This window comes from Phyllobates terribilis, unplaced genomic scaffold (genome assembly GCF_046119375.1).
Source record: "Phyllobates terribilis strain yellow unplaced genomic scaffold, ASM4611937v1 Scaffold_7__3_contigs__length_470593459, whole genome shotgun sequence".
NCBI classification, from domain to species: domain Eukaryota; kingdom Metazoa; phylum Chordata; class Amphibia; order Anura; family Dendrobatidae; genus Phyllobates; species Phyllobates terribilis.
In genome coordinates this window covers 99,816,379-99,888,467 of record NW_027362767.1, presented here as the reverse complement: position 1 = coordinate 99,888,467, position 72,089 = coordinate 99,816,379, and the positions used below count along the sequence as shown (strand labels likewise).

General features: G+C 43.4%; 1 long non-coding RNA gene across 1 annotated transcript; it reads right to left on the bottom strand.

Moving 5' to 3' along the window:
* Window positions 1-54,651: 54,651 nt before the first annotated feature.
* Window positions 54,652-56,213, bottom strand: LOC141152918 (uncharacterized). The gene is made up of 3 exons (XR_012247195.1): window positions 56,094-56,213; window positions 55,942-56,007; window positions 54,652-54,884 (listed from the first exon to the last, which is right to left on the bottom strand). It is a non-coding gene; the product is annotated as an uncharacterized lncRNA (long non-coding RNA).
* Window positions 56,214-72,089: the final 15,876 nt, after the last annotated feature.

The following is a 72,089-nucleotide window of genomic DNA, read 5'->3' as shown; positions in this document are numbered from 1 at the left end:
GCATGGCCCTATCTCACTACCAGGAAGTTTCCCACTGTCTTCCTACATAAACCCTCCCACTATGGGCTAGTCCCAACTCTTAACTCTCACTTACCCTGCTGTTTGTTTTGGGCAGAACTTCCCTACAAAACACTATCTGATAAATGACACTATGCATTACATTATACTTATCCTACATTAATTATACACTATACATTTCCATATCACACTCTATTTCACAATATATTGCAATTCACAAAATATCACATAACTACACAATGTATATCGAAAACCCCAGGATATAGTTTATACTAAAATATCACACGATTGGTGTCTTCAGGTGTAGGAACGAAATAGTACAGTCCAAAACCCTTATATTGGCACACTTTTTTTTTCATAAGAATTAAAAGGAAGTGAACTTCTTTGTATGTTTTTTTTAAGTGGCAAACCTAGTGGAGTCAAGTGTATATTTATGATGGTAGTCAGATGCAAAAGCTGTCCGTACAGAAAATGTTCAGCCAACATCTACACTTTTTCTATCTCCGTCTCAAGTCCTTTTTTTTCCCCAAAGTAGATTTATTTCATTTGACCCATTAATTAGCACATTATTACAGTGTTAACAGGCAGGTATAAAGGATAAGGCCCAACGGGTTGTCATCTTAACCACAGGTACCGGATACAACTTCAGCCCTCGTTCCCGATCTAGGTGAAGCATTTCTTTTGCATTCTTCTATAGCCCTAGAGACTCTTCCTCACCATTGACAGTATATCTGGATCCCATTTCTCTCCACCTCTGAGTACTTGAGTCCTGACTTCTTCTGCAGCCTCGCAGACTGAATATGCCCCCAGGCCCCCGACCACTTTCTCGAGATTCCCAGGCTGGCCAACGTGACTCTTGTGGAGAGATTCTCTGGCGATCCACTGTCCAAGATACAAGGCCCACGTCTACCCTAGCAGATCTTACAGAGCCTGTTGGTCTTTGCAGTACTGCACAACTACTGACTGTTTCACTTCCTGCACTTGACACTAGCATTCAGTTCCCCCTCCCTCTACTGGGCCAGCTGTTACAGTTAACACTACCTAGGCCAAACTGCAGCCCCAGAGGGTTATAACTTTAGTATGAGGGACAGGCTATCACCTCCACCATTATTACACATCTAGTCACCTCTTGATTTCCAGTAATTCATAACTACAGTGCAAAGAATAGGTCACGATACGGAAAACTTGGGTACTGGTATTGCCTGAATTTACAGAATTATTGGTTGGCTATGAGCTGCCATGTATTGCCATGTATTTTTTAACCTTTCCTTTTTCTGACCAATAAATTTACTAGGTTCACATTGTAGATGCTGGAACATTTATATGAAACGTTTTAGGTAAGAAAATATCCAGATGATTATTCTCTTGAATCCCCTTATTGGTGCTTCTTATCAAATTGTTCATCTCGAGTTCTGTGAAGTTATTGGATCTTGATCGGAACAGTAGTAGCTCTGGGCTTAAGGGGTTGCCAACTAATGGACAAAACCTGCCAAGCCATTTCAGGCCTCCATAGAAAATAAAAAAGGAAAAAACCTGAACCCATAATCAATATAAGGAACCCTAGATAAAAAAAATCACCATGAACAAGAAAAAAAAACTTAAAATGATATCTTTATTATGTATACTTTAAAAACAAGGGCACTAAAAAACTAATAGAAAAATCCGTCCAAAAAAAGGTGTTGTGGACAATATACATAAAGCTATATCGACTTGTGCATGCATGACAAGAGACAGGACAAAATTATCCCACAGATAATGTGTACAATAGTAAGATGCTCTCAATGGATGATTTATCACCGTGTTCCATTCTTCCTTGGGTGTCTGAGTGCTCATTGATGGCACCTCACCTTCTTCCTATCTACTAAGTGAATAGTCCCCTGATGAATACTGAAAACAGAAGGGAGAAAACACAACGAAATTAGGGACAATAGACCCTTGGAAAAATTAAGCTAAGTAACATTTTCTTCATTGTTTTTTTTGCATTCTGAGACATTATGAGCAATTTACTATGGTTGGAAGCCAATATATATCCAAATAAAGAAACATGACATTTTATCGCCTACATGCTTTTTTGGTAACTATGGACTTTTCTTAGACAATATATGCATGTACATTCTTGGCACTGCGTGATAGATCATCCATTGGGAGCATTTTACCATTGTACACATCATCTATGGGATAATTTTGTCCTTTCTTTTGTCATGTCATATATAACCCCCCTATCTCCCTCTTTTTTGCCAATATTCGGAGGAATTTTTTTTCCATAGGTCCACGACACCCCTTTTTGGTCTGGTCTTTATATTTTGTTTTTTTGTGGCCTTGTTTTTAAACTATATTTAATAAAGATATTGTTCCAAGGGTTTTTTTCCTTGTGTTTGGTGTTTTTCTTCTTTTCTCCATAGAAAATAAAAACAATGAATACTCATCTCCTGCTGCCCTGCAGTCCCATTCCACCACTGTTATTCCTGGCATTATTGTATCGCATGACCGCTGTAGCTAATCAGAAGGCACTAATTGGCTGCAGCTTCTACTATTTCATCATATACATACGCTATGATGGAATATTGATGAGCTGCACCCAATGAATGGCTGCTGATTGACTGCAGCAGTCGTCTGACACAACAAGGTCCCATGACCCACAGGGAACAGCAGCGTCAACATTTCTGGAATGGTACCACTGCAAGAAGTGAGTATCCGAATCAGAAGTGATTAAAGGGAACCTGTCACCAGAAAAACCCTATTAACCTGAAGACTTGGGGATAATTTGCAGGTTAATAGCATTACTAACCTGCCCGGTGCTTGCACTTGCCCAAACTCTGCAGGGAGAAAATTAACTTTATTCTCCCCCGGCATCGTTCAGGTTTCAGTCACGGGGCCGGTGATGGCTGGCACGGTGCTTATGCTGAGCGAGCTGTCAGTCAGGGCCTGGGCGCGCGGTTACAGCTGCCTCTCTCTATACTCAGAGCGTTGAATGAAACCGGAATGCTGCTGAGGCGGAATAAGGTTATTTTTCTCCCCGCAGCGTTCCGCTAAGTGTGGGCGCCGGGCAGGTTAAGAATGCTATTAACCTGCAGTTTTATAGTGTTTTTTTTCTGGTGACAGGTGACCTCCATTACCAGATTGTGTGCATTTGTTATACAACTACAGACAATACAAACTTATTTCGAAAGTTTCCCTGATTCAGTGAGACAGTTCTAGTAAAGTCAAAGATAGTAGCATACTAACGAGTCCTTAAAGAGGATACCTGGGACTTAGGTTATTTTTTCCTATGGGGCTAAGAGTGAACAGGCAGGTAGTTATAGAGATTGTCGCAGGGCAGAATACCCTCATAGTTGGCATCTACCTGCTAGTAAGTTCTTATCTCCATAGAAAAAATAACCAAAGTCCCATATAACGCCTTTATCTTGTTTTTAATCTCATCTTATCACAAGATGTGTGGTGTGAGATGGTAAATAAACATGAAACAAGTGAATGGATCCAATGGATGCCTTGGTGGATACTATCTGTTGAGCCATCTGTTATGCGTAGGCTCCCATATTAGAAAAAATGTACACACTTATAACCTTTATTATAAGTGAATATAATTTCCCAAAGTGTAAAAATAGCGGAGTCCCTATTGTTTCATTTATGGGGAGTAATGTCATATGGATATTAACATTACAGAAGGATGTGGGAACAAATTTACATTCATGACATGTTAAATGAACAGCTCAGCGATGCATTATTCAGGTAACTCTATGAGGTCAGACTCTCATACAACATTTACGTGGCAAGATCACCATGACTTATTTACGTATGGAGTCTGCAGCCTTTGATACCCAAGGGGCAACATCCATTAAATTGGCATACTTAAGTGTTTTTCAAAATTATATGGATTTTACAGATTTGATCTTTGTTTCTCCTTATGGGGAGTCTTCTTGGCACTGCTTCATGGGAATAAAAATGCAAAGTAGTAGACTTCTAAGTAATGATCTAAATGATCAAACCACAAAAAATAGGGAACTTTATTATACCATTTACCATTTTACTAATGAAGGAAGTATATAAATTGCAAAGCGAAACTGATTCCCCATGTTTGTCTTCCTTAAATTTTCCCAGAAAACTCCTTTAACTATTCAGAACTGGTATAAATAGATGAGAATACTTTATATTAAACATCAAAATGAGCCACCTATTATGTTACTGGCTTTCACCCCTCCCAAAACCAAAATAACCTGGTTTAGCTTCTCCCAGAATGCCCTTTAAATCTTTATCCAATCTCCTCCCTTTTTCGCTAAAAATGCAGTCCTCTTTAAGAGGGCTTAAGTGGATGGAACCAACCAGTCATGGACATGTACAGTACAGACCAAAAGTTTGGATACACCTCATTTAAAGATTTTTCTGTATTTTCATGACTTTGAAAATTGTACATTCACACTGAAGGCATCAAAACTATGAATTAACACATGTGGAATTATATACTTAACAAAAAAGTGTGAAACAACTGAAAATATGTCTTATACCTCTTGAAGATCATCAAGAGAATGCCAAGAGTGTGCAAAACAGTCATCAAAGCAAAAGGTGGCTACTTTGAAGAACCTAGAATATAAGACATATTTTCAGTTGTTTCACACTTTTTTGTTAAGTATATAATTCCACATGTGTTAATTCATAGTTTTGATGCCTTCAGTGTGAATGTACAATTTTCATAGTCATGAAAATACAGAAAAATCTTTAAATGAGAAGGTGTGTCCAAACTTTTGGTCTGTACCCCACACACACACACACACATATACAGGGTGGTTAAAAAGTAGGTGGACAGAAAGTGTAATAAGGTTATGAAGGGGGAGATTTATCAAACATGGTGTAAAGTGAAACTGGCTCAGTTGCCCTTAGCAACCAATCAGATTCTACTTTTCATTCCTCACAGACTCTTTGGAAAATGGAAGTTGGTATCTGATTGGTTGCTAAAGGGCAACTGGCTCAGTTGCCCTTATCTAGTTTTCACAGATAGATCTCCCCCAAATCTGTTTTCTTTTCAGATAACACATAATGGCAAATAATTTAAATACAGATCAAAGAAAATGGATTTTAACAGAGTATTGGATATCTCAAAATGCTGAAACCGTTAGAGCAAATTGGGTTGAAACATTGGGTACTCAAGCCCCAAAGAGACAAACCATTTACCGCATTCGTGACAAATTCAATACCACTGGCTCAATCCTTAATGCTCCAAAAACTGGTCGACCCAAAACAGTCTGTACAGAAGATAATAAACAACTTGTTGCTGAAACATTTGTTCAGAGTCCAAAAAAGTCCACCAGATAGAGCCTTCTTTGGAATTGGGAATTTCACGAGCTTCTATCATGCAAATCCTGAAATCTATTGGGTGGAAAGCTTATCGTCCACGTCTAATACATAAGAGATGCATTTCAAGAAATTAATACCCAAAGAGACTGCAAAAAAAGTTTGTCGAAGCGTAAGAGGCGACTTCAAAGCTGTGCAAATTGTAATGGAAAACAGTTTGAGCACCTGCGTTGATAAAATTTAAGGGCTTTTGTATTATTGTTCAGAATAAAATTTAATTGTCAATGTTATGCTTGTGTTAGTAAATATAATTTTGTATATATATATATAGTATTTTCTGGCCACCTACTTTTGGACCACCCTGTATGTATGTGAGTGTGTGTGTGTGTGTGTGTGTGTGTGTATATATATATATGTGTATGTATGTATATGTATATGTATATATATATATATATATATATATATATATATATATATATATATATATATATATAATATATGGTGTAGAAATGCCGAAAATCCACATCAACAAGTGTGTAAGATATTAACTTATAGAGAGGCATCGGCATAGTTTAGCAAGAGTAGCCCCAATTTTCAGTGCATGGACATCTGCACTCCATAAAACATCTTGACCTCCTCGATGGAAGCAGTTTTGGTATCATATCCATCTGATTTTGCCAAGGAAAAACAACAAATGAGGTGACCACCAATACAGCACTATAAATGCATGTGTGCACATAAGATTATAGATTATAGGTTAGCATAGTTTATAGCTAAATATAGCTGCTAAAAAAACAGCCCAACATTGTTTAGCTGTATGTAAAACGTCCTTGAGATTCTCTCACAGAGTAAACGGCAGCAATAAATCATGACTGCTGACTGTGTATCCTGCCATTTCCAGCGTGCTGGTTCAGTTCCAGGTCAACATTGAATATAGGCTGCATGCAAGCTGATATGAAAAAACGTTAAAAGTAGATTTTATTAGAAAGCCGAACATCTAAGCCAAACAGAGTAGCAGCCAAGCTCCCCGTGGAGCTCCAAGAGAGAACTCCATTTCAGAGATCCAGGCACAGACTACCCCAATAAAAACAGTCTTTAAAATTATACACTCCTTAACATTGAAATTGTAACACAAAGAACAAAAAGTGGTGGAGTTATGGAAATCACAGGATGGATAGATATGTTAATGATATGCAAATGATGAAAAAATGTATACTAAATTTTTAAAATATCTCGATTTATTCAGTAAAGAGAATGAGTGCCACATGCAGAAATCCCCGCCCTTACATACGTTGGCTGCTATCAATGAGGTTATTAATGGTTGTCTGAGGAATGTCCTGCTATGCTGAATGAACTCGAGCAAATCATCAAGATCCACTGCTGGCAGCTCCTTTTGCCACTTCCAACAAATGATGTCTCAGATGTGCTCATTGGAGAGAAGTCCTCAGAGGCTGCAGATTTAGCTCATGCAGGCTGCTCACAGTAGCATGAGCAACATGCAGCCTACTGTTGGCATGCTGAAAAAACGGCTACTAGGACACTATCACGTTACCTCGTAAAAACTTCTTCATGACATTGATCATGTGATATCAGACCAATCTTTAGCTATCATTGCATCCAAGACAAAAGAGGCACTCATCACTGAATAGGATAAACCTGCATTCCTGCCTCTATTTCTCTGAACCATGATAGCTTTTGAGTACGGAGGCATGAGGTCAATGGATCACCTCTAGCTGGACATCTGGCTCATAGCCCAATGTCGTGCACATAACTTCTGATGGTTGGTGTAGACAAAATTTGACAGAATGTATCATTACAGCCTATTCTTTGAATCTAACAAGACCACATGGGCATTTCAATAAAGAGTCATTCACAAGGGAATGTCACACCAGTACTAATTGCAGGATTGCAATGTGGGGTGGGTTAATGTACAGTAGACATTTCTAGTTTCATTCCAGGTACACTAACAGCTCGGCATTACATTGATTTGGTCGTAGACCCAGTATTATGGCCATTTCTCCAAAGATTCCCAGGTACCGTTTTTCAACACCAGGCCAAATATTGCTCATGCTTCTGTGAGCAGCTTGAGTGGTCAAAATGTGCTACCATGGCCTGCATCATCTCTGAATTTGTCTCCTATCAAGCACATCTGTGACATCATTGGACTGCAGTTGCAAAGGGAGCTGCCAGCAGCAGATCTTGATGATTTGCCTAAGTGCATTCAGCATAGCAGAACATTCCTCAGAGAACCATTAATAATCTCTTTATAGCAGCCAAGGCTGTAAGTGTGGGAATTCCTGCTTGTGGCGCTCATACACAATACTAAATAGATTGAGATGTTTTTTTAAAAAAAAAAAAAGTAAATTTTTTTTTTTCATTTGGAGATTAACATGTTTGTCAATCCTGTGATTTTCATTATTCTACATCTCTTTCTTGTTGGTGTTGCGATTTGGTGAACGTGTTTAAGTTTCCACATGTCTCCTACACCTCCGAGCACTACTGATACTCTGCAGAGTGCTTATGTGATTAAGATGTGACTTATAGGAATAATCTGCAAGCATGCAGAATTCGTTTTATCTTTTAGTGCAGTTATTACCTTTATTTACTAATGTGAGAACTGAAGATGTAAATGAAAATGATCTACAGAAGACAATTTTCGAGACTTAATTGCACTGCTGGACACAGATACTCCTCACACTGCCATCATTAAGCCTGATTAAGAGTTTAACTACTGACATAAAAAAACATATAGTTTACTCCAGGTGATCATTGCGCCGTAGAAAGATGTAAATGTTGTCTAATTCATTACTTACTAATTTGAACACAAACTGTACAGCACGTCCATTGGTAAATCTAAAACACCACAGAGAACTAATAAAAATAAGAGAGAATGATACCACATCATCGACTTCTAAATTGTCGGCATCAAAGAAAATGCACACATGATATGACTGCAGCCAGCCTGGAAGCAGAACTCATTAAAGAACATCTGTCACCCATGTACAAGATTCTGAATAATCTTTGAAGAATAATATAAAACATGTTCTGCACTTATATTATGTGTCTTGATAAAATGGCTTGTCATGCAAATTCTTCAGAGATTTCATTGAGGGAACAACTATTATTGCACTTAATTCATGAATTATCATTTGTGTTAGGGCAGATGCAGACAAGCATATTTTCAGTTCGACTGCTATCTGACAAAACATTGGATCGCACTCGGACCAATGTTAGTGCATGGGACAATGCACATGTCCAATATTTCTCTTGGACAGAGACTGTTCGAGGAACAAATCGCTGAATGCCCGAGTTTGATCTGATATTCGGATCGCACTCAAATCGGCCATGCAAGTAAACGCGTGCATGAAAATCACTGGCCTACACTCGGATGGCCGATTTCCACTCACTGACACAATGGAGAAGATGGAGAATTTTTTTTCTGTATCTTCACCTCATCCAAGAAAACTGGATCACACTATGATCACACTCTGATCAGTGTCAATTGCATAATCGACTAGATGAAAGGTTCTATGTTCGTCTTCACCTGCCCTTATTGTGTGTTGGTTCTGATCCACACTGCCCCAAGATCCATAATCAGTAGTATGGAAAAAGATGAAAAATGCCTAAGACTTATGCACTAAGTGAATTAATTTTATCAGTAATTATGAGTGAATCTATTCAATTTGAATTAAATTTCCAGGTCCTGGTGAATTCGAACAATTTGTGATTTGATTTTTGCAAATCACCAAAAACGTCATCCGCCATTTTGCACATTGCAGAAGATTGCATCAGCCATGCAAGGCTCACATAACCTCAGGTTATGGCCGTGAAAACTCCACCATAATGCCTTGCAACTATAACATCCATAGTATAGCGCAGCTGATCAGAAGGGACTATTAGGCTGTAAATTTGGCAGCTATTGATTTAGGATAGACAGTGGACATCAGTGCTTATAGTTCAGCAATAGAACCAGGGAGAGAAAGTTGTAAAACATTGGACAAATGATATAGACAATGTGTTGTAAAACTCCAGCACTGAAGATGATGAGTGCAGTAGTCTGTAAATAATATAAAAAAAACAGTTGATAGGAGGAGAGAAAGGTGTAAGAGGTGTCAGCAGCAGAATTGGCAGACTTTGTTGGGGAGACGAAATTACACAGTTCATCTAATTCCTGTCGAGCTGTGGCATTACATACAGCAGAAATTTCACTGCAGTCTCTGACTGGAATAAGATTTCTGGTGTAGTGCACAGAAGCACATGCCACTCTTGAGACACTCCTGATTCATGAAGAGGCATGCACCACTTCTTGAATCAGGAGCATCTGACTCCACCACGACCCCTCATCAAAACCAGTGAGAAAATTGCTCAGCTTGATAATTAGGAGCCTAAGGACCAATTGTGTGTATTGGAATAACAAAACAATTGAGGAAAAAAAGGTAAATTGGACATAATTTCATACAAAACCCCCAAAATGAGCCGTACAGAATTGCTGGCACCTTTCCAAAATTGTGGGTATACAACGTTGTTACAAGCATGTGATGCTAGTTCTAACTCACCTGTGGCAAGTAACAGGTGTGGGCAATATGAAAATCACATCGGAAACTATATGAAAGGTGAGAAGTTGATTCGATCTTTGCATTGTGTGTCAGTGTGTGCCACGCTAAGCATGGAGAACAGAAAGATGAGAAGAAAACTTTCTGAAGACTTGAGAGCCAAAATTGTTGAACAATATAAAGAATTTCCAGGTTACAAGTCTATCTCCAGAGATCTTGAGGTTCTTTTGTCCATTGTGCTCAACATAATCAAGACGTTTACAACCCATGGCACTGTAGCTAATCTGCCTGGACATGGACAGCAGAGAAAAGTTGATGGAAGGTTGCAACATAGGATAGTACGGATGGTGGATAAGCAGCCCCAATTAAGTTTCAAAGAAATTCAAGCTGTCTTGCAGGCTCAGGGTGCGTCAGTGTCAGCATGAACTATCTGTCGCCATTTGAATGAAATGAAACGCTATGGCAGAAAACCCAGGAGGACCCAATTGGTGACACAGAGACAAAGCTAGACTGCAGTTTGCCAAAATGATGTAAGTAGGCCAAAATCCTTCTGGGAAAATGTTTTGTGGACAGATGAGACCAGAATAGAGTTTTTTGGTAAAGCACATCATTCTACTTGTTACCGATAATGGAATGAGAAAAGAACACAGTACCTACAGTCAAATATGGTGGAGGTTCAAAGATGTTTGGGGGGGGTTGCTGCCTATGGCACTGGGGTGCCTTGGCTGTGTGCAAAGCATCATTAAATCTTAAGATTACCTAAGGATTTTGGTTTGCAATGTAGTGCCCAGTGTCAAATCTTGGTTTGCGTCCTAGCTCATGGGTCTTCCAGCAGAACAATGACCTCAAAGATACTTCATGAAGCACCCAGAAAAAGATGAAATCAAAGCGCTGGAGAGTTCTGAAGTGGCAGCAATGAGTCCGGATCTAAATCCCATTGAACACCTGTGGAGAGAGTTCATAATTGCTGTTGGGAGAAGGTGTCCTTCATATGTGAGAGACCTGGAGCAGTGTGCAAAATAAGCGTGGTCTAGAATTCCAGTTGAGAAGTGTAAGAAGCTTGTTGATGGTTATAGAAAGTGATTGATTGCAGTTATTTATTCCAAAAGGGTGTGCAACCAAATATTAATTTGAGGGTGCCAACAATTTAGTCCGACCCATTTTGGGGGTTTTGTGTGAAATTATGTCCAATTTGCCTTTTATTCTTATTTTTTTGTGATGTTCCAATACATACAAAGGAAATAAACGTGTATAACAAAACGTGTAAATAAAATAATTTTCTGAGAGAAATACTTCATTTTCTGGATTTCAAGGGTGCCAACTAATGATGAGCGAGCGAGCGTGCTCTGATATCGTGTTAGCCGAGCATGCTCTGGTGTTATCCGATTATCTCGGGCGTGCTTGAGTAATATGTTTGAGTCCCCACAGCTGCCTGACAACAAACAGGCAATCCCCACATGTGCTGCGGATGTCTAACAGCCACGAATCATACAGCCGCGGTGATATCTTATTATTTATTTTGATTTATTATTGATTCAGGCAAACATGGCTAGCACAGATGCACTAATGTCCCATAAACTATTAGTTGTTCTTGTTGAGACTAACAGAATCTATAATTTCAAAAGTATATAGGTAAGAATTTATTACACTGGTACTCGGTACAACATAACAACAATAAGATAGTGTAGTAGATTTGCTAGAATAAATAATAGCCCTCTTACTTAGTAATATATTGCAGAAAGAGGCTGTCACCCACTAACTACTGCCTAAGAACTCATATATTGCTTTTGTTGGAAATGGAGGAAAGAATCGGACATGTGCATGGCCACGTAGACTAACATTTGTCCGAGTGTGATCCAATGTTTTGTCGGATCACACTCCGACCGAAAATCTGATTGTTTGCTCCTTCCCTTAGATTCAGATTCTTCTTTTATGTGATCTATTTTTTATTTTTGGTCAATTTATGTTCTCTGCATATCCACATATAGTATAGTAGAATGATGTTCATTAAGTCTCAATTTAATAGGTCTTCCTGTCTGTCCAATATAAACCATGCCGCAAGGGCAGTTTAACATGTACATTGTGAGTGTTACTAGTATCTGGAAATCCTTATTATATGGCCCTTGGTAGGATGATTAATTCTGGACCTTTTATAATAGATGAACAATTTGTCAGGACAGATATGGAAAAGTTCCACATCGAGAACCTATAAAGGTTTGCTTTGAAATCTTTGAAGGTTTTATATCTGCTCAAATCAGATTATTAGCCAATTATCTCCCTTTTTTAGAAACAAATCTAGGGAGATCATTAATGATAGGGGCGTATTTTAAGAACATTCCAATATTTTGCAATAGTTTTCTTAATCCTGCATGACAATCGTACGTAAATAAACACATACCTTCACTATATGGAAACGGAGAAGAACCCGTTTACATCATCTGTTTCAAGAGAATATATGGACAAAGGATATTATAAATATGGTAAATGTACCTGTAATAAAACGGTTGTAACTTTGATTATGGAACTAACTGCAGTAAAAGATATTTAATGCAAGTGATCCTCTTTTAGTGCATTCATTTTTTTGAAATTTTGATACATGGATTGGAAGAGTCCGTGATTGCACATTTTTTCTCAGCTCCATTTATACCTTTCCTTTTTTCATAGTTCCAATTGTCACTTACATTAAGCCTATGTGGTAAAAGCCACTTTGACCCCAATTAATCAAGACCAACATTGTTCTTGATGAGTGGGGAGTGCTGGAATCATGCCACTTACTGAATTATGAACTTTGGGGAAGTGGCATACGCCTCCTTGGGTGCCTCGCCGCAAATATTACTCCAGTCCCTCCTGGAATATAATTTATGGCATAACAAATGTCGCAGCTCGTCATGAATTTGATGAGCAGCAGTCACCACACCCCGGCTCTGGCCCCTTTCTCAAAACTGGGCGAAAATGGCCAAAACCACCAAGTCTCAAATTTTTAGCCCAGTCTTGGGTTGTGCCAAAATTTTGCAACTTTTCAAAGCTTTGTACACCAGAATACTTATCCTATTATTTTAACTTTAAAAATCCAATACGTAGTACACTTTCCAAAAAGTGGTCATATATACAGTACAGACCAAAAGTTTGGACACACCTTCCAATTTAAAGATTTTTCTGTATTTTCATGACTATGAAAATTGTACATTCACACTGAAGGCATCAAAACTATGAATTAACACATGTGGAATTATATACTTAAAAAAGTGTGAAACAACTGAAAATATGTCTTATATTCTAGGTTCTTCAAAGTAGCCACCTTTTGCTTTGATGACTGCTTTGCACACTCTAGGCATTCTCTTGATGAGCTTCAAGAGGTAGTCACCGGAAATGGTTTTCACTTCACAGGTGTGCCCTGTCAGGTTTAATAAGTGGAATTTCTTGCCTTATAAATGGGGCTGAGACCATCAGTTGTGTTGTGCAGAAGTCTGGTGGATACACAGCTGATAGTCCTACTGAATAGACTGTTAGAATTTGTATTATGGCAAGAAAAAAGCAGCTAAGTAAAGAAAAACGAGTGGCCATCATTACTTTAAGAAATGAAGGTCAGTCAGTCCGAAAAATTGGGCAAACTTTGAAAGTGTCCCCAAGTGCAGTTGCAAAAACCATCAAGCGCTACAAAGAAACTGGCTCACATGAGGACCGGCCCAGGAAAGGAAGACCAAGAGTCACCTCTGCTTCTGAGGATAAGTTTATCCGAGTCATCAGCCTCAGAAATCGCAGGTTAACAGCAGCTCAGATTAGAGACCAGGTCAATGCCCCACAGAGTTCTAGCAGCAGACACATCTCTTCAACAACTGTTAAGAGGAGACTTTGTGCAGCAGGCCTTCATGGTAAAATAGCTGCTAGGAAACCACTGCTAAGGACAGGCAACAAGCAGAAGAGACTTGTTTGGGCTAAAGAACACAAGGAATGGACATTAGACCAGTGGAAATCTGTGCTTTGGTCTGATGAGTCCAAATTTGAGATCTTTGGTTCCAACCACCGTGTCTTTGTGCGACGCAGAAAAGGTGAACGGATGGACTCTACATGCCTGGTTCCCACCGTGAAGCATGGAGGGGGAGGTGTGATGGTGTGGGAGTGCTTTGCTGGTGACAATGTTGGGGATTTATTCAAAATTGAAGGTATACTGAACCAGCATGGCTACCACAGCATCTTGCAGCGGCATGCTATTCCATCCGGTTTGCGTTTAGTTGGACCATCATTTATTTTTCAACAGGACAATGACCCCAAACACACCTCCAGGCTGTGTAAGGGCTATTTGACCAAGGAGGAGAGTGATGGGGTGCTACGCCAGATGACCTGGCCTCCACAGTCACCAGACCTGAACCCAATCGAGATGGTTTGGGGTGAGCTGGACCGCAGAGTGAAGGCAAAAGGGCCAACAAGCGCTAAGCATCTCTGGGAACTCCTTCAAGATTGTTGGAAGACCATTTCCGGTGACTACCTCTTGAAGCTCATCAAGAGAATGCCAAGAGTGTGCAAAGCAGTCATCAAAGCAAAAGGTGGCTACTTTGAAGAACCTAGAATATAAGACATATTTTCAGTTGTTTCACACTTTTTTGTTAAGTATATAATTCCACATGTGTTAATTCATAGTTTTGATGCCTTCAGTGTGAATGTACAATTTTCGTAGTCATGAAAATACAGAAAAATCTTTAAATGAGGTGTGTCCAAACTTTTGGTCTGTACTGTAGGTTTAAGCATTGTTTTAATGGGTATGATGGAAAATAAAGGAAAGTCACTATTATTCATTGTTAATGCATGTTTGGATACACTAAGGGAAATTATCACTATCCCTGTGTTCTGGCATAAAAAAATCACATATTTGCCATAATTTACAATTTATTTATTTATTGTTTCTACCCTTCGCAACACTTCCCATAAAAGTGGCCAGAGATTATCAGATGGGCCTTGGCCAATTTCAGCCCTAATATTTAACTTAAATCTTCACCAGAAAGTGGTGTAAGTCATAGCTCAATTCTATGCCAACCCATGGTTAATATAGATTGGATTTTCTAGAGGACGCACAGCAAGTGATATGCCTAATTTATAAAGAGGCATGTGCCTCATAATAAAAAGCACACCGGAGCAAGATGCACCTCATTTATTAAGACTGCCATAAAGAACGCAAGTCTTAATTAATTTCCCCCCACTGAGTTTCTTGTATCCATTAATGACATTCCAACACTGCTTTTTAATCCTTGTAGGCCGCATTTGCATTCAATTAAATAAACAAAGGCAAAAGAATGATTGAGAAATGAAGAGATCTTAAAACATTCCTCAGTTTGCAATTATATACAGCATTAACTTTTTATGGCTGCATATAAAGCTACCTTTAGTTAGGTGATGGGATATGTGATAACTTATTTCTCTATTAGTGTCCGACTACTAGGACCCACACCGATTGGCAGAATAGGGCACTTTTATCTCTGTTAGAATAAAGTGGCATATTCGACCACTGCTCCATTCAGTCTGCATGGCGTTGTTGAGCTCTGCACTTGGATATTTCTGTCAGCCCCACAGAGAATAACGGTCACTTTGTCCCCTCTTATGAACCATAATAACCACACTGTCTACTCCTACATAGCTATGCCTCACTGGCCCCATTATGAACTACTGCTGCCACACCATCCTCCCTTATCAGCTACAACAGCCACAACATTGTCTTCCCTTATGAACCATAATAACCACATGGTTTACTCCTATACAGCTATGACTCCTCACTACCCCCCTTATGAACTACAGCTGCCACAGCATCCTCACCTATAAACCTTAACAGCCACAACATTGTCTTCCCTTATGAACTATAATAACCACACTGTTTACTCCTATATAGCTATGACTCCTCACCATCCCCCTTATGAGCTACAGAAGCCACAGCATCCTCCCCTATATACTATAACAGCCTCAACATTGTCTTCCCTTATAAACTATAATAACCCCTCTGTCTACTCTTTTATAGCAATGCTTCATCACCCTCCCCCTAATGAACTACAGCTGTCACAGCATCCTCACTTATAAACTATAACAGCCACCACATTGTCTTCCCTTATGAACTATAACTGCCACATCATCCTACCTTATCAACTATAGCTTATACGCTGTCCCCTCTCCCCCTTTTTTACTCATGCTTTCCCTATCTCCACACTGTCCTCATCTTCGTGTCCCCTACCCCATGTTGCCTTCTCTACAAACTATGCGGTCTCCTCACTATTCCTTTCTTCTTTTTCCCCCACTCCACACTGTGCTTCTGCCTCACACTGCATCCCTCACACTGCCCCTCTCCATACTATGCCCTCGCACTATCCCTTCCTCTATTTACACCTCTCCCCCCACCTGGTACACACAGTAAGACTCGTTTTTGGTGAGTTTTTGATGCTGATGCTGCGTATTTTCACTGTGCAAACAATGCAGCATCTTAAAGTTCCAGCAAAGTGGATGGGACTCATAAAAATCTCACACCCACTGCACTTTGCCTTTACTTAGCATAAGCTGAACTGCGGTGCGTGTTTCAAATCTGCAACATGTCAATTTCTCTTGCGGGTATGCTGCGTTTTATGTGCGGATTTTACCAATAGAATTGTGACGCGCCCCTTGGGCCGTGGGGATACCCGGAGCCGGGCCGGTAGATGATAGGGTTTGTAGTAACCGTGGCGGTGACCCGGTCCGTGACCCAGGGCGGTCTAATGTCAATGTCCGACTACGCCACCTGTGGATTGCGGTTATTGGTAACCGCTGCTGCGGGGCAGTCCGCTGAAGCTGGTGGTATGTGCAGCTAGGTGATGTGACTCCCCACAGGTGGAGTGTAGCTTCAGAGCAGCGTGAGTGGATGATGGTGGTGATAGTGCAGGTAATCAGTAGTGACAACGCGGAGTCTTTGCAATGCAGTCTCTGGGTCTTTACTCACAGTTCTTTCACTCCAAGTCATTACAGCAGGTTTATAACTTCCCGCGTCGTCCTGTGTTTACCGAGTGAGGGGCTCAGTCGACTCCCAGGTAGCTCTGGAGCACTTAGCAGGACCCCCTTCTGTGTGTCCTCTCTGGCCTCTCTCCTTGTATCTCACACCTAGCGGCACCTCTGTCCAGTATCCTCGGGCCTTGGCGGGTGACGTGTGTTCCGTCCCCTGGCCCTATGTGGATACTTTCCTAGTGGCTGGTGTGGACGGCCTGCTGTACTTGAAGTGCTGCAGCCTCCGGTTCCCAGTTGAGCCCTGTAGTCTCTGCTGGTTGGGGGACCCAGTTCCCCTTCTCTGGCCTGACCCCCCTACTCTTCTAGTAGCGGCGGGCGTATGGGTGGCTTGCTGCACGGCCCGTACCCCTAGGGTCCCTTCGGTTCCTGGAGCCTTCCTGCTCCCTCTTCTCTCTCTCCCAGGCTCAGGCCTCCTGACTAGGCCCGCCTGTGGAGCAGAGCTCATACAGAGCCTCTGCTCCCTGACTCCTCCTCAGTCTGTCTGACTGGAACTCCCCCACCGACTCCTCACTGAACCAAGATGGTTCCTTCCTATTATACCTCTTACCACAGTGCTCCCAGGATCTATGTCCTCCACCCATCCACTACATAGTTCCCCCTCTCTAAGTGGTTCCTCCCCACTCCAGCCAGGGATCAGGGACGCTTGTGCTCTCCCGTAGGAGCATTATCGCCCTGTCCCCCGGAAATGTGGTGTAGTGGATGTAGTGTTAGGGTCTTGAGCCATACTCCTTCCTTACCTGAGAGTGAGATACCACACCTCTGGGTGAGATGCAATACCTCTGTGGCGACCAAACCCTCAGGAGCGCCACAATTGCATTATAAACAGAAAATCCTCCGCTAAAACATGCATGTGCGTTTTAGGGTATTTCCACTGTAGAAGCACTATAAACACATGTGTTCCGCACACGACTGTATCAATAAAGTTTTAGCAAAGCCAAATACCAGGAACTATCAAAAACCAAGCCGCTTTATATAAAATACGACCCCAAAAAGAGACAAAACCTGCAGCGTCAAAGACGCGATTAACCTCTTTCCGGCATTTGTGGTAATAGTACATCCCTGTGCCCTGGGCCTATTGGACCAGGGACGTACTATTACGCAGAATGGGATTGCGCCCGCACACAAGAGGTGCGGGGTGATCGCCGCCTGGTGTCAGCTGATAGTTACAGCTGACACCCGGTGCTATGTGAAGGGAGCGGTCCCGCACCACTCCCGACACATTAACCCCCGCAATGCTGCGATCGAAGTCGATTGCAGCATTGCGGGGGCAAAGGGAAGTAACCGCCAATACTTATCTCCTCTCCGGGGTCCCGCGGTGTCTATGGCCGGGTGCCGGATATTGTCATGGCGACCCGATGTAGTCACGACAACATCCGGGTCACCAGGAGGCAAGAAGTTAATTTGGTCATGCGCAGTGCATGACCAAAGTATTTTCTGCCTGTGCAGCCCTGACAGCCTGTATAGCACAGGGATGCTGCTGCATTCCTTGCTATACAGGCGATCTGAATGTAAAAATTGAAAGTCCCATAGTGGGACAATGTGTAAAAGTCCAAAAAGTTTAAGAAAGTTTTAAAATAAAAAATAAAAAAAAATAATCCCCAAAAAATAAAAATATAATGTACCTAAACAATAAATCTTATTATGGAAAAAAAACAATAAAAGTACACATATTTGGTATTGCCGCGTCTGGAACGACGTGACCTATACAACTATCTGGCTAGTTAACCCCTTTAGTGAACAAGGTAAAAAAAAATTAAAAAGGGAACAAAAAGCGGTGCTTTATCATCATACCGCCAAACAAAAAATGGAATAAAACGCGGTAAAAAAAATGAATGTAAATAAAAATGGTACCGCTGAAAACGTCATCTTGTCCCGCAAAAAACAAGTCACCATACAGCTCCATCAGCCAAAAAATCAAAAAGTTATAGCTTTCAGAATAAAGTGATGCAAAAAAATATTTTTTTTCTATAAAATAGTTTTTGTGTAAAAGCGCCAAAACATAAAAAAACTGTATAAATTGGGTATCACTGTAAACGTACTGACCCGAAGAATAGCGCTGCCTTATCCATTTTACCACACGCATAACAGCATAAACAAAAAAAAAAATTCCTTAATTTGTTTATTCTGCCTCCCAAAAATCGGAATAGAAAGTGATCAAAAAATGTTACTTGCCTGAAAATGGTACCAATAAAAGCATCAACTTGTCCTGCAAAAAAATAAGCTGTCCCATGACTCTGTCGGACAAAATATGGAAAGATGATAGGTCTCAAAATATGGCGATGCAAAAACTAGTTTTTGGAAAAAAAAGGATTTTTTAGTGTGTGACAGCTGTCAATCATAAAAACCCGATATGAATCTGGTATCGCTGTAATCGCACCGTCCTGATTAATAAAGTTGTCTAATCACTTATACCACACGAGGAACGGGGTAAAAAATGAACTCTAGGGTTAGAGTTGTGCTAGGGTTTTTTTCAAAAGTAAAAAAAATTATGACGATATGGCGACTAGTGTTGAGCGCAAGTGCTCGCTACTTGAGTTTGCATTGGGTGCTTGGGTATGCACCGAGTATCGTGGGTGCTCGAGTGACATGCTTCAGTCTCCGTCCCATATGCTTTGCGGCCAAAAAAAAACTTGCGGGGATTGCCTGCCATGCATGAGCGATCCCCGCATGTTTTTTTTTGGATGTCTAACAAACGTGAAACATGCGGGCGGGGACTTGAGCATGTCGCTCGAGCACCCACGATATATGGTGCATACCCGAGTACCCGATGCAAACTCAAGTAGCGAGCACTTGCGCTCCAGGCTAATGACAACTTATTCAATATGATGACTTAATGTTATCAATTTCTGTGTCATACCTTTGGGTTCAAAATGTTCACTGTACTCCTTGATAAAATCCTTTAGGGATGTAGTTTCCAAAATGGGGTTTCCACTATTTAGGCGCATCAGGGGCTCTCCAAACGCAACATGGCGTCCGCTCTCAATTCCAGCCAATTTTGCTTTCAAAAAGTCACACAATGCTTCTTCCCTTCTGAGCCCTGCCGTGCGCCCAAACACTGTATTTTCCCCACATATGGGGTATTGGCGTACTCTAGAGAAATTGCACAGACGTTTTTGGGGTCCATTTTTTCCTCTTACCCTTGTGAAAATAAAAAATTTGGGGCTAAAACATCATTTTTGTGGAAAAAAGTTTGATTTTTGATTTTTATTTTCACAGCTCCATGTTATAAACTTCTGTGAAGCACCTGGGGGTTCAGGGTGCTCACCACACATCTAGATAAGTTCCCTGAGGGGTCTAGTTTCCAAAATAGTGTTACTTCTGGGGGGTTTCCACTGTTTAGGCACATCAGGGGCTCCCCAAACGCAACATGGTGTCCACTAATTATTTAAGCAAATTTTACATTCAAACAGTCAAATGGCGCTCCTTCCCTTCCGAACCCTGCTGTGCGCCAAACAGTGGTTTTCCCCATTATATGGGGTGTTGGCGTGCTCAGGAGAAATTGCACAACAAATTTTGGGGCCCATTTTTTCCTGTTACCCTTGCAAAAATAAAAAAAATTGGGGTCTAAAGCAACATTTTTGTGAAAAAAGTTAAATGTTCATTTTTTCCTCCACATTCCAAAAATTCCTTTGAAGCACCTGAAGGGTTAATAAACTTCTTGAATGTGGTTTTGAGCACCTTGAGGGGTGCAGTTTTAGAGTAGTGTCACTTTTTGGTATTTTCTGTCATAAAGGCCCCTCAAAGTCACTTCAAATGTGATGTGGTCCCTAAAAAAATGGTTTTGTAAATTTTGTTGTTAAAATGAGAAATCGCTCGTCAACTTTTAACCCTTATAACTTCCTAACAAAAAAAAAATTTGGTTCCAAAATTGTGCTGATGTAAAGTAGACATGTGGGAATTGTTAGTTATTAACTATTTTGTGTGACATAACTCTGTGATTTAAGGGCATGAAAATTCAAAGTTTGAAAATTGCAAGATTTCTAAAATTTTCTCCAACTTTATGTTTTTTTTCACAAATAAACGCAAGTCATATCGAAGATATTTTACCACTATCATGACGTCCAATATGTCACAAAAAAACAGTCTCAGAATCGGGGATCCGTTGAAGCATTCCAGAGTTCTTACCTCATAAAGTGACATTGGTCAGAATTGTAAAAATTGGTCCAGTCACGAACGTGCAAACCACCCTCGAGGATAAAGGGGTTAAAGTGCATAGAAAACAAAGGACTGAAAAACACATAAAAAATGTCATCTTGTCCCGTAAAACACAAGCTCTTGTGGCTGAGTCAGTAAAAAATGAAAAAGTTACATCTATCCAAATATGGCAATGCAAAAACAATTTGTAAAAAATTGTTTTAAAGTGAAAAAGTAGCAAAATGTCAAAGAAACTTTATACACACGTGGTCAAAATTGTTGGTACTCCTCGTTTAATGAAAGAAAAACCCACAATGGTCTCAGAAATAACTTGAATCTGACAAAAGTAATAATACATAAAAAATCTATGAAAATGAACAAATGTAAATCAGACATTGTGTTTCAACTCTGCTTCCACAGAATTTTAAAAAAAATTAAACTCATTAAATAGGCCTGGACAGAAATGATGGTACTCTGAACTTAAAAGGTTGTTCAACAAAATATTGAGGCAATCACTGCAATCAAACGATTCCTGTAACTGTCAATGAGACTTCTGCACCTCTCGACAGGTAATTTGGCCCACTCGTCATGAGCAAACTGCTCCAGTTGTCTCGTGTTTGAAGGTTGCCTTTTCCAGACAGCATGTTTCAACTCTTTCCGAAGATGCTCAATAGGATTTAGGTCAGGGCTCATAGAAGGCCACTTCAGAATAGTCCAATGTTTTCCTCTTAGCCTTTCTTGGGTGATTTTAGCTGTGTGCTTTGGGTCATTATCCTGTTGCAAGACCCATGACCTGTGACTGAGACCAAGCTTTCTGACACTGGGCAGCACATTTCTCTCTAGAATCCCTTGATAGTTTTGAGATTTCATTGTACCCTGCACAGATTCAAGACTAGTGTTGAGCCACCCCCGTAGTGTTCGAGTTCGGTTCGGTTCGTCGAACACCCGTGTGTTCGCCGAACTGTTCGTCGAACTGTTCGTCGAACACCTTCGAACACCGTTAAAACCAATGGCAGGCAAACAAAAACACATAGAAACACATAGAAAACACCTTCAAAGGTGTCCAAAAGCTGACAAACTGCTCAGAAGACATAACTAACACATGGAAAAGTGACAAGTACATATAGTCATGCGAAAATAAAAGAGGTGGAGGAGTAAAAGGAGGGGGAGACACAGATATAGGCATGTCATGCCCTTCTAAAATCCAAAAAGTGAGAAGCCGACACGGCCAGTCCGCTCCTGCCCGTGCCACCTTCGTGTCGCCGGGTTTGTGCCAGAGCCGCGGTGAACCCTGACGGCCAGCCCCCCTCTCCCAATACTGGTGCCTGTCCGCTGGTGGGTCGAGCGAGCCCCCCTGTGGTGGAGGCAGCTCTAAGCTTTTTAATTTAAATTGTCTCTCTAATTTGAATGAATACACTTTAAATCCATTTACAGGGATCTATTGGAGGGCAAGTCTCATGCCAGCAGCCGCGGTAATTCCAGCTCCAGTAGCGTCCACTAAAGCTGCTGCAGTTAAAAAGCTTTTATAAGGATCGAGCTCGGCTGTCCACCGCAAGGCATCCTACTGCCAGTCCCAGCCCCTATGCCTTGGGGTGCCTCCTGATGCTCTTCACTAAGTATCCCATGGTCCCGAAGCATTTCCTTTGAAAAAATTAAGTGTCTAAACTACAGGTGGTGCAGCTTGCTTAACAGCCGGGATAATCCGCTCACTAGCAGACACTGCTACTAGGCACAAAGTATTTCCTGGGCTAGATGCAGTTAAAAATTTGTAATTAGATACTCTCGTTGGATGCTGAGAAAGCATTCCATAGAATCTCCTGGCACGCCATATATGATTCTCTTAAAAAGCTTGGGGTAGGGGTCTAGGGGACCCTTTTAGAGCCAAAATCACGGCCCTGTATCGCAATACGTCACCTAGGCTGAAGATAAATGGAACTGTAGCACCCTGAGGGCTCGGTTGCTACAGAGGTATTGCACCTCACCCAGAGGTGTGATATCTCACTCTCAGGTAAGGATGGAGTGTGGATCAGGACCCGACACCTGCATGCATTACACCACATTGCCGTGGGGCAGGGCGACCAATATGCCCCTGAGATGGGCACGACAGTCCCTGTCCCTGGCTGGAGTGGGGGGAGGGATCACTGAGGAAGGGGAACCCTGTAGTGCAGGAGCAGGGAGGAAGCAGTTCCTGGGTTTATTGAGAAGGGAGTATAAAAGGTGGGCACCATCTTAGTTCAGTGCAGAGAAGTCTGAGCAGAAGTGGCAGGGAGCAGGGGCTCTGCATGAGCTCTGCTCCGGAGGCGGGCCTAGTAACAGAGGCCCAGGCCTGGAAGAGGGAGAAGGAAGGAAGAGGAGCAGAGAAGGCTCCAGGAACGAGGAATGAAGGGATCCCAGGGGTGCGGACGGGCGAGTCGCCACCGCACGCCCGAATCCACCTGCGTGGAGGGGTCAGGCCAAAGGGGGAGACCGGTCCCCGAACTAGTGGAGGCAGGAAACGACCCTCAGCTAGAAACCGGAGGCTCTGACATTTTATGTGGTGCAGCCCCTCGCTACACCCGCTAGGAAGGCACCACATAGGGTCAGGGAAACTGGCGCCAAGTTTACCAAGAGGAGGCCCGAGGCAGCCGGACAGAAGTGTTGGTAAGAAAGGCCAGACAAAGGACACACAAAGGGGGTCCTGTGAAGTGCTTCAAAGTTATCTGGGAGTTGTCTGAGCCCCTCACCTGGTGAGCACAGTACGACGTGGGCAGCCGTTACCTGCAGACGTGGTCTGGATAATAAGAACTGTGAGTAAAGGCCCTGAACTGCATCACTGACTCCGTGTCGTTACTGCTGCTGCCCTGCACCATCACCCCCATCCTCCGCATACACTGCCCTGAGGCTATACTCCTCCCGTGGGGAGTTATGCTACGCTCTGCTGCACCCACAACACCAGCCTCAGTGGTCTGCCCTGTAGCGGCGGTTCACTCTGACCGCAATCCACGGGTGGCGTAGTCGGACATTTAAACATGAAAACCACATAAATAGTTCCGCCACTGGTTTGACCGCCCTGAGCCACGGAACCGGGTCGCCGCCACGAAGACTACAACCACCAGCATCCACCAAAAAGGGTCCGGCTCCGGGTGTCCCAAGGCCCAGGGGGTGCGTCAGAACATTTTCATCACCTTTCACAATCACCAATGGGACAAGGCAGTGATGTCCTCTGTCCCCTCTCTTATACATCCTAGTGACGGAGCACCTGCTCTCATCAATTCGCCATAACCCCAATATTAGGTGGATTGAGGTGGGAGGCACCGAGTACAAGTGCTCTCTATTTGCTGATGATGTCCTAGTATATATCACTCAATCACATATATCCATCCATGCTGTTATGGCTGAAATAGATCACTTTGTTACATGGTAAAATTTTAAAATCAATGCAGCGAAGTCTGAGGCCCTCGATGTCTCCCTCCCCAAATCCATATAGGATTCCATCCAGTCCAACTTTCCCTTTGCCTGGCCCTCACAGGGTATCAAATACTTAGGAATTCCTATTCATAGAGACCTCTCCCATCTATGTTATCTTAATTTTGGGCCCTTTATTGAACAACTCCATACAGACCACGGTTGGCAAGTTAGAACTGTAAGATTCACTACGTGAACCACTGGTGTTTTGTGGAAAAGCACATGTACACTGCGTTCCAAATTATTATACAAAAAGTGTTTAGGAGTGATAAGGGAAGAATTTGTTTGTCAGTTAAACTCATTGATGGTGATGTGTGTCAGGGCTCTTTATATCACTGTAAGCAATTGCAGACACCTGTGCTAATTAGTTTGGCAGGTGTGTCCAATGAAAGGCAAGACTACTTAAGAAGGCTCTCTCACATTATTAAGCAGCCTACATTTTCTGCCAAAATGGGAAAGAAAAAGGATGTGTCGGCTGCTGAGAAGCAACAAATTGTGGAGTGTTTAGGTCAAGGCATGACTACAATCAACATTGTGCGATGATCAGGATGAAGTGTCTTGGCAATCAAGAAGTATGTAGCTGATTCACAGTACACACGTGTGCGTGCTGATAAGGGCAAATTGAGGACTCTTTCCTACAGGCAATTACGTCAGGTTGAAAGAGCAGCGGCAAAAAAGCCTTGTCATAGCAGCAGACAAGTTTTTGAAGCTGCTTGTGCCTCCAACGTCCCCCGAACAACAAGATGCAGGGTCCTTCAGAGGTTTGCAGCTGTGCATGCGCCATCCTGTCGACCTCCTCTATCCACTTCACACAAGCAGAAACGGCTCCAGTGGGCCAAACATTACATGAAGACTGATTTCAAAACTGTTTTGTTCACGGATGAGTGCCGTGCAGCGCTCGATGGTCCAGATGGATGGAGTGGAGGATGGCTGGTTGATGGACACCCCACGCAAACACGGCTACAGCGCCAACAAGGAGGAGGTGGAGTAATGTTTTGGGCTGGAATCATGGGGAGAGAGATTGTCGGCCCCTTTAGGATCCCTGAAGGCGCTAAAGATGAACTCCATAATGTATGTGGATTTTCTCAAACAGCACTTCCTGCCATGGTTCAAGAAGAAGAACCGTGTATTTCACAGCAAGATCATTTTTCTGCATGATAATGCACCATCTCATGCTGCACATAAAACATCTGCATCTCTGGCTGATATGGGCATAAAAGGGGACAAACTTATGGTGTGACCCCCATGCTCCCCTGACCTCTACCCCATTCAGAACCTTTGGAGCATCATTAAAAGGAGTGTCTATGATGGCGGGAGGCAGTTCACATCTAAGCAACAGCTCTGGGAGGGTATTCTGTCCTCATGCAAAACAATTGAAGCAGAAACCATCCAAAACCTGACAAATTCAATGGACGAGAGAGTTCAGAAGCTCCTTTCGAACAAGGGGTCCTATGTGAAAATGTAACATCACCTAGAATAAAGTTTTGAGTTGAAAACTGTTTGATTTCAGTTTCTAACAACCTGCTAATGCTTATAATTTCAAAAATGACCATTTTTTTGGTCTTTATTAAAATGAAAAGGTTGATCGAAAAGTTTGGGGGATCTAAGAGTGTGGCAACCCAGTAGTTATGATTACTTCGAATTCTGACAATATGAGGGTCATGCTGCAGGTAGTGCAGCAAGAAGGCACTTATGTGCCTTGCGCATCTCGGAGCCCCAAAATTATTTTCCGGGCTAGATGCAGCTAAAAATTATTTTTAATTTTAAATCTGGTGAAGCTTTAGTATAGATGGCCTAATAGGATCAGTGCTGCACACTGCTACAAAGCCCAAATTATTTTCCAGTCAAGATACAGATAAACATGATTAGTAATTTGAAAGCTTAAAACGGTTGGTAGGGTGATTTTAACCAATCATCAAGCTTTTACTCTCCCCAGGATGACACAGGGGTAGAAAAGTCGTTTCGGATCCATGATTTGTTCATCTTTATGAACGTGAGTCTGTCTACATTATCAGTGGAGAGCCGCGTGCGCTTATCTGTCAGCACACCACCAGCAGCGCTGAACACACGTTCAGACAGAACGCTGGCTGCGGGGCATGACAAGATCTCCAAGGCGTAAGTGGCTAGCTCCGGCCATTTATCCAGATTGGAAGCCCAAAAAGAGCAAGGGTCCAGTGACACAGTCGTGGCTTCAATGTTTACTTGGAGATACTCCTGTACCATCGTCTCTAGGCGTTGACTATGTGTCAGACTTCTTGTCTCCTGTGGCCTTGCAAAGGATGGGCTAAAAAAGTGGTGAAATGATTCCGCAAAATTGATGTTACCAGCAGATACTGTGGTTCTGTTACGGTTTGAGTGCTGAACACTTGACGGTCCCACGGTTGGCAAGTTGGAACTGTGAGATTCACTACGTGCACCACTGGTATTTTGTGGAAAAGCACATGTAAGATTCTGCAACAGTCTCTGCTGATACTCCTGCATGCGTGCATCCCTTTCTATGGCAGGAATAATTTCTGCAAATTTACTTTTGTACCGGGGATCTAACAGTGTGGCAACCCAGTAGTCAGGATTATTTCTAATTCTCACAATTCGAGGGTCATGTTGCAGGTAGTGCAGCAAGAAGGCACTCATGTGTGTTGCGCATCCAGGAGCACCAAGTCCCTGTTGTGTTGGTGGCGAGGTAACAATCATGCTTCCTTCCTCTGTCCTCTCCCCCCAACCTCGCACAACAGAAATGTGATCAAGGTCTCCCTCATCTGATGAGTCTTCCATCAGTTCGTCCTCCACTTCTTCCTGGGCTCCTGCACCTTCCTCACTAGTTTGGCTGCTACCATGCGCCCTGGTAAAACCATCTCCCCCACCCTCACATGCCTGCCGCCTTGGTGCTGCCGACCGTCTGGACCTTGCAGATGTTAGCCCTTCCGCATACAACTCCTCCTCCTCTACTTCCTCCACCTCCTCTTGTGCCACCACCTGACTCCGAATTCTGTTTAACATGTGCTCCAGCATGTAAATCACCGGAATAGTCATGCTGATAATGGCATCGTCAGCACTAAACATCTTCGTCGCCATTTCAAAACTGTGCAGAAGGGTGCATAGGTCCCTGATCTGAGACCACTCCTCCAGCGTGATTTGCCCCACCTCTGAATCTCGTTGGCCCAGGCTATACGTCAGAACGTATTGCACCAGGGCTTGTCGGTGCTGCCACAGTCGCTGCAACATGTGCAGAGTTGAATTCCACCGGGTAGGCACATCGCATTTTAGCCGGTGAAGTGGCAGGCCCAACGACTTCTGTAGAGATGTAAGTCGCTGAGCTGCGGGATGCGAACGGCGGAAGTGAGCACACAGCGACCGTGCCCTCTGCAAAAGGCCATCTAGTCTGGGATAGTGGGCTAAAAATTGCTGGACAACCAGGTTCAACACGTGAGCCATACAAGGCACGTGTGTGACATTGCCCCGGCGAAGGGCCGCACCCAGGTTTGCAGCATTGTCGCACACGGCCTTCCCTGGTTTCAGGTCCAGTGGAGACAACCATTCATGAAAATGGTTCTCCAGAGCTGACCACAACTCCTCAGCTGTGTGACTCACATTTCCCAGACATTTCAATGTAAAAACCGCCTGATGACGTTGAGCCCTACTGCCAGCATAGTAAGGAGGTGTGCAGGATCCCTTCTGCGCAGTTAGAAAGCTTGTGGCATGACCAGACAGGCTTTGGGTGCAGGCGGAAGACCGAGAGGAGGTTGAGGAGGCAGAAGCAGTGGAGGAACTTTGACATAAAGAGGATTGACGCACAACTCGTGGGGACGGCAAGACTTGGACAGCAGCCCCTTGTCCTGCTGTCACCATAGTTACCCAGTGCCCAGTCAGCTACATGTAACGCCCCTGTCCATGCCTACTCGTCCAAGTGTCTGTGGTGAAATGCACCCTGTCACACACAGAGTTTCTCAAAGAAGCGGTGATGTTGTGTGCGACATGCTGGTGGAGCGCAGGCACACCTTTCTTTGAGAAGTAGTGCCGACTGGGCATCTGGTACTGGGGCACTGCGACGGACATAAGGTCTCGAAAATCCTCTGTGTCCACCAGGCGGAAAGGCAGCATTTCTGTAGCCAAGAGCTTGCAGATGGTGAAATTCAACCTCTTAGCTTTCTCATGGCTAGGAGGAAATGGTCTTTTACTTGTCCACATCTGAGGGACCGAGGGCTGGCTATTGTGCTTAGACGGGGTTGATAAGGGTGTCCCCGGCAAACTGCCGGTCTGTGAGGAAGATGCAGGCGGACATGTTAGGTTGCCTTGATCCAAAGGTGGTGCTATCGATGTCGGACAGCGCTCAACACCAGCTGGTGTTACCACCTCCAAAGAAAATGATGACCTGCCAATCACGCTGGCTGTTGCGGGTAAAGAGGTGGCAGGTCTGTCCCCCCAGTCACAGAGGATGAAGAGGCCGCGGATGCACAAGATATGGCAGACGGTGATTGGCCCGGCCGGCTAGGCCGCATTGTAGCACACTGAGCTTCCCACTGCAACTTATGCTTCATGTCCATGTGCCGGTTCATGCATGAAGTACTCAAACTATGTATTTTTTGGCCTCTACTTAGCTTTTGCTGACAAATGTTACAGATAACACGAGTTGGGTCATCTTTATCGATCTGAAAAAATGCCCAGGCTATGCAAGGCTTAGCACCCATGCGACCTGAAGAGCCACCACGACTTGTGGTGAGAGGCAGAGTTGTGTTTGAGGATGCAGTTGTTGACGTGCTTCCAGTACTACGTCTCTGTCCAGGAAGGCGCAACCTGACCTCGTCGTCACTAGCATCTTCCTCCACCTCCTCTGCTGACCTCATCTCTTGGCTGACTGTGGGTTGACAGTAAGTGGGATCTCCGACCTCATCATCATCACCCTGTGCGTTATCACACCCGTCGTCCTCAGAGCCAACCTGTTCCTGCCCTGACAAAAAACTAAAGTTGTCGCTCCAATCAGGTATTTGAGTCTTATCATCGTCTTCCTCATTGTCTCCACCAACAGGAGTTACAGTTTGGGAATGAGGGTCTACATTATGGTCAGAACCTTCTGCGTCTGGTCCTGGATCCGACTCATAAAGATTCTGGGCATCAGTGCAGATCATTTCCTCGTCTGGATTCACAGAAGCGCTGGAGTCGACCTCTGATTCCCAGGCTATAGTATGAGTAAACAGCTCTGCAGACTCAACCATCTGTTCTACCTCATACTCAGACGGGCAGCTGGAGATTTGGGAGCTGTGAGGAAGCAAGTGCGATTTGGGTGACACCTTTGAGGACTGGAGTATTTGTGATGTTGAAGTTGATGTGGAGGAGAGCCCACTTAAAGGAGCACTTGATATCCGTTGAAGCACCTGCTGTTTTTGTGCCTCATCTGGAATTTGTAGCGATTGGCGTGGCCGTAAGAAAGGGATCTTATCACATTGTCCGCTAAAAGAAGTAGACATTTTAGTTTGGCTGGAAGATGGTCTTTCTTCTGCAGATGTTACTGTTGCTTTAACACCTACCCCACGGACACAACCTTTTTTCCCCTTCCCAACACGCCTATTCCCCTTTCCACCAGCAGCAGGCCTTTTTCCACTCATTTTGGTGGTTAACTAATTCACAACTCTGGAGTTGTTTGCACAAAAAAACAATGGATGGTAACCGAGCAGAGCTGAGTGGCCAAACTGTGGTATTAGGCCAAAACTATTGGCTGGGTTAGATGCAGAAAAAAATTATTTTGAATTTGCAACCTGATGGAGGTCAGTATAGATGGACTAATACAAATAGTCCCACACACAGCTAGAAACCCAAATATTTTTTCAGAGGTACTGTAGATGCAGATAAAAATTAGTTTTAATTTTCAACCTGATGGAGGTCAGTATAGATGGACTAATAGAGAAAGTCCGACACACTACTAGAAGGCCAAATATTTTTTCAGAGGTAGATGCAGAAAAAAATATATTCAGTTTGCAACCTGATGGAGGTCAGTATAGATGGACTAATACAAATAGTCCCACACACAGCTAGAAGCCCAAATATTTTTTCAGAGGTACTGTAGATGCAGATAAAAATTATTTTTAATTTGCAACCTGATGGAGGTCAGTATAGATGGACTAATAGACCAAGTCCCACACACTGCTAGAAGCCCAAATATTTTTTCAGAGCTAGATGCAGAAAAAAATTATTTTTAATTTGCAACCTGCTGGAGGTCAGTATAGATGGACTAATAGAACAAGTCCCACACACTGCTAGAAGCCCAAATATTTTTTCAGAGCTAGATGCAGACAAAAATTATTTTTAATTTGCAACCTGATGGAGGTCAGTATAGATGGACTAATAGACCAAGTCCCACACACTGCTAGAAGCCCAAATATTTTTTCAGAGCTAGATGCAGAAAAAAATTATTTTTAATTTGCAACCTGATGGAGGTCAGTATAGATGGACTAGTAGACCAAGTCCCACACACCGCTAGAAGCCCAAATATTTTTTCAGAGCTAGATGCAGAAAAAAATTATTTTTAATTTGCAACCTGATGGAGGTCAGTATAGATGGACTAATAGACCAAGTCCCACACACTGCTAGAAGCCCAAATATTTTTTCAGAGCTAGATGCAGAAAAAAATTATTTTTAATTTGCAACCTGATGGAGGTCAGTATAGATGGACTAATAGACCAAGTCCCACACACTGCTAGAAGCCCAAATATTTTTTCAGAGCTAGATGCAGAAAAAAATTATTTTTAATTTGCAACCTGATGGAGGTCAGTATAGATGGACTAATAGACCAAGTCCCACACACCGCTAGAAGCCCAACTATTTTTTCAGAGCTAGATGCAGAAAAAAATTATATTCAATTTGCAACCTGCTGGAGGTCAGTATAGAAGGACTAATAGAACAAGTCCCACACACTGCTAGAAGCCCAAATATTTTTTCAGAGCTAAATGAAGAAAAAAATTATTTTTAATTTGCAACCTGATGGAGGTCAGTATAGATGGACTAATAGACCAAGTCCCACACACTGCTAGAAGCCCAAATATTTTTTCAGAGCTAGATGCAGAAAAAAATTATATTCAGTTTGCAACCTGATGGAGGTCAGTATAGATGGACTAATAGAATGATGCTATGCCCAAAAGATTTTACTTCACTAGGTGCAGTAAAAAAATTGGTATTCTATACACAGGTGTTATATCTTGCAACACAGATAGGCTACTCCACTGACTAACACACTCTGCAATAGGCCAAAAAGGATTAGCTTTGCTAGATTCAGCCAAATGCTGTGAAAAAAACTTGCACAGCACTGGCACAGACCTGCCTGGCAAAAACTGATAGGAACTCATGTAACCTAGTCCTGAAAAGGACTCCAATTACAATTAGTCTTTACTCCCACAACCTATCTATTTAAGAGCACAGACCTCCCTGATAAAAGTCGTAGGAAATGCTGTAACCTAGTCCTTAAAAGGACTGCAATCACAACTATTCCCTACTCCCAAGCTATCTGTATATTTGTGCGAAAATTGGCTTGAAATTAACAAGGTATAGCGCACACAGCAACAGCGGTGCCGTCTAACACGCAGCTGCAGCAGTGAGAAAATGGTGGCGACGGGGAAAATGGCTTGGTCTTATAGGGCAAGGACATGTGACATACACTGCCAATGACACATGCCCTTGCTTGTGTGAAAAAAAGCACTTCGCTCCGTGTGTGCGCTGCTGATAGGCTGACAGATTGCACCTCCCCACTGCAAATGCGGGAAAGAGAAAAAAAAAATGGAGATCTTCATTGTTCCTGCTGAGATCCATCCCCTGCCCCTCCCCCCACCCCGCTGTACACTCAAACTGCGTATTAACATTAATTTTCATCATTACTGAGAAAAAATCCAGTTATGATTTTGGTGCACGAACAGTTATCGAACATAACCTCGAACAGCCAAATTTTTCTCAAATTGTTCGTGTTCGCCGAACGGCTCGAACACCGCCCAAAACAGCTCGAATTTGAGATTGGCGAACAGTTCGAGTAGAACAACGCTCATCTCTATTCAAGACATCCTGTGCCAGATGCAGCAAAGCAGCCCCAGAACATAACAGAGCCTCCCTCCATGTTTCACAGTAGGGACAGTGTTCTTTTCTTGATATGCTTCATTTTTCCATCTTTGAACATAGAGCTGATGTGCCTTGCCAAAAACTTCCATTTTTGTCTCATCTGTACATAGGACATTCTCCCGGATGCTTTGTGGCTTGTCAACATGTAGTTTCAGTCTGTTTTTTTTGTGATTTTTTTTTCAACAATCATGTTCTCCTTGGTTGTCTCCCATGAAGTCCACTTTGGATCAAACAACGACGGATGGTGTGATGTGACACTGATGTTCCTTGAGCTTGAAGTTCACCTTTAATCTCTTTAGAAGTTATCCTGGGCTCTTTTGTTACCATTCGCATTATCCGTCTCTTTGATTTGTCATCAATTTTCCTCCTGCGGCCACGTCCAGGGAGGTTGTCTACAGTCCCATGGATCTTAAATTTTGGAATAATATGTTCAACTGTACTCACATGAACATCAAGTTGCTTGGAGATGGTCTTATAACTTTTACCTTTAACATGCTTGTCTATAAATTTCTTTCTAATCTCCTGAGACAACTCTTTCCTTTGCTTCCTCTGGTCCATGTTGAGCTTGGTACACACCATGTCACCAAACAGCACAGTGAGTATCTGTAGCCCTATATGCAGGCCCACTGACTGATTCCAAGATTGTAGGTCTTTTTTATTTATAGAAGAAAACACTACATGACACAACAATAATACATTACAGGACACAAAACTGCAGAACAAAACAAGACGACAAAAACCCGACACAAATCACAGAAAATGGAAGCAAAATAAATCAACCAGAAAGGGGAAAAGATTCGACCTACTGAGGAAAAAAAACAAAATAACCATCACCACAGGAATATATACATAGACTTTGTTTTTCATTTATAAACAATAAATAAATATTATAAAAACCTATAAAATCACCGGCCCAGCTTCATTCATACTACTATATACAATCCCACACAATGTTCACACTGTCCTATATACACATAAAACACGCCGTCCTATATACAAATATACAATATTATATACAATAAAACACTATAAACACACAACACTAATCCTAAATATAATGTAACACACAACGTATATACAACCGGAAAAACTAATACTAACCTACTGGTCCCACTGCCTTACCTTACAGTCACACCCTTACCGCACCTCATTCACACCACAGCAAACCAAAAATAACAATATATACACAATAGTGACATGGATTTTTTTTTTATATATATATATATTTTTGTATTTTATTTATTTTTTATAGATTTTTTTTTTAATTTTTTATATATATATAAAACACACACCTACACTAAGTATCCCGCCACCCCTGATCCAGCTCTGGCCACAAAGTTCAGGATTACTCCGACCTAGGATCAGGCCCCAAAGTTTTTCCCCAGGTGGGGCCTGGACCAGGCCAGATCAGTCCTCTTATCACCACTGATGAAAACCCCCCCAAATCCCCCACCCAACCTAACCCCCTAATATACTTACAGTTATATGAAAAAGTGTGGGCACCCCTATTAATCTTAAGCTTAATGTTTTCTTAAAATTGGTGTTTTTGCAACAGCTATTTCAGTTTGATATATGTAATAACTGTTGGACACAGTAATGTTTCTGCCTTGAAATGAGGTTTATTGTACTAACAGAAAATGTGCAATCTGCATTCAAACAAAATTTGACAGGTGCATAAGTATGGGCACCCTTTTCATTTTCTTGTTTTAAATACTCCTACCTACTTTTTACTGACTTACTAAAGCACTTTTTTTGGTTTTGTAACCTCATTGAGCTTTGAACTTCAGAGCCAGGTGTATGCAATCATGAGAAAAGCTACTTAAAGTGGCCACTTGCAAGTTGTTCTCCTGTTTGAATCTCCTCTGAAGAGTGGCATCATGGGCTCCTCAAAACAACTGTCAAATGATCTGAAAACAGATTATTCAACATAGTTGTTCAGGGGAAGGATACAAAAAGCTGTCTCAGAGATTTAACCTGTCAGTTTCCACTGTGAGGAACATAGTAAGGAAATGGAAGAACACAGGGACAGTTCTTGTTAAGGCCAGAAGTGGCAGGCCAAGAAAAACATCAGAAAGGCAGAGAAGAAGAATGGTGAGATCAGTCAAGGACAATCCTCAGACCACCTCCAGAGAGCTGCAGCATCAACTTGCTGCAGATGGTGTCACTGTGCATCGGTCAACTATACAACGCACTTTGCACAAGGAGAAGCTGTATGGGAGAGTGATGCGAAAGAAGCCGTTTCTGCAAGCACGCCACAAACAGAGTCGGCTGAGGTATGCAAAAGCACATTTGGAGAAGCCAATTTCTTTTTGGAAGAAGGTCCTGTGGACTGATGAAACCAAGATTGAGTTGTTTGGTCATACAAAAAGGCGTTATGCATGGCGGCAAAAAAACACAGCATTCCATGAAAAACACTTGCTACCCACAGTAAAATTTGGTGGAGGTTCCATCATGCTTTGGGGCTGTGTGGCCAATGCCGGCACCGGGAATCTTGTTAAAGTTGAGGGACGCATGGATTCCACTCAGTATCAGCAGATTCTTGACAATAATGTTCAAGAATCAGTGATAAAGTTGAAGTTACGTAGGGGATGGATCTTTCAGCAAGACAATGATCCAAAACACCGCTCCAAATCTACTCAGGCATTCATGCAGAGGAACAATTACAATGTTCTGGAATGGCCATCCCAGTCCCCAGACCTGAATATCATTGAACATCTGTGGGATCATTTGAAGAGGGCTGTCCATGCTCAGCGACCATCAAATTTAACTGAACTGGAATTGTTTTGTAAAGAGGAATGGTCAAAAATACCTTCATCCAGGATCCAGGAACTCATTAAAAGCTACAGGAAGTGACTAGAGGCTGTTATTTTTGCAAAAGGAGGATCTACTAAATATTAATGTCACTTTTCTGGTGAGGTGCCCATACTTATGCACCTGTCAAATTTTGTTTGAATGCAGAGTGCACATTTTCTGTTAGTACAATAAACCTCATTTCAAGGCAGAAACATTACTGTGTCCAACAGTTATTACATATATCAAACTGAAATAGCTGTTGCAAAAACACCAATTTTTATAAAACATTAAGCTTAAGATTAATAGGGGTGCCCAAACGTTTTCATTTAACTGTAATATACAATATATACAGAAACCAACATCACAGAATACAACCTACATACTCACCATCCATGGCTCAAGTTTGATGCCTGCAAACCTTCTATTCAGGAGACATAAATACAAAACAAAAATCTAAGGGTGGAAAGACATCAGCCCACCACCAAGTTATAGAAGTACTACCGGACTAAGGCACCCTGAAGGAAAAGCCCCTCCAGAGATTGGCCCCCCTCCGGGCACCCAGTCTTTCATACTCCAGAGAACGTACCTTCACCAGGTCACCTAGAATGTCCCTACAAACTTCATCTACATGGAGGATTTTACTCTGCGTCGAAACTAAAACTCGTGTGTTCCACGTGAAATACCTGACCACTGCGCTTACTATGAATAAAGTGGCTCGGTCCCTTCTCCCCAGGTCTCCGAACGCTCCATAGGCCCACCCGACATAGGACAGAGTAGCCAGCCGCGGCCAACCAATGGAAGCCCCCACCCTGTTGTACACCTCTGTATTAAAGGGGCAATGAAGCAGGAAGTGCTCCATGCTTTCCAGCACGTTAGCACAAGCCTCACGGGGGCAATTCCTGTCCTCGGAGCTCCTGTACTTCAAATTGTCCCTCACATACAACTTACCATGGAAGCAGCGCCAAGTCAAGTCCCAGTACTTCTTGGGGATCCTGCTAGAATTTAACAAACTCAACCCAACCTCCAGATCCCGACTTGGGCAGTCTTTGAGGACCAATGGACTCTGAAAATGAGAAAGCAAGACCCTCATATCGAGGAGTTTCCTCGGGAGGGACCTCACCTCCCACATTCCCAGACTCCACTGGCGGATCATTTTCAGAACCGGGGTAACGTAAGCCGGGAGATGCCCGTGTGGTGTGCGAAGATCCTTCAATCTTCCCCCTGTCTCCCATTCCTGGAAGAAAGGCTGAAACCATCCCTTGCAGGAGAATACCCACGGAGGAGCCCTCTCCTTCCAGAGGTTTACCACGTTCACTTTCAAGAAGGTGTTCACTAGGAACACCACGGGGTTCACCATATTCAAACCCCCTAGTCTCCTCATGCGGTAAGTGACCTCCCGCTTGACTAGGTTCAGTCTGTTCCCCCATAACATCTGGAAGAACAGACTGTAGACCCGTGTCCAGAGAGGCTCTGGCAAGACACAGACGCTGCCCAGGTAGATTAGCAAGGGGAGCAGGAAAGCTTTCCACAGGCCAACCCTTTCCCTCAGGGTCAAAGACCAACCCCTCCATTGGTCCACTCTTTGGGCGACACCTTTAATTCTGCCTTCCCAGTTTTTCATGGGGTAATCACCCTGGCCGAATTCGATGCCCAGGACTTTGGCATGTTCCTGGGGTTCGGGGAGGGTGTCCGGAAGATCAAACCCGGGATCTCCGCCTCCAAGCCAGAGATTCTCACACTTATCCTGGTTGACCTTGGACCCGGATACCTCCGAGTAGCGCTCCTCTTCTGACATCACCACCACTGCCTCCTCTTGCGAAGAAACAAAGACGGTGACATCGTCTACGTAGGCCACCACCCTCAGGATAGCCTCCGGCGCCGCCCCGCCCATCCGCTCCCCCGCCAATGGTCCACAATCGATCCTTCTGATGAAGGGATCGATTGCAAACGCATAAATCAAAGGGCTAAGAGGACAGCCTTGACGGACACCGGATCCTACCCCGAAAGGTTGTCCAATCCACCCATTTGCCAGTGGGAAAGTCTCAGCCCCTGCATACAAGGTCTTAAGCCAGTCCACAAACCCTCCAGGCAGACCATACCTCAAAAGAGTGGACCAGAGGTACTCGTGGCTAGCCCGATCAAAGGCTTTTGCCTGATCCAGGGTCAGCAAGAACCCCTTCCAAAGGCCCGCCCTACCTTGCTCCACGGCCTCTCAGACACCTAGAACAGCACTAAAAGTGCTACGGCCAGTAACGCAACAGTGCTGAACCTCTGAAAGGAGCCGGGGTGCAAACTTCACCAGCCTGTTGAAAAGTATCTTAGCCAAAATCTTCCTGTCCACATTGAGAAGTCCTATGGGACGCCTGTTCTCAATGCGTGACGGATTCTTACCCTTTGACAAAATGATCAAAGCTGACCTCCTTAATGATCTCGGCAGAGTGCCCGAGGAGAGACACTCGTTAAACACCTGAGTCAAGAGGGGGACCAAAGAGTCCCTAAAGGTCCTAAAAAACTTCGATGTTAAGCCATCTGGACCTGGCGACTTTTTGGGCCTAAGCCCATCGATCGCCAGTCTCGCTTCCTCTTCTTTGATCGCTTCTGCCAAACCGCCCAGCGAGAGGTCAGCCCCTGGCTCAGTAACAGATTCAGCCAGGAAAGCCAACATCCCGTCATGATCCAGCTCCCTCCTTCCCAAGAGGTGCGAGTTGTAGGAACTGACGACCTCCAAGATCCCTGATCTGGACCTTCTCAGGGACCCCGTACTGTCCATCAGCCTCGTCACTATCTTACTATTCACTGACATCTTACAGTTTCTGTAAGGGTCGGACGAGCAGTACTTCCCGTAGTCCCTCTCGAAAACCAAAGATGCGTGCCTATCGTACTGACACCTCTTCAGCAAGGACTTCACTCTGGAGATCTCCTCGTGGCTACCTCCAGTCGAGACAAGATGCTCGAGTTTCCTCCTCAGGTTCTGATACAGGCGATCCCTGTTCAGGCTTCTGAGGTTCGAGAGCTGCCGGAAGAATCTCGCCACCCGATGTTTGAACATCTCCCACCACTTAGTGTTACTTAGGCCCAGCAATGGTACCTGGCTCTGAAGGAATTCCTCAAAAGACCGCATTACAGCTTCTTCCTCAAGGAGTGACGAATTCAGCTTCCAATAACCTCTTCCCATCCGAGGAGTCTCTGTAACATTCAGAGAAAACATAATCAAACAGTGATCGGAGAACTCCACCTCCACAACCGACAACGGTGAAGAGATGGCCTCCTCCTTCAAATAAAACCTGTCTTTCCTAGACCTGCACTGACTACCTTCAAAAAAGGTGAATCCCGTGTCGCCTGGGTTGTGCCGGATGTGGACATCCACCAGGCGAGCCTCACTTACTATCCTGTTTAACGCGACGCAGTCATAAGCCAGCTGGTCTCCGGAACCTCCTTTATCACAGGATCTCGTAACATTGTTGAAATCCCCTCCGAAGACCACCTGCCGACTTGAAAATAAAAAAGGTTTGATCTTCAGGAAGAGACATTTGCGGGCCCACTTGGACTGGGGACCATAGATGTTAGTCAGCCGAAGCTCTTGTCCCCCCATGGAGACATCTAGGATCAAGCATCTCCCCATTTCTAATTCGATCATTCGTCTGCATTCAACACGCTATGGTCTTAAAAAGGACCACCACCCCGCTATACGGCTCGGCCGCAAGAGACCAGTAGGAGGGCCCATGCCTCCACTTCCGCCTTGCTCTATGCAAGGTTGATATATCAGTCAACCTGGTCTCCTGCAAAAACAAAATGTCGGCATCAAGTTGGCCTAGAAAATGAAAGGCCATGTACCTTGCCGCATCTGACTTTATGCTGCAAACATTAATAGTTGCCAGCGTCAATGGGGTGGGTGCCACCATCATGATTGAATTAGATAGCCTTTTTCTTCCCACCACTGACAGTCCCAACCTCTTCCTCCGATAATGACAGGTTTTTAGTGTGCTTAAGACAAACAGACTCATCCATTCTCTCCTTACATACATTCTTGTCCTTGTCTGGTGGTCCTGGGTTAGTCGTCCCCCGCCAGAGGGCCTTGTATTTGCCCCCCGAGAGGAAGACCCAGCCATCTCCTGAGCCCCAACCACCTTGTCCGCAACTTCCGGTCCCGGGTCCCCCCCCCCTCCAGAGGGAGGTCCTGGAGAGCCCGGAACTGGTTGGAGAGATCCACCAGAGGGGGGCGGCTGAACCCTCCAATGGCGCCTGGATCACGGCCAGAGAGTCAGAGGGGTCACACTCCAAAGAGGCTGCTCGAGACCTGGTCCCCCTCCTACCTCTGGCCGTTTTCCTGTTACCCTTTTTCTTTTTCTGTGACCACTCCCCCTCTCCCTCATCAAGACTGTCAGCAGATGAGGGTTCCTGGGAAGATGTGACGTCCTCTAGCTCTTCCCTTTCAAGTCTCTTGACTTCCTCGCTCAGTTCGCTGTCTTTAGGATAGTCAGCTGCAAGTGAAGTACCTGAGTCAGAGTTTAGGGACATTACTCCCTGCCCCCTGTCGCCACGGCGCTGCTCCTGCCGCCTGATGTTGGATGGCGGCAGCTTGCTCCTCACCGGTTCCCTGCCTCCCCCGCCTCTGCTGGTCCTTTCACCGGCAAGATTAGTCCCGGCTTTCGCCTGTTCCGCACTCACCATTTTCAGGACAGCATTGGCGAAGGAACACGGACAGAGACTGAACGGGTGACCAAGGTCACCACACAAGTTACACCTAATTCTGCCACAGGCAGCAGCAAGATGACCAAGGTCCCCACACAGTGCGCATTTCTGGGTGGTACACTGCGCACTGAAGTGTGTGGGGCTACCACACCTGTGACAGACCTTAGGCTGCCCCCGGTAGAAAATCAAGATCCTATCCCTCCTCAAAAAGGTTGAGGAGGGGATATGGGTAACAGTATTTCCCAAAACCTTCATTTTCACCATGAAGGTCCAGGCCCCTGACCAGATACCATGGTCATCGAGATTCTTTTGGGGAGTATCGATGACCTCTCCGTATCGACTTACCCAGGTTGTAATGTCCATACAGGAAAGCGACTCGTTACTAGTCAAAACGGTGACCTTCCTGACTGAATTTTGGCGGGTTATTGCCAGGGGAAAGAAACTCTGCCATTCGGGGCGACTCCGAGCCAGCTCATGGCGAGACCAGAAAAGCTCAAGGCTCTCCGGTCTCACGAAGCTGACATCGAAGTAGGAGGTCCCGTAGGGATGGATCAAGCCAAATATGTCATATGCCGCAAAGCCCATCCCCAGCAGGAGTTCAACCACCTTCGACCTATCAGGACAGGCATCCTTGCTTACCCACTGGAGCCGGGCCACATTCCTACGATTACTCCTCTGCCCTGTTGTCGGCAGAGAACAGACAGTCTCTGCCCCTCTATCTCGGAACGCTGAAAGAGCATGTCTCTCTATCCAGAAAGACAGATCAACCTCCCTCCCCTCTACAGGGATGGAGCTCTCCCCTCTCCTCAGGGGGTCTAGGAGTTGCTGTTGCAAGTCACCATCCCCGGGGCCACCAGACAAGGGCACACTACTACCCCCAGCACAGACAGCTCCTGAAAAGCTTGGGCTGAAACCCCAGCCATTGCTGGGGGGGTTGCGGGACCAGCTCCTACTCCCCCCCCACCAACACCAGTGCTGCTCCCATCATTCACTCCACTACTACTCCCACCATTTGCTTCACCACTAGTCCCATCATTCACTCCACTCCTACTCCCACCATTTGCTACACCACTACTCCCACCATTTGCTGCACCACTACTCCCACCATTCACTCCACTACTACTCCCACCATTTGCTGCACCACTACTCCCATCATTCACTCCACTACTACTCCAACCATTCCCACTACTCCCATCATTCACTCCACCACTACTCCCATCATTCACTCCACCACTACTTCCATTCCCTTTACTTGTCACCCCATTACCACCATTTACTCCACTGTTCTCTGCACCTTCCACAGTCACATCCATTCCTTCTTCCCCTGTGTCTGGTGTCTCTGCACTCACACCTGCTGGGCCGGGGGAGGGGAGCACTTCCAGAGACTCCTTTCCCTGCAACACCACACCCGTTTTCTTTTGGTTTGTGCTGGCTTTCTGCAGGTCTTCTCCTGGAGCGCCCTGCCCTCCTACTGCAGCATTTTGTTTCCTGGGCACCGCTGCCCGCTCTGCACCCACAGACTTTGGGGCCTTAGTGTTCTTTTTGGGTGCAGGGGCACACTGCCCCCTGTCGCAGCAGTGCGCCCAGTGTTCCTCGCAGGGTTTTTTTTTACATCGCTCCCGGCCTCCCCAGCCCCGGTGATAACCGGCTTAGCCGCAGAGGGCAGGGAGGGAAACTCCACAGAACTTCCTATGTCCGGCGCCGTGAGTACCTCCACAGCCTCGCTCCCTGCACTGTTCCCCGCACAGATGGCAGCATCGCCGGACGTCCTTCTCCTCTCCCCACCTTGCCTTTGCCTCGAACCCACTGCAGAGCCCGTGCCTTTAGGTTTGGTGGGGTTTACACAGGAGGTGGCAGGCGCAACATCAGACATTGGTACATACTTGTAACTCACCACCTCCTGTGCAGCTCCTCCGGTCTTTTTCTTCCTCTTCTTTGTCTCCTCTACCTGTTCATCCTCTCCGAAGGAAAACCTCGTCAGGTCCACAGGAGACTCCAGCAGTCGGATCTCCCTCAGTAATCCTCCATCCTCCTCCTCTTCCTCCCCCTACACTCCAGCCTCTGCTGTCGGAGTCCTCTGCCCTGCAGGGAGAGCACTTGCGCTCCAGCTCTGCCCCTCACTCTCCCGCTTGGCTCCAGCACCTGGGGCTCCAGTCACCTCTTCATCCTCCCCTCCTCTTCACCAAGGATGCCGGCTGGCTGTTCTCCTGAGGTGTTTAACCCCTTCATTTCTGAGAAACGCCGCTGGTTCTTAAACCTTTCAAGGAAGGGACCTGCGCTTTTCTCAATCCCCTCCCGGAGGAGCACTAACCAGACCACCTCGTCTCTGAGGGCTTTAAACCTCTGGGAGGTCACGGGTCTTTCCTTGTTAGATGCCCGGATGTTCAGGACCCGGGCCACCCACAGCTCCTCTTTCAGCTGGGTTTGCGCTTTGCCGGCGTCCTTGTATTCTCTCAGCATGGCGACCACACAGGAGGAGAAGGAACTTGTGGACTCACTGGAGCTCATCTCCCCCCAGGATCTTGCTGGGCTCTTGTTCCTAGGGCCTGGGGTGCCCCTGTCTCCCTCTCTGGGCGGGCGATGAACCGTCTCGGGGTTGGAGTAGGTGGGTATGTTCTTCCTCACCCTTCCCGATCTCCTCACTCCCTCCTGGGCCGGTTGTTGTGGCTCCTTATCCCCCGCCAACATAGACCGGGGGACAGAAGGCTGGGAAGCCATGCTGGCCTCCCATTAAGCCTGCCTCTCCCTGAGGAGAAGAGAGGCAGGCTACGACCCTCCTCCTGGAAGTCCTGGAGCTCACAAAGCAGATGCTACTCTCAGCAGTGAGTTGCTGATTGTAGGCACCTGTGATGCTAATTAGTGGACACAACTTGATTTAACATGTCCCTTTTGTCACATTTTCAGGGGTACCATCATTTCTGTCCAGTCCTAGTTCATGAGTTTAATTTTTTTTTTAATTCTGTGGAAGCAGGGTTGAAAATCAATGTGTGACTTTCATTTGTTCATTTTCATAGATTTTTAATTTATTATTACTTTTGTCAGATTCAAGTTACTTCTGTGACCATTGTGGGTTTTTCTTTCATTAAACGAGTTACCAACAATTTTGACCACGTGTGTAAATGTTGTATCATTGTGATCACATTTACACAAAGAATAAAGCTTTCTTATCACTTTTACCACACTGTGCATGGCGTGGAAAAAAAATAAATAAAACCAATTTATGATTTGCTGCTTTTTGTTCAATTTGCCACTCGAAAATTGAAAAAAAAGCCCTCAAAGAATTATGCAGTCCAAAATGTTACGAATAAAACCCGGAACACTGCTCTCACAGAGTAATAAAGTCATAGCTCTGCATGGGGATGCAAAAACTAATTTTTGTAAATCAGAGTTTTTAGTGTGAAAAAAAAAGAGGAAATTATAAAAAATTCTACATTATTCTGCCGTTAGTATATTCATACCAGACCAAAGAATATATTAATCTTATCACGTTCACTGCATGAAGAATAGAGTAAAACTGCATAAAATTATAGACCATTCCAGGGCGCCCTAGTCTATCCCTGTCCCCCGGATTACTCCTGAAGGTGGAGAGGCTGGGTTCACATGCCTTGCTATGCTCCTATATCAACCCTTATCTGTCCCTTCCCCCAACCAGGGAGGTGGAAAGACGAAGTGTATAGGAATACACTAACCAGACAAACAAGGAAAGACTGGCAGGAATAACTGAAAATAACAATCATACATAATACACTAACCAAACAACTGAGTGGAACACAGGGGAGTTAAAGGAAGGAGAAACCAAATAGGAGAGGATGAGGATGTGCACACAAACAAAAACTTCAATCAACAAATTCCTGAACAAATCTCCAAACACCACCTCCAACCATGAACTACACCTCCAACTCCAAATCAGGCAGTAAGAACTAACACTGGCAATTCCTAAGTGCCAGAAGTGAGCATATATAGCAGAGAGGAGTGGCAGACTCTGAACAGCTGAGACAATCCAGGTAGGAAAGCTCCAGGAGCTTCAGCTGAACAGATTAACCCTTGCACTGCTAGTGTTAGAACTCTCCTGTTAGGTTTTTTTTAGTTTGCTGGTCACATGACCATTTTTGCCTATTTAATCCGGCTCCGCCCTCCTGGTCTTGCTGGACTTCATTGTATTTACTACTCTTGAGCTAGCTTGGTGCTCTGTTGCCGTTCTCTGTTAGTTTTGCTAGGTCTTCTGACCTCTATGCTTTTTGTTGTGTGTTTGTCTTTGACTGCTACTATTTCTGCTAGGAGGTGTCCAACTTATCCCAGTCCCTAGTTCCTGTAGGGATCCCTCCCTCACATCTATAGGTCTTCGTACAGACTAGCCGAGGACTTTAGCGGGTCTGATCGCAGGATCAGGTTCCCCGTTACATCGTAGGGATCTAGTTTAGTTCTATTGTAGGGACAGTTCTCCTGTCTTTCCTTAGTCCCTGTAGCAGATCATAACAGTAAGTCCAGCCCTAAAAGAAAAAAAAAATAATTTTCTCTAAGGAAAGACCTCCAGTTTTCCATCATGGTCTCGGTTCAAGATTTGGCTCAACGCTTGCAGGGACTCTCTCTGGAGGTGGCCGAGCTCCAACAACACGTGAGTAGCTGTTCTGGAGCGCATTTTGTGGAACCAAAGGTACGTCTGCCTGATCTATTTTTTGGCGAACAACAAGATTTTTTTTCTTTTAAAAATGCTTGTTTATTGTATTTTCGTTTGAGACCCGGATCCTCTGGTGATGAATCACAGCGCATAGGGTTCATAATGTCACTTTTGCGCAAAGATCCTCAGGGATGGGCCTTCTCTCTCCAACCTAGTGATCCGTGCTTTAGATCAGTGGATAGTTTTTTTTCTGCTTTGGGTTTGTTGTATGATGATCCTGATCGTGTCTCATCTGCTGAGTCTGAATTGAGACGTTTGAGGCAGGGATCAGGTAATGTGGAAAAATATTGTTCTCACTTCCGTCGGGGTCTGCCCAGGTGGGGTGGAACGATTCAGCTTTGAAAAGCTTGTTTCTTGCAGGGCTAGGTGAAAGGGTTAAGGATTTACTGATTGCTTATCCCACACCTGGAAACTTGCAGGAGGCAATGCAATTAGCTATACGGGTGGACAGGAGACTGCGTGCTAGGGTTAATGAGAGCAAATCCTCTGCTATGTCAGCTCCGAGTCTTGAGAGGGTCTGTGCTGACAATGGAGAGCCGATGGAGATTGGGGCGATGACACCCCGCTCTCAGGAAAAAGACTGCAGGCTTTCTGAAGGCTTGTGCTTCTATTGCGGAAATTCTGGTCATTTTATTAAGAACTGTGTGCTTCGTATGAAGAAAGAAAAAAAAATGGTCAGTTATGCCCTTATTGCCTGTTTAAATTCTAAGGGAGTATTCCTATCTGCCATTACTGCTGCTCAGGATGAATTAATTGAATTTCGGGTATTTGTGGATTGTGGTTCTACTCTGAATGTGATTGATGGGGGATTCTTGGAAAAACTTAGATTAGAACCTAAAACTTTGTCATCCCCTATTGCTGTGGTTTCTGTTGATGGCTCTCCCTTGAAGAGTGTTACTCATAAGGTCTGTGAATTTCCCCTCACTATTGATGGTATTCACCAAGAAAATTTGGATTTGGTGGTATTGGATAATTTGCCTTCTCCAGTAATATTGGGGTTACCCTGGTTAAAATTGCACAATCCTGTACTGGATTGGTCTACCAATGAAATTAAGTCCTGGAGCCCTAAGTGTTATGACAAGTGTTGTAAGGGACGTATTGCTGCTGTGGATAAAGGGGAATTGCCTGTACCTATTCAGGATTTTTGGAGAGTTTTTTCTGAGGAGGAATCACAAATTTTGCCTCCCCATAGAGACTATGATTGTACCATTGAATTTGTCCCTGGAGCGACTCTTCCTAAAAGTCGTTTATTTAATCTTACTATTCCTGAGAGAAAGGCTTTGGAGGAATACATACAGACAAGCTTGGCCGCCGGTCACATTAGGCCTTCCAAGTCTCCTGTGGCTATTGGATTTTTTTTTGTAAAAAAAAAAGATGGCGGTTTACGTCCTTGTCTGGACTTTCGTGAGATTAATAAAATTACTGTACGCAATCCTTACCCACTGCCATTGATTCCTGATTTATTTAACCAGTTAGTGGGGGCCAAGTGGTTCTCTAAAATTGATCTCCGGGGGGCATACAATTTGTTGCGCATGAAGGAGGGTGATGAATGGAAGACTGCTTTTAACACTCCTATGGGTCATTTTGAGAATCTGGTTATGCCTTTTGGTCTTACCAATGCTCCAGCATTTTTTCAGAATCTTTATTAATGACATCCTTAGACCTTTAATCGGCAAAAATGTGGTTGTGTATTTGGATGACATTCTGATTTATTCGCCTGATCTGGAGTCTCATTAGCGGAGCGTACGTGAGGTTTTACAGTTATTAATGGACAATTCGCTTTTTGCTAAGCTGGAGAAATGTGAGTTCGCTGTACAGAGAATTAGTTTTTTGGGCTACATTATCTCCAGTGAAGGTTTTGAGATGGACCCGGTTAAAGTTCAAGCTGTGCAGGAATGGCCTAGGCCTATTGGTTTGAAATCGATACAGAGGTTTTTGGGTTTCGCCAATTATTACAGAAAATTCATAAAAAAAATTTCTATTATTGTCAAACCGCTGACCGATCTCACCAGGAAAGGTGCTAATGCGGTTCAGTGGACTTCTGAGGCCATTGAAGCTTTTGTGTTTCTAAAGGAGAGGTTCACCTCTGCTCCCATCCTTATGCAGCCTGATGTGACTAAGCCGTTTTTGGTTGAGGTTGATGCTTCTTCGGTGGGGGTCGGTGCGGTGTTGTCTCAGGAAAACAAGGATGGAGTACATCCCTGTGCCTTTTTTTCAAAAAAATTTTCTGAGACTGAACTTAATTACGATATTGGTAATCGGGAATTGCTGGCTATTAAACTCGCATTTGAACACTGGCGTCACCTCTTGGAAGGTGCTGAATTTCCCATTCAGGTTTTCACTGATCATAAAAATCTGATCTATCTTGATGCTGCCAAGCGCTTGAATGCCCGTCAGGCTAGGCGGGCACTTTTTTTCTCGCGGTTTAATTTTTCCGTTACTTACATCCCGGGTACCAAGAATGTTAAAGCGGATGCTTTGTCTCGCAGCTTTTCTCCCATGGTCGGTGTTGAGGAGGAAGAGGAGAGCATTTTACAAGAAGGTGTTGTGATTGCTGCTTTGGACTCCGTTTTGGAGGATGAGATTCTTAAAGCTCAGGAGAATGCCCCATCTAACACTCCCCATGGGAGGTTGTTTGTGCCTAGGACCTTTAGGAGAGATTTGTTTGTTGAGTGTCATGAGTCTCGGTTGGCAGGTCATCCAGGAATTTCTGAGACCAAGAGACTTGTGGGTCGCAGTTTTTGGTGGCCTGGATGGCAGAAGTAAGTCATTAAGTGGGTGCGCCAATGTACTGTGTGTGCTAGATCCAAGTCTTCGCATGCTCCTGCTGCGGGGTTGCTTTGCCCTCTGGAGGTTCCTAGTGCACCTTGGACACATCTGGCTATGGACTTTATTACTGACCTTCCCCCCTCTGAAGGTTTCACGGTCATCTGGGTGGTCGTGGACCGTTTTAGCAAGATGTGTCACTTGGTTCCCTTCATCAAACTGCCTTGCGCTAAGACACTCGCTAAGGCCTTTGTCAAGGAAATTGTCAGACTACATGGTGTTCCTACTGACATTGTTTCTGATAGGGGACCTCAGTTCGTGGCTCGTTTTTGGCGTGCCTTTTGTGACAGGTTGGGAGTTCATTTGTCGTTTTCATCTGGATATCATCCTGAGTCTAATGGCCAGACAGAAAGGAAGAACCAGGATGTTGAGCAGTTCTTGCGCTGTTTTGTGGCAGACAATCAAGAGGGGTGGTCTGAGTTTCTGCCACTTGCTGAATTTGCTCTTAACAACCATACATCCTCTTCTGCTGGGTGTTTGCCTTTTTTTTGTTGTTCTGGGAGACATCCGTCTTTTGGGTCATTCTCCAAATTGGTTTCGGCTGTGCCTGAGGAGGAGAGTTTTTCCGGTGATTTGGAGAGAGTTTGGACGGATGTGCGTGGTAATCTTCAGGAGGCTAACAAAAAATCTAAGAGGTACTTTGATAGGAAACGGCAAGAGGTTTTGTTTGCTGTTGGTGACCTGGTTTGGTTGTCCTCTAAGAATCTGCGATTGAGGATTCCTTCTAAAAAATTGGGTCCCAAGTTCGTAGGGCCCTTTAAGGTGCTTCAGATAGTTAACCAATCTGCTGTTAGGTTGGAGGTTCCTACGTCCTGGAAGATTAACCCGGTGTTTCATGTTTCTCTGTTGAAAAAAGCTGATGTGTCGGATGGTGATGCCTCTGCCACTGTTCCTCCGGTGGTGGAGGACGGGGAATATGAAATTTCCCGCATCCTAAATTCTAGACGGTATAGAGGGAGTTTGCAGTATCTCGTCGCTTGGAAGGGTTTCGGACTTGAGGATAACTCATGGGTGAGGGCGGATGATGTTTCTGCTTCCAGACTGGTCAGAGCGTTTCACAGGAGGTTTCCTGGTAAGCCTGGGCCTAGGGGATCTGGAGGATCCTCTTAGAAGAGGGGGTACTGTTAGAACTCTCCTGTTAGGTTTTTTTTAGTTTGCTGGTCACATGACCATTTTTGCCTATTTAATCCGGCTCCGCCCTCCCGGTCTTGCTGGACTTCATTGTATTTACTACTCTTGAGCTAGCTTGGTGCTCTGTTGCCGTTCTCTGTTAGTTTTGCTAGGTCTTCTGACCTCTATGCTTTTTGTTGTGTGTTTGTCTTTGACTGCTACTATTTCTGCTAGGAGGTGTCCAACTTATCCCAGTCCCTAGTTCTTGTAGGGATCCCTCCCTCACATCTATAGGTCTTCGTACAGACTAGCCGAGGACTTTAGCGGGTCTGATCGCAGGATCAGGTTCCCCGTTACATCGTAGGGATCTAGTTTAGTTCTATTGTAGGGACAGTTCTCCTGTCTTTCCTTAGTCCCTGTAGCAGATCATAACAGCTAGCAAGGAAAAAACCTGCACTGTTTAAGAAGATGGTGAAGTACTTCTAACCAATGCAGAAGTTTGTGAAACCAGACTCCTCAATCTTCTGGCCCCTCTCTGTCGCGCTATCCCAGTGACACGGAGGCCGTATACAGGGGCTGAGGAGCATGTATTGCAGTCAAAGGGTGTATACAGGGGCTGAGGAGTGAGTGACATACTGCATATGGAGGCAGTACACAGAAGCTAAGGAACATGTAGTGTAGATGTAGGCTGTATGTTGGGGCTGAGGAGCATGTACTGCACTTGGAGGCTGTATATAGGGACTGAGAAATAATTCACTGCAGATGAAGGCTGTGTACAGGGAATGAGGAGCATGTACTGCAGATGGAGGCTATATTCACAGGTTGATGAGTGATGTTCTGCAGAAGGAGGCTGTATACAGGAGCTGAGGAGTGACATAGTGCACATGGAGGCTGTGTTTACAGGGGCTGAGGAGCAATGTATTGCAGATGGAGTTCATATACAGGGGCAGAGTGTAATTTTCAAAACCGGGAGTCACTTTTTGGTTATTTCTGCTGTTTTGGCAGTTTAGGGGCTCTGCAAAGCACTGATGGAAATTGGTCTGTTTTTTTCTGGCAGATGTCCTAATGAGGACTTAGGGCCCCGTCACACTAAGCGATGCAGCAGCGATCCCGACAACGATACGACCTGTCAGGGATCGTTGCTGCATCGCTAATACATCGCTGGTGAGCTGTCAAACAGGCAGGCTCACCAGCGATCAGGGGAGCAGCGATATCGTGGAAAGAATCGTTCCACGATGTCCTGCTCCCGTTACCAGCCTGCTGCAAGCAGGAGCAGGCTGGTAACTATGGTAAACATCGGGTTACTAAGTGCGCGTGTGCCCCTAGTAACCCGCTGTTTACCATGGATACCACTCTGCTACGGTGCGCGGGAGCCTCCGCGCACCGTAGCAGAGTGGTATCCATGGTAAACAGCGGGTTACTAAGTGCGCGCGTGCCCCTAGTAACCCGATGTTTACCATAGTTACCAGCCAGATCGTTGGTCCCGCTGGTCACACACAGCGATGTGTGCTGGCCAGCGGGAGGCCAACGACCAAAAAATGGTCCAGGACACTTTGCAACGATCAGCGACCTCACAGCAGGGGCCTGATCGTTGCAAAGTGTCACACATAGCGACATCGCTGGTGAGGTCGCTGGTGAGTCACCAAAACCGTGACTCAGCACCGATATCGCTAGCGATATCGCTATGTGAGACGGGGGCTTTAGACTTACGGGAGCCGTGTTAACCTGATAAATACAATGCAAACAACAACACTTAGAGGAAGTGCTTGTCAAGGTAGTTTTTTGCAGTGCACATTTTGGGGTAGTTACTGTCTCCATATTAGTGGAGCACTCCTCCCATCTATCCCAGGCAGTTTTCAATTGGAGCTGGATTCTATCTGTCCTTAAACCCCTTTCTGCCATGTAAATCACACATCCGGTGTATGGAGAATGGCTCAGGAGTTTTTCCTCTCAATACTGAGTAAGCATTGGCTATGTTATACCTCAACTGCATTCTCTGATCATTTTGGGGATCTGAATCACTCACTTTTCTCCAATTAAAAAAACATGAATAGAATAAATGTATTAAGACACCACACATGCCCCAAAAAGTGCAGTCCAACAGTCATACCCCAAAATGCTACCAATGAAATCTACAACTTATGACATAAAAGAAAAAAAAAAAACATAACAGCTTCAGAAATTGGCCACATAAATGATTAAAAAAAGTTTTTTAAACCACTGAAATATATACCATACGCGTGTGTGTGTATGTGTATAAATATATATATATAGAGAGAGAGAGAGATAAATCTATATATGTATTTAAAAAATGTAATTAAAAGTAGCCCCCTTTTTACGACTTTCCCTCATATTAAAGGGTTAAACAGATTACCGCGCTCCCTGGACAAATTTCCATCCCATTAATGTGTTGGTGATTAAGTAACTGTATTAAAGACAGGACTGAGTGTTTGTGTGGGGGATTAGCGTCCTGCTGGGGAAAGCTTTGGCTAAGGACTTGGGACACTGCCTCTTTCCTTAAGTCTCCTGTTAATATCCCCAGGAGCATCTAGTCAAGAAGAGGTGAATGCACGTGTTGGTGTCAGACATCATGCTAGAGGTAATTAGAAGTGAAGTCAGTCCTATGTGCAGAGCAGACAGGCATCTCTCTCACAGCCAGCAGTGCTGTCTAATCTCTTATGTAGTGAGGGCAATGAGCCGCTCAGCAAACACACTCCGGGTTGCCCCTAGCATGGACTGCAGCAATGTCACATAGCAATTTCTATCTATTTCCCTCGTTAGGATGCTATAACCAGAAACATTTCATTCTACATTACTCATTCTCCTAAGTTCTACAAATCCTAAGAAATATAACTTTGTTCTTATAATTTTGTAATGTTCTTATAAACTGATGACTGAACTAAGGGGCGAACATATCATTGGTGCAAGTTGTGCAGCCGCACAGGGGCCCAAGAGGTAAGGGGGCCATTTTTACCTCCAAAGCAGGTGGAATTGTGCATGATGTTGAGTTATTGGACTGCAAAGGGCCCATATACTGTTCTTGCGTAAGGGTCCTTGCTCAAGGCTTGATAAATGTTAATGAGGATTGTCTGGGGGATAAAAATTGTTTTTAAAATTTCTCAGACTAGTTTAATAAAAAAATCCCTCTCCATTCCCATTTCAGTGCTTACCTGGTCCCCGCTCGTCTTAGTCCCTCCCATCTCAACACATAGGAAATGGCAGAAAATGCCCACTCAGCCAATAACTTGCAGCAATGTTTACCCTGCTGCCAGTAATTGGCTGAGTGGGCATTTCCTGCCATTTCCAGTGTGTCGAGGGTCAGAGCCAAAAAGTAGAGACAAGCGAGTAAGCGTTAGAATAGAAGCTGCAGGGGATCTGTGATGGTTAGTATAACTTCTAATATACCAGTCTGAGCCCATTTATAAATGTTTTATTAGCTGGACAACCTCTTTAATCAGTCGCATAATGTGCTCCTGAAGCCTTGAGGTATCTGGATGAAGACCTCAATGTGTCACTTGAGATGGTAAGGACTTCATGTACCATAGCTCCCTTCTGTGTCACACTGACTCAGCATCTACAAGGGCCAAAAGTGTGTAATGCACTGATGTCTTCCAAGTGTAAAAGGTCACTTGTCTTTGCTGATTTTCTGTTTGCTGCTCACACCTCATGGATACAGCTTGCTTGGCACATATCATACCCTACTAATTATACCTTCTTAGAAGGCGCCTCTGGTAAATGTTTCTCATCCGTTACCATTTATAAATCATTACAATCCAGGGATCACAAATCAATATTTAGCCTGATCCTTAGTTTTAGTTTAGATATTGGTATCTTATTTTTGTATTTACGTAAAATAAACAAGAATACTGTAAAGGAAAGCAATAGCTGCCTGGTTCTTGACCATTGATTCTTCATTGATTGTAGTCATCACTTATTTATTCCATTGGGTGCAAGGAAAGATGTGAGAGATAGTAATATGTGTACCGTACTATGGAATATGTCAGTGCTATATAAATAAGGAGAGAGAAATTAATTCTATTCGTCTTAAGCTTTCAAATACTAAAATATAAATTATATGACTGGCTAAACCTACAACTTAAAGGTCATTTCCACTTAATTTTGATTAAAGCTCATTCGGGACTGGAGGGTGTAATAAAATTGAAAAGAAAAATTGTCGTCTTTTCCCTGAGGAGCACCACTCCACCGCTCTTGTGGCTGAGAAGGATGCAGCCATCTTGTGACGGTCTCCCGACCTCCTCCCAGAGGTTGATCCCGCCAGTCCGGGTGGGGGGGCACATCTATGAGAGCAGACAATATAGTAAAAAAAAACCTTTTTGGGTATGTGCACACTGAGGTTATTTTGGAGCAGAAACTCTCCAAATCCTTCTCAAGAACTCAATATGCAAATTGCCTCTTCAGAGAAAAAGAGGGCTTGTACTCTATAGCGCCAACTATTGGAAGTAGCAATCCTACAAGTCACAATCAACCCTTTAACGAGTCGTGTAATATGACTTAGGATAAAAGCCAAATCAGAATCTCAATTTGCAGACACGATGTTTCGGGCTGTTGGCCCTCGTCAGTGCAAACTCTCCATAAGGAGAAACGCTATCTCAAGAACTCAAAATTTCTCAAAAACTTGGGAGTTTCTGTTCATTTCCACTAGAAAAACTCAGGAAAAAAGATTGTGTTCATATACCTTTAAGTTGAAAGAACTTGCTGAAGTTTAAAGTATGACTGAGATTTCCCAATAGAGTTATTGGGGTGTGTGTATTTGCATTTACTAAACCAGGGTTTTGAAAAGAAGACCCCTTCACGTTTCTACATTTCCTGTCTTATGGGTTGTGATTTTATACACAATAATAAGTTTGCTAGGGTAATATATTGATGTCCTTATGTAAAAAGCTGTGTTTTCCTGTTTTGTTTTAAGAACTGTGTTCCTCATAAAAAAATTCTTAGAATTTTCTGTCACTTTATTCCTCAGTTTTTCCTCCTTGAAATGAATGAATGAATTGACAACTAATAGTTATTCCTCTCGTCAATGGGACATGTCACTAACTATAGTCATAGATTCTTTTGCTTTAATCAGTAGTACTAGTGGATATGCCTTTTAAACTGTAATTAGGAGTGAGCTGATCTTTCAAAATTTGTTTTAGGCGGGTGTCTGATGAATGTTTTAAAATCATCCATGTTTCATCCACAAATCTCCGATAATTCATATTCTTATCCATGTGCCATCATGGAGTCCATTTTTTACATCCATATAACATCCAATTTTTATACATCAACATTTTAAAATATACATTATCAAATACAGTTTCCTGCGTTAATAATGGCAATATATCTATAAACATCAGATGTTATAGGGATGATCTGTACTGGATCCAATTTTTCTTTTTGCTCACTTATAAACTTGTATTTGATTCTCATCCAGTGCCCGGAGGAGATTAGTGCATGCTGCAATTTTTTTTTTCACACGGACTGTTTGTCCATGTGAAGAAACAGTAATCTGAACAGTCCCATTAAATTACATTGGTCTATGTGTAATGCAAGTAACCGGATGCAACGCACAGATACATGAGGCAACAACAGCCAATGAACTATTTATTACCCTTTCTATGGCAGGAACTTGCAGTAGTTATGAAACACGTAAACAGTATATACAGTGTAATCACAAGTAGATTATACAATGCAGGACATATAATGAGCTTTAAAGTACAATTAGAATGGCAGAAAAAGTCTCTCAGGGTAGTGTTCCTCTGACGGGTGATACACCCGTCTCTGTGGGAGCTTCATACGTTGGCTCCTCCTGAAGCAGTGGCCCTAGCAGGGGTCACTGGGTTTTCCCGCTAGGCCCTATGTTCTCCTGACAAAGTCTGCTAATGAATATTGAGCCTCTTTAGCTCCAACTGACCCCCACCCTGTCTGCTGTCCTAGCCCAGACCAACCACTGTACTGCGCGTCAGTGCTGTAAGCGACGGCCTGGCTCACTTGTGTCTTCCTTCCACCATTGCAGGCGTCCTCTTACGGGTCGAGTCTCCTCAGGTGTCTTCGGTGATTGACGAATCTCGGAAGAAGAGGGCTGGGCTCTGGATCTTGATTGGTGTCCTCAGGGTTCGGGGTCTTGACACACGCAGTATGGACTCAAGTCTTGACTTGCGTAGACCAGGTCCTCGAATCTTGATCGGCGAAGACAGGGCTCTATATCTGATTTGGTGCAGATTTGGTGCAGTCTCTCTGGATTCCATCTGCAAGCAGCCAGCACACGGTTAGTACACGCTTCCTAATGCGGCCTGACACTCTGGCTGCAGCTTCTTCTCCTGTGCATGTCTGCACCTCTCTCTCTCTTGGCACCAAAACCGGTTCTGGTTTGGAAGGCAGACCCTTTATACTCAGGAACTCTGTCATCAGTGGCACCTGACTGGGTGTTGCATCTGAACTCGTCCCCCCTGCAACTCTTCCTGTTCTGGTTAGTTCCACATGGTTCCATATGAACAGCAGGTGACAACCTTCTCGCACCAATGCGGGATTTTTCAGGAGCATTGCCACCTCCTCTTACAAATGTAGTGTCCAATTTTTACTAGGACAACACACATCTATATAATAATCTAATCTGAATGAGCCCTTAAGCAGATTTTGCTAGAAGATTTGATTTGGTCCTGATTGCAGTGTAAAGATCTATATTATGCGCCACGTCCACTGACCTTGTGATGTCAGAAGACCAGGCTCGCTCAGAGGTACCGGCTTGAGCCATAGGCTCCGGATGCTGTAGGAATGTCCGTCAGGGAACTCCATTTGGCCTCCCACTGCCTCTAACGTTTGGCCCATGCTGCCCCTAGGAACCCATCCCACCTGAACCCACCAACATTTTGGCACATGATGTTGCATCGTAAGCAGTGGCCATTTCCTGTGAAGCCATGCTCCTTGTTGAGTGAGGTGAAAAAAGTATCTAAAACACTATAACAAATATGGTCCCAGGTATAGAAAACTGTTTTTTGGCACAAATTGTAGCTGAATTCTGGCACATGTAACTTTGTAAAGCTCCCTGCTAGTTTCTAAAATTGTAACTTGATCAGTAAAGTTATAATGTATGGCAGTGTGGGAATGCACCAGATCTGCCCACTGTGCTCTGCAGCTGATGGTATTCTACTCTTCTGATTCATCACATCAATTAAAATGTAGATATTCTGTATGCATCTAAAGCCTTCTACTAGTCAGCCAGTTCTGAATAATTATGAGTTTGAATAGGAGTCAGATAAATATACTCTGTCATGTTCACTTTTATATGACTGAACGCCCTCCTACCTGAGTTATCAGGTCATGCGCTCACTGTCCATTCTCTCCTTCTTATATTCTGTTCTTCTAGGAACACTAGAAATGCATAGACATTTGTTAACAAAACTAAATAAAAATAAACTATTCATAGGAGAAAAAGCATAGACATAGATAAATCATACCGTGTGTTTCTGGCACCCGAGATACCATTTTTCTCTTTCCTAAGTGGATCTCTGCTGTAAATGTCTGCACTAGATGTCTGCCAGGAACGGCTGAGTGGTTTGCAAATATTAACTGCCAACACATCTCTGCACTATGCAGCGTATAAATAGAGACCGAGAAGGGAGCTGATTCCATAGAATTGGCACTTTAAAAGATCAAAAGAAACATCTAGACCACAAGGTTGGCTAAGTTCACATAAGCTTATGAAAATCAACCATTTTTCATCCAGAAAAGTCAAACAATTTTTCATCCCTATTGTCATTCATATGTCCTCCGTATGTTTATTTTTTACAAAAATGTTTAAAAAAATATACAGTTTCCTATATTAATACTTGCAATAGATTTGCTAAAAATTGATGGTATACCCATGGTGTCTGTATGGCATCCCTTTTTGTGTGTGCTCCAATTGAAATCCACTAGTGAGTCTCTTCTGAAAAACGAAGACCAGCACATGCTGCAATTCCCCCCCCACACACACACAAAACATTCATATTGATTAACTTTGGTCTGTGTGCTATCTTTGTATGGTCCAAAAATCTGTCTGTGTGAATGTGGCCTAAGGGTACATTCACACAAAATAATTTCTAGCCCGTGTGCACATGGATAATTTTCCACATACATTTTGAGTCTACATGCAAAAAAATCACTGCAAGTGCTAGTCGGGTACGATTTACAGACCATACTAGTGCAAGCAAATGTAAACCGCTCCAGTGTCACATAGTGACAAGAGACTGTGGGCACCTACCCAGTCCCTCGAACTTAGGGCACCCTGGGCTATCCCTGTCCCCCGGATTACCCCAGATGGTGGAAATGCCGGGTCTCGTACCTTGCTATACTCCTATCTTACCTTATGTGTTCCCTCCCCCACCCAGGGGGATGTGAGGCCGAAGTGTATATGTAAAAACTAACCAGACAGACAGGGGTTAACAAACAGATAAAATAAAACTACAATCATTCAAATCCACTCACAAAACAACAGAGTGGGAAACCAGGGAGGAATTGGAAGGAATAAGTCAAGTGAAAGAGGTTAAGGATAAAGATGCAAACCAATTCCACTCAGCAATCTCCTGAAAAGCTCTCCAACCGCCAAGTCCAAACACAGAACTCTCTCCTTCAACTCCAAACCAGGGAGTGGTAACTATCACTGGCAAGGTCAGAAGCAAGGAGAAGGGTTCTTATACCTGCTGGGAGTAACAAACTCAGAACAGCTGAAACAACCCAAGACCGAGAACTCCAGGAGTCCAACTAAGCAGTTTAACCCTTGCAGGACCAGAGCAAAGAAAGCCAGAACTGCTAATAGGACGGTGAAGCCGCTCTAACTACCGCAGGTTTGTGTGTCACCAGATGCTGCAATCGTCTGACCTCACTCTGTCGCAGTACAGTTGTGACATCCGGTACTCGTGTGACATTCAAACAAGTGTACGGAGCACACCTTGATTTGCTGGTTTTATAAATTCAGCTATCCAATTGAATGTAGCCTTATAGGGGTAAACGCTAAAGCTAATCAGAAAAGTACAATCTTCTCTAATGCAGGCTTATTAAAGGGAATCTGTCACCTCCTGGGACTTACTAGACCTCTAATATAGGCATACAGTTGACAGAAATGTGAATCTATGCCTACCTTTATGTCCTATATTAGAGGTCTTGTTGCTGTGAAATGTCTTTTTATTCAATGAAGTTTCTGATCCCCCGCCTCCTGTGTGAATTACAATGTTTACCCCCTCCCCTGCATATCTGGAGGAGTGGAACGTCACCTGCCCAATGGCAGAGCAGCAGATGGCCGGCATAACATATCAGAAAACAACCTATACTGCTTTGAATTCCAGATTATGGGTTTGATATATTGAATATATCATTAGACACCTCCTATATATTATATAGCTGTTTAGGTTTTTCTTTAGCCATTATATCATATTTCTTTATTTATGTACTATATAGTGTGATTTCTGTGCCTTAATTTATGTATTGTTTTTGTACGCTCTTTCATATTTATATATAGGTTTTCACATTTTATTAGCTTTATTGTTTGCACTTTAATATGAGCATAAATTTGCATCTTGCTTAATACCCTGCACTTTTCTGATATACTTAAGACTTTATTCCTCAATATATTGTCACCCCTATTTGTGTACATAATTTATTTACCTTTTTTTGTATATTTAGTATTTGCATGTTTATGCTGGAATGTCAGTGTTGTGGAACTATTTTTTGGATTATAATTGTTTTTAGGGAGTATTAACTTTTTGGTTTTCTATAAAATATATTTTATATTATATTCAGGTGTGCACATCGATTTTGTACTGCTTTCTTCTCCACCTTTTGGTCATTATATGTTGTTCTGATGTAGCACCCTTATAATATATTTTTGGGCTGTGCAACTACTGATGTGTGTGTGTATGTGTAGGGGATCGGCCCTTACTGGACATTGAATACACTGTGACTTTAAGGCATCATGCTCCCCTCTGAGTCTTGTGTTTGGACTAGTCGCCTCCACCTGCTGTGGTTGGTATGTGCTGAGAGAGAAGAACCAGGAAGTAGACACCTTGTGTGTGTCTGAGGTAACAGGGAGACGCCTGCAGGGTTCCTGATCAGCAGAGACTATAAAGAAGACACTGTTACTCTACGGAAAGACAAGATTACGGACTATAGTAAGATTTGTTGTTTGGGACTGTGTCAAGGAGTAGAGAAATATATCCTTTTCTTGAAGAAAATTTTCCCTGGAGACTGAGGACCTGAGATAACACACAACACAGCGTGTCAGTCATTTCTGTGAGAGTGAAGCAAGGTTTGCCTGCCAGCTGGAAAAAAGAGAACCCGTATACAAGGAAAGGACTCGAGTGAATTCATCCGGCTCTTTCACACCAAGAACAAGCGGCGGCCGCCATCTGCACATGCGTGAGTGGCCCATCAATGTGAACTGTGTTAGGGTTTAGCGTAGTTTACTACTGTGGCTAGAACACTGTAGCATCGTGGCCTGACTAGCGGAAAGCCAGATCGAGAATTAGCTCAGAGTAGTTTGTGAAACTTGTTGTGCACTGTTTGTTCTGAGCTTTCATTGTCATATCTGGAGCATAGTTTGTGACTCGCTCCAGCTATATCTTCCTATGTTCATGTTGGCAATATTGTTATTGTAAATACTGTTATCCTCATCCCCCAGCATATAATTCCTTTGTACATAATAAAGCCGGAGTTTTGTTTCAGCCTTCTCGTCTGCTTTGCCGTACTTGAATCCGGCCTTGCGGTGTTCTTTGGTAACCGCTACATATATATACAGTACAGACCAAAAGTTTGGACACACCTTCTCATTTAAAGATTTTTCTGTATTTTCATCACTATGAAAATTGTACATTCACACTGAAGGCATCAAAACTATAAATGAACACATGTGGAATTATATACTTAACAAAAAAGTGTGAAACAACTGAAAATGTCTTATATTCTAGGTTCTTCAAAGTAGCCACCTTTTGCTTTGATGACTGCTTTGCACACTCTTGGCATTCTCTTGATGAGCTTCAAGAGGTAGTCACCGGAAATGGTCTTCCAACAATCTTGAAGGAGTTCCCAGAAATGCTTAGCACTTGTTGCCCCTTTTGCCTTCACTCTGCGGTCCAGCTCATCCCAAACCATCTCGATATGGTTCAGGTCTGGTGACTGTGGAGGCCAGGTCATCTGGCGTAGCACCCCATCACTCTCCCTCTTGGTCAAGTAGCCCTTACACAGCCTGGAGCTGTGTTTGAGGTCATTGTCCTGTTGAAATATAAATGATGGTCCAACTAAACGCAAACCGGATGGAATAGCATGCCGCTGCAAGATGCTGTGGTAGCCATGCTGGTTCAGTATGCCTTCAATTTTGAATAAATCCCCAACAGAGTCACCAGCAAAGCACCCCTACACCATCACACCTCCTCCTCCATGCTTCATGGTGGGAACCAGGAATGTAGAGTCCATCCGTTCACCTTTTCTGCGTCTCACAAAGACACGGTGGTTGGAACCAAAGATCTCAAATTTGGACTCATCAGACCAAAGCACAGATTTCCACTGGTCTAATGTCCATTCCTTGTGTTCTTTAGCCCAAACAAGTCTCTTCTGCTTGTTGCCTGTCCTTAGCTGTGGTTTCCTAGCAGCTATTTTACCATGAAGGCCTGCTGCACAAAGTCTCCTCTTAACAGTTGTTGTTGAGATGTGTCTGCTGTTAGAACTCTGTGTGGCATTGACCCGGTCTCTAATCTGAGCTGCTGTTAACCTGCGATTTCTGAGGCTGGTGACTCGGATAAACTTATCCTCAGAAGCAGAGGTGACTCTTGGTCTTCCTTTCCTGGGGCGGTCCTCATGTGAGCCAGTTTCTTTGTAGCGCTTGATGGTTTTTGCAACTGCACTTGGGGACACTTTCAAAGTTTTCCCAATTTTTCGGACTGACTGACCTTCATTTCTTAAAGTAATGATGGCCACTCGTTTTTCTTTACTTAGCTGCTTTTTTCTTGCCATAATACAAATTCTAACAGTCTATTCAGTAGGACTATCAGATGTGTAACCACCAGACTTCTGCACAACACAACTGATGGTCCCAACCCCATTTATAAGGCAAGAAATCCCACTTATTAAACCTGACAGGGCACACCTGTGAAGTGAAAACCATTTCCGGTGAGTACCTCTTGAAGCTCATCAAGAGAATGCCAAGAGTGTGCAAAGCAGTCATCAAAGCAAAAGGTGGCTACTTTGAAGAACCTAGAATATAAGACATATTTTCACTTGTTTTACACTTTTTTGTTAAGTATATAATTCCACATGTGTTAATTCATAGTTTTGATGCCTTCAGTGTGAATGTACAATTTTCATAGTCATGAAAATACAGAAAAATCTTTAAATGAGGTGTGTCCAAACTTTTGGTCTGTACTATATATATATATATATATATATATATATATATATATATATATATATATTTATTGTAGTGCGGCGGTGTTCACGTGTTCACACTGTGCGGTAATGAGGCAGTGACCCAGGAAAAGTTCAAATCAAATGTCTTTATTCTCCAGAAAATTCACAAAGTGAAAATTGGCATCCTCTGGATCGCAGCCAGGAGGATTTCCAGGCCCGTTGCCGTGGGCGACTGCACCACCGTATCACCCTGAGGTGCGTCAGAGTTTTGCCTTCTTGGGCTCTGTGTTCCTGTCACACAGGCCAGTATTGCAGAGCCTCCAGCTCTGCAGCTTGCAAACAAGAAAACTGACACACCCAAACTTTTTCTGCAGGGTTTTAAAAGAAAACTGTGGACATGAGCCACATGCAAGACCCGGGCTGGAGGGAGTGGACCGCCCCACTGCCATCCTGTAGTCCTCTCCAAGAATAACATTCCATGCCGGGTTTTACTAAATCTGCCTTGGTCAAATAACTTTCTTTTATTCTCCACTGCAACCACATCTATGTCTGTGATAGCAATACACTCCAGCTGGTTCAATATGCTTCTATGCACATTCTGGGGGATACATATAGTCCCTCGCATATAATTCCCCTCACTGCCTCACAATATATATATGTATTTATATAATTTGTGTGTATATAGGCACATATTCTAATATTCATATCTGGGAAAAACACGGATAGAACACGCACATGAAAAAATGGATGTCTGAATGAGCCCTTAATCTAGTAAGGGTTAAAGATTCTAGAAATTATGTCTATATCCAATGCAAATATATTGCATATTGAAATACAAATTTGGATTTTATCAAAGACTGAGGTTTTATGGTATTTCGAAAAACTACCTAAATTACTAAAATATTAAACTTTCTACCGTACTGCTGTTGGTGATATCGATTATTGCCTTTATTAATCTGCTGTTTGCTGGACATCACTGTAATTAAATTATCTTTAGAATAAAAATGTATTGATTACTTAGAGATGGTATAATTTTAGCTTTTATTGAAGTTGCTTTTATACAGATTTTAGTATTTTACTGGTTACTGGGATTTTATTTTTTATTATTATTTATTTATTTTTAGAGCACCATTGATTCCCCGGTGCTTTACATGAGAAGGGGGTTACATACAAGATACAAATATAAAATACGGTGAACAAACTAACAAGGACAGACTGGTATATATTGTACTATATCCATTTGTGATGGTGTCTAACTTTATTCTGAATTATGCCAACATATTCCAAATGGAAAACATAAAGATTAGGGTTGAGCGAGTATGTTCTGTCCGAGTATGCTCGGGCCGAGCTTCGAGTATTTATAGCTGCTCGGTGATATGGTTTAATCTCTCCCGTGTGCATGATTTGCGACTGTTTGACAGCTTTATTACATGTGAGGAATGTGTAAGAAATAGACATTCCTCACATGTAATAAAACTATCAAACAGTTGCAAATCATGCACACGGGAGCGATTCAACCATATCACCGAGCAGCTGTAAATACTCGGAGCTCGACCCGAGCATACTCGGCGAAAGGGTTAATAGAACATACTCGCTCAACACTAATAAGGATGCAATACTGATGGCAAACATGTGCTGTAAATTTCAAATTCGAGCCCTATCGTTAAAATTGGTGAGTTTAGTTTGCAATTTGGACAAAATCTACAACGTCTTTGTCTTTTTTTATTTTCGCCTATTCGTCTACAAAACAAAAGTCATAAGGAAAAGGCACTTAGGCCCTGATTCATCATTTGCCATTTACTGAACTCACTTTTCAATTTTTTTCCTAGTGGTATCCGCTGTTGTTTTCTTTTTTGTGCCAAATACTTCAAAAGAGCTCACCCAGTTGATGAATTTGGCGCAAAATCAAAGATGCTCTTAATTTTTTGTCTTCAGTCGGCTTTTGCAACTTTTCTGCACCAAAACTTTGAAGAGTTTCATGTTTGTCTAAAAAAGTGCCAAACTGAAAACTCCTTCAGAAATTTTACTCCAGGCAGGAACTGGAGTGAGTGGCACTAAAAAATGTGACATTAGGCAAAAGTTGCATTTCATAAATCTGTCTGAAAACATCTGGATAAGTAAAATTGGTGAGAAAAAATAAAACTTAAAAACAAAGACAACTTAAAAAGTGGAGCAAGAAGTATAGACAATAATCTGCAAATACCAAAAGTAAATACTAAATTAATCAGTCTAGTTATCCAGTGTTGGACTTGGATTGCTAAGGACCCACCAGTAATATCACCTCTGGTACCAATGTTCCGCTACATGCAAATATATTTTATTACCTGTAGGCTGAGTTCACACTATGCGTTTTTAATGCGTTTCCGCGGCGTTTTTGCAGCTGCGGAAACGCATTAAAAACGCATGGTAGAAGGGCAGCAATGTTCCCCAATTGAAATCTGCATGTGCTGTGCCCATGATGCGGATTTTTCCGCAGCGTAAACGCTGCGCTCAAAAATCCGCAGCATGTCAATTAATTTTGCGTAAATGCGGCGTTTTCGCCGCAATTGACTTGCATTAGAACGCGCCAATTCCGCAAGACTGCATTTGTACTTGCATTATTGGCGCGTTCTAATGTGCGGATGGTACCCGAGTGTGGAGAAGATGAGACTCTCCTCCACACCCAGGTACCATTTAAAAAGCTGTAAAACAAGAGTAAAATAAAAAATAAAGATATATTCACCTTCTGACGGCCCCCGGTCTCCTTCCCTCTGCTCGCGTGCAAGACTGAAGGACCTTCGGTGACGTCACAGTCATGTGACCGCAGGCCCTTCAGCGCAGTGTCTGGCGATATCCCGGCAGCCAGGAACAAGCCAGGAACGAACGCGGCAGCACACACCGGGGCATCAGAGGGTAAGTATTGGTTTATTTTTTTTATTTTTAACCACTCTCTCGGGTCACACTATATAAATCCATGCCGGTTGCATGGATTTATATAGTGTGACCTAGTTGTCAAGCACTTTCCAAGTGATGCTAAAATCACCTGGAAAGCGCTTGTCAATCCGCATGCCGAAACGCATGTGAATCCGCATGTATTCCGCAGGAAAAACGCATGTACAATCCGCATGCGTTTTTTCTGCCAGGGAGATGCAGAAATGATGCAGAAATTTTCTGCTTCATTTCTGCATCGTGTGCACATACCCTAATTCACAAATTCTATAATAATAAACTAGGTAGTTTGTTAAATGGATGAAGAGATGCTTCCTTCATCTGTACGTGGTGAATCTGGTGTGTTCTGCCAGGTACTGCTCATATATTTTGGTGGAGGGCCCACCGGAGAATACACCTGCTCATCTGTTGGCCAGTCTAAGCATCTATTTATCTAAGATTTAAAAGCTAAACTTTAACTAAAATTTTTATGGTATAATCCCGAAATTGCTGAGCAGATTATCCTGGTGTAGATCGAGCCACCACCTGCTGTCTCTGAATAAACATTTCAAATATCTTGTTCCGTGTGATTAAATTCCAGCATATTAAAAGCAGCCATCTTTTATTATCCAGGACATGGTGCTTTATTTTTTTATGCTTCAGAGTTGGCAGAGCTGAACTTGTTCTAACCCTCTGCAACCCATCACGTCTCAAAATACGTTCTAAAATACATAAAATTGTAAGATGCTCCTTTTTATGACTCATCCATTCTGTAACATAAAATTAATGCATTAAAGATAATATTTACCTTAAGAGATTCTGGGTTTTGTCACTCCTGGAAGTAACTTGGTCACTGTGTGCTTTATTAAACATTTAGTCTCCAGGCCTGTTTAGTTGTAGAGATTAAAATAGACAAGTCTTTAATATAGAGCAATATTTCTGTTACAGATGTACAAACTACGGAGACGTAGTCTGATTTTAGCCAGTGTCTGATGCTTACTGCTTGTGGTTCGGGCAGCATTAATCTGATACCAGGTTCCCTTTAAAACCATTTTTTTTTAATGAAAACATTATTCCATGTTTTGGAAATATTTCATATTTAGTTTTACATTCAGATTTTCAAATTCATTGAGACATCGGTGAACCATGTACAAATTCTATTGTGGTTTTCACAAGATAGTACACATACCCATTAATTAAAGTCAACGGTGATAATCAAATTTCCTTATTTTTTTTGCTTCCTCTGATCAAAAAGATCACAAGGACATGTCTGTTTGTGATCTGCGTCAAACTGCCCATACAAGTCACAGATACGGTACAGACCAAAAGTTTGGACACACCTTCTCATTTAAAGATTTTTCTGTATTTTCATCACTATGAAAATTGTACATTCACACTGAAGGCATCAAAACTATGAATTAACACATGTGGAATTATATACTTAACAAAAAAGTGTGAAACAACTGAAAATATGTCTTATATTCTAGGTTCTTCAAAGTAGCCACCTTTTGCTTTGATGACTGCTTTGCACACTCTTGGCATTCTCTTGATGAGCTTCAAGAGGTAGTCACCAGAAATGGTCTTCCAACAACCTTGAAGGAGTTCCCAGAGATGCTTAGCACTTGTTGGCTCTTTTGCCTTCACTCTGCGGTCCAGCTCACCCCAAACCATCTCGATTGGGTTCAGGTCTGGTGACTGTGGAGGCCAGGTCATCTAGCGTAGCACCCCATCACTCTCCTTCTTGGTCAAATAGCCCTTACACAGCCTGGAGGTGTGTTTGTGGTCATTGTCCTGTTGAAAAATAAATGATGGTCCAACTAAACGCAAAACGGATGGAATAGCATGCCGCTGCAAGATGCTGTGGTAGCCATGCTTTTTCAGTATGCCTTCAATTTTGAATAAATCCCCAACAGTGTCACCAGCAAAGCACCCCCACACCATCACACCTCCTCCTCCATGCTTAACGGTGGGAACCAGGCATGTAGAGTCCATCCGTTCACCTTTTCTGCGTCACAGAAAGACACGGTGGTTGGAACCAAAGATCTCAAATTTGGACTCATCAGACCAAAGCACAGATTTCCACTGGTCTAATGTCCATTCCTTGTGTTCTTTAGCCCAAACAAGTCTCTTCTGCTTGTTGCCGGTCTTTAGCAGTGGTTTCTTAGCAGCTATTTTACCATGAAGGCCTGCTGCACAAAGTCTCCTCTTAACAGTTGTTGAAGAGATGTGTCTGCTGCTAGAACTCTGTGTGGCATTGACCTGGTCTCTAATCTGAGCTGCTGTTAACCTGCGATTTCTGAGGCTGGTGACTCGGATAAACTTATCCTCAGAAGCAGAGGTGACTCTTGGTCTTCCTTTCCTGGGGCGGTCCTCATGTGAGCCAGTTTCTTTGCAGCGCTTGATGGTTTTTGCAACTGCACTTGGGGACACTTTCAAAGTTTGCCCAATTTTTTGGACTGACTGACCTTCATTTCTTAAAGTAATGATGGCCACTCGTTTTTCTTTACTTAGCTGCTTTTTTCTTGCCATAATACAAATTCTAACAGTCTATTCGGTAGGACTATCAGCTGTGTGTCCACCTGACTTCTGCACAACGCAACTGATGGTCCCAACCCCATTTATAAGGCAAGAAATCCCACTTATTAAACCTGACAGGGCACAGCTGTGAAGTGAAAACCATTTCCGGTGACTACCTCTTGAAGCTCATCAAGAGAATGCCAAGAGTGTGCAAAGCAGTCATCAAAGCAAAAGGTGGCTACTTTGAAGAACCTAGAATATAAGACATATTTTCAGTTGTTTCACACTTTTTTGTTAAGTATATAATTCCTCCTGTGTTAATTCATAGTTTTGATGCCTTCAGTGTGAATGTACAATTTTCATAGTCATGAAAATACAGAAAAATCTATAAATTAGAAGGTGTGTCCAAACTTTTGGTCTGTACTGTATATAAAGGGAATCTGTCAGCAGGATGAACCCTCCTAAGCAGTCTATATGGGCACGTAGCTCATAGAAAGTTGAATCAAATGTTACCTTGGTATCTGGGGTCAGATTTTTTTTATTAAAGAGAAATCCACTTTTTTCTTATATGTAAATGAGCTGTTAAGATCTATGAGTCGGATATAGATCTCCCTGGGAATCTGCCTCCAGAGATTATTCTAAATGAAAGGACGTGTTACCAGTGTGAGACTTGTAATGACTGACAGTCTGCTCTCCTGATATACATGTCTCACACTGGTAACTTCCCTTTCATATAAAATAAGCTCTGGAGGCAGATTCTCAGGGAGATCTATGTCCGGCCCATAGATCTTAACAGCTTAAGGAAAACATGGATTTCTCTGGAATAAAAAATCGGATCCCAGATATCAAAGTAACATTTGATTCATCTCTCAATCTATGTGCCCATATAAACGGCTTAGGAAGGTTGATCCTACTGATAGATCCCCTTTAACATTGTAATGTATATGAGAAGTTTTGCAGTTATTTAATATTAAGCAAATTAAAAAATCACAGATAAAACACAAATTAGAAATACAGACAAAATGACCAAACACTGATGAAAATTGTGGGTGAAAAAAACAGATCTCTAAATGAGGCCGAAAGTTTCCTAAATTTTTTGTGGTTTAACTCCTGCAAGCCCTCATTGATCTGATCCTTGGGATAATTGTCTCCTCTATAGCTTTGTTTCTGCTTGATCTCCTGTTTTTTGATCTGGCCTGTTTGTATTGTTTCTCAGTTTGTTCTACCAGAGCTCTGCAGACACAACCTAGGAGCCCCTGCAGCAAAGTTATGATCACTGTATCGGGGGTAAAGAGTGAAAATCACAGAGTGTCATGTTTACTTTGTTTAAATAGTTTTGCTAAAAGAGTATGTTCAGAGTTTTTATTTGGACTTTGAAGGGAATCTGCTTCAAAATCCACAATAAAAACATCTTCAAACATAATTTGAATTCTCTACCTATAGTTTTATGCAGCTAGTTTGTGATCTTTTTATTTATTTCTTTACCAGGTTCTGAAAATGTTGCTGAATAAAAAAAAAAGTGACATGTCCCTTCCTTGATTCAGATGCCTCACAGAATCAAAACTTGACACTGTCAAGTCAAAACCTTGCAAAGACCAATTGGTAAAAACATTTTCAAGATCTGAAAACCTCCTCAAAAACCACATGGATTTCTGAAGTGGATTTCTCTTGAAAACCATGTTGGATTTAACTGACTCGAAAAAGAAAAAATAACTAAATGGTGTGAACGAACAGTGGTAGTTGAAAATGTGTGAATTCCTCAGAATTTTTCATATTTCTGCATACATTTGACCTAAAACTATGTTTTTTAAAAATATGAAAAAAAAAAAAAAAAAACTTGATATCACCCCCGTTATGCCCCATTAAAAATAAAGCAATAAAAAAATAGCCATGTGGTATGGCTGCGTTTGTAAAAGTCTGATCTATTAAAATAGAAAATAAATTTATCTGATTGGTTAACGACGTAACAAGAAAAAATATAAAAATGCCAGAATTACCTATTTTTTGGCCACCGCAACATTTCAAGAAAATGCAATAAGAGGCGATCAAAAAATTGTCTCTAGCCTAAAATGGTATCAGTATGAACGTCTGCTCAGGGAGAAAAAAATAAATCCTCACCCATCCCCAGATCCCGAAAAATGAGAGCGTTATGGATCTCAAAAATTGGCAACATAAGTAAAATTCAAAAAAATGTTTACATTTATTTTTACCACTTAAATAAAAAAAAATATGCATGTTGGGTATCTGCATAATCGTACTGACCTGGAGAATCATATTGCCAGGTCAATATCAAATTAAGTGTTAGCAAATTTCTTCTATGATGCCGCGATTAGCTCCCTACTTCTTATCGACTACTGGGTTCCTGCACTTGCAGATTTAGATAAAGAAGGTCAGTGAGACAGAAACAACAAAAATGTGAATAAATTAGCAATTAATTGAGTGCCATATTGCTAGGTCAGTTTTACCTTATAGTGAACATGGTAAATAAAAAAAATATTAAAAAAAAACAATTGTGGAATTGCACTTTTAACACACTTGGAATTTTTTTTTCACTTTCCAGTGCAACACATGATAAATCAATGGTGCCATACAAAAATAGAATTCATGCATCAAAAAACAGGCCATTATATGGCTCTGTGGACAGAATAATAAAAAAATGATGGCTCTTGGAAGAAGGGGAGGAAAAAACGAAAACGGAAATTGGCAACAGCATGAATAGGTTAAAGGCTACTTTCAATTAGTGTATATAGGAAAAACAGAGGGGAATAAGGGAAGGAATAGTCAGCTCACCACTTGTTGTAAATCACTAGTTTTCACCTGAGTAGCCTCGCATGGAGCCGTCCTAGATTTGGATGCGGAAAAGTCAATACAGGAAAAAGAGAAAAATCCTCCAGCGATAGACAAGAAATTGGATAAAAATATATAAATTTTATCAGGAAATTATTAAAATAGAAACATACTGGTCGCTGGAGGACTTTTCTTTTTTGTGTGTAATTAAAGGATATAAGTTTATTAAAAAAAAAAAAAACAAGTTATTCCCTATACAAAGGCTAGAGGATCATTTGCTGATTGTTGGGGGTCCAGATTGGAATTCTGTGTAACATCCCTGGTGGCGTGCAAGACCACCAACTTACCTATCAGTCCGGGCTGCACACTTTGCTCCATTACTTGCTGCGTGCATGTCTCTTGTCTGATTGCTTAGGGCGGCGGCACTGTTACTTCCTGATTCTTAAAGTTACAGTGTGCACAGTCCTAATGTGTCCCCAGCCTATTGCTGTGAGTCACTGGATACTTAAACCCCCTCCACCCAGTAGGAGTTGCCTGAGCAACGCTTTCTTTCAGTGTGTTCTGTGCAACTGAGTTGCCAGGTCCTGTCCTGTATCTTGTCTGTTTCCGCCACCCTGGGGGCTGAGTACCCAGGCCCATTACCTGTATCTGTGACTTCTAGTCTGTTTCCGCCACCCTGGGGACTGAGTACCCAGGCTCGTTCCTGTATCTTGTTCCAGATTCAGTTCCTGTCTGAACTGTGTCCTAGCCCATTACCTGTTTGTCTCTATGTCCAATCCTTTCCTTTTCCTGCAGTGTCTGAACCTGCACCTAACTCCAACTCGTTGTCTCTGTACTTCGGTTTGTGAGTTTTGTGTCCACTCGCTACTTCATTGCAAGTACCTTGTGTGTATCTGGTTATGCTTGTCCCGTTTCCCTGCCTCCGTATCTACCTCCTGTGTTCTAGCTATCGTCCTGTGTTTCCCAGTCTGTTCCATGTGAACAGAGCCCTGTCCTGTTTGCCTGCACCTGTGGTTCCACTCTGCTCTGCTCCGCTTGTCCTCCGCACCTGCGGTTCCGCTCTGCTCTGCTCCGCTTTTCCTCCGTGCCTGTGGTTCTGCTCTGCTTGTCCTCCGCGCCTGCGGTTCTGCTCTGCTTGTCCTCCGCGCCTGCGGTTCTGCTCTGCTTGTCCTCCGCGCCTGCGGTTCTGCTCTGCTTGTCCTCCGCGCCTGCAGTTCTGCTCTGCTTGTCCTCCGCGCCTGTGGTTCTGCTCTGTTTGTCCTCCGCGCCTGCGGTTCTGCTCTGCTTGTCCTCCGCGCCTGCGGTTCTGCTTTGCTTGTCCTCCGCGCCTGCGGTTCTGCTCTGCTTGTCCTCCGCGCCTGCGGTTCTGCTCTGCTTGTCCTCCGCGCCTGCGGTTCTTCTCTGCTTGTCCTCAGCGCCTGCGGTTCTGCTCTGCTCCGCTTGTCCTCTGCGACTGCGGTTCTGCTCTGCTCCTCTTGTCCTCCGCGACTGCGGTTCTGCTCTGCTCTGCTTGTCCTCCGCGACTGCGGTTCTGCTCTGCTTGTCCTCCGCGCCTGCGGTTCTGCTCTGCTTGTCCTCCGCGCCTCCGGCTCTGCTCTGCTTGTTCACCGCACCTGCGGCTCTGTTCCTGTATCCCAGTCTGTACTGGTGCCTATCCAGCCTGCTTTCTTACCTGCCAGTACCCGCCTGTCTATATACCAGCTGTGCCTGCCAGTACCCGCCTGTCTGCATACCAGCCGTGCCTGCCAGTATCCACCTGTCTGCATACCAGCCGTGCCTGCCAGTATCCACCTGTCTGCATACCAGCCGTGCCTGCCAGTACCCACCTGTCTGCATACCAGCCTAACCTTCCCATTCCTGCATTCTCCGGTGTGGGTCAACAGCTGTGCCCGGGGTCTGACCTGGAGTAGCACCTGGGCCACCTCCCACGTCCCTTCCCGGACCACGGAGTCGATTAAGCCATCGTGTGTTCGTGGTCGGTCACGCCCCTCCAGGCACTCCTCGGTTTGTGGCCCAGTGGGACCACTAACCACGCTCACGCCAGTCAGTCCGGGCGTGAGCGTAACATTCTGTATCCCAAAGATCAAGACTCTGCAGCCCCATCTTAAAGGTGCGCATGCTTGAGTACCACATTTATACAAGGATTGAGGAGGAAGTAGCACAATTCTTCTAAACAGTCCAAATCCCAGTTTTTCTGCCACATACTCTGTAATGCTTTGACGTTCTTATGTTTTTGATTAAAAGTAAAGATTTATCTAGGAAACTTGATGTATCATCTTTCTGATCTTTTTGGAGGGCACTGGAGCCTCATAAGCAGTTGAGGTAGTAGAGGCAGCAGTTACAGAGAGAGGAGAGGAATATTTGTCACCTATCTTGTGTTTGTAAAATATAGACTTTATTTATTAGACATTTCTTATTATTAACATGTAAGTTGATATATTTTGTCCACTTTTCCCCAACACATTCTTGATTATTAATATTTTAGCTGCTCGTATTTCCTTTTCCACATTAATTTCTTCTTTGCCGACTACTTCGCTTGATCTCTAGCCTGATCTGGCTTTTCTTTTTTTTTTCTATTCTGAATTCCCCTTAGCCAAGCCGGCAGTGTAGTTATAGCGGCAGAGTCTCATATGACTTTCACAATATATATTTCATGAAAAAGAGTATTCGAACTGACTGGAATTTAAATTATTTGCCTTCAGACAAATAAGTATATCAATGTATATATACTGGTTTTATTCTGTGACTGCAGTAAAAAGTAAGGCGTTTGGGTTGATTTCCATATTTCTGAAACCCCTATACCACTTAATTTTGATACATACTACATACATATGACGCGCCCCTGGGCCATATTCAGGGGATACCCG